This window comes from Xyrauchen texanus, chromosome 2, assembly GCF_025860055.1.
Source record: "Xyrauchen texanus isolate HMW12.3.18 chromosome 2, RBS_HiC_50CHRs, whole genome shotgun sequence".
NCBI classification, from domain to species: domain Eukaryota; kingdom Metazoa; phylum Chordata; class Actinopteri; order Cypriniformes; family Catostomidae; genus Xyrauchen; species Xyrauchen texanus.
This window is the reverse complement of record NC_068277.1, coordinates 37,629,894-37,694,913: the sequence shown is the minus strand read 5'-3', so window position 1 is coordinate 37,694,913 and position 65,020 is coordinate 37,629,894. Positions and strand designations below refer to the sequence as shown.

Below are 65,020 nucleotides of genomic sequence, written 5' to 3'. Positions count from 1 at the left end.
GTATGCCTCATTCACCACAAAATCCAAAGCACAAGAACTTGTAGAGTTGGAAGTGAATATTAAAAGTGCCGAGGCAGAACTGAAGAGCCGAATGTTGTAAAATGGCCTCAGAGAATTGACCCGATTGAAATACAGATATAAAACTTTTTTGTCGTGGAAGATGGTGTTTTGGCTATTCAGGGCAAGACAGTCATACTTTGAGTTGGGGGACAAGGCATGGAAACATCTGGCTAGATATATAAAACAGAAAGAGTCTTTTTCTACAATTCCCTCAGTGAAATCTGCTGGTGGTGAAATATTTACCTCCCCCATTGATATTAATAATGCTTTTAAAGATTTCTATCTTGATCTCTATAGTTACACATCTTTTTCTACTGATGAAGATATAATAAACTTTGTGGAACCCTTAGAACTTCCTAAACTAAAGACTGAGCAAAAAAATTCTCTTGATTCTGAGATAACCTTGGAGGTGCTTGGTGAGGTAATTAAGGCCTTGCCTACAGGCAAGGCACCGGGGCCAGGTGGATTTGTTGCTGATTTTTTTAGATCTTATGCTTCAGAACTGGCTCCACTTTTGTTAGAATATAATATGGAATCATTAAAGAATGGAAAGCTTACACCAACCATGACATAAGCCCAGATCAGTCTGATATAGTCACGTCCCATTTCCCTGATCCATCTAGACGTTAAAATATTGTCCAAAATTTTGGCTAACCGATTCCGTAAAGTTATGACATCTCTTATACGTATAGATCAGGTGGGGTTTATTCGGGGCCGTGGCTATTCTGAGAACATTAGGCATTTTATCAATATCATGTGGCCAGTGGAGAATGATCAGACTCCAGTCGCTGTCATTTCACTCGACGCCGAAAAGGCATTAGATATGGTACAATAGGATTATCTTTTTAAGATTTTGGAAATGTATGAGGTCGGAAATACTTTTATTGGATGGATTAAGTTACTTTATAGACACCCGGTAGCAGCGGTACAAACAAATGGATTAAATTCACATTAATTTACTCTGGATATTTGGATTTACCATCCAGCAGGGTTGCCCTCTTACCCCATTATTGTTCTGTCTTGCCCTGGAACCATTAGTAACCACAATAAGAAAGGAGGATAATTTTCCAAGGGTGGTGGTGGGAGGTGTGGCGCATAAGCTTTTGCTTTACTCAGATGATATTTTATTATTCATCTCTGACCCAACTAGATTTATGCCTTGCCTCAACAAAATGATTAATTCCTTTTCTTAGTTCTTAGGATACAGAGTTAATTGGTCTAAATTCGAAGCTTTGGCTCTGACAGAGCACTCCCTGTTAACAGCTTTTCAGCTGTGTGCCTTCCAGTGTCCCAAACAGGGTATTAAGTATTTGGGTATTTTATTCCCAGCAAATTTGTGTGATTTAGTGAGTTGTGAGTTTGACCCTTTAATAATAAGATTTTCGAGTAATGTGGGCAGGTGGGCTTCAGAACATTTATCTATGATTGGGAAGCTTAATGTTATTAAAATGAATTGTATTCCAAAATTCAACTACCTGCTACAATCTCTCCATGTAGATGTCCCTCTCTATTATTTCAAGCAACTTTATAGCATAGCAAAGTCCTTCATTTAGAATGGTAAACGTCCCAGATTACATTTCAGTAAGTTGCATAGGCTGATTGACAAAGGTGGGCTAGGCTTACATAAGATTTTGTTTTATTCTTATGCATTCGGTCTCAGACATTTGGCTCATTGGTCACTTCCACCTGAGTGAGCCCCTCCCTGGTTTTGTATTGTACAAGACATACTTGCCCCCATTTCGCCATTGCAAAGCCTTTCTATTAAACTAACCAGAGAAGTTAAGTTACACCCTGTTATCTCGCATTTGCACATTGTATGGACAAAAGTGTCCATAGTGTTTCGAGCATATAGCTGAACACAAAGTTATGTATTAAGTCCCCTTTCTGCTGGACAGAGTGTATTGTGAGGGAGGTTAATATGCTCAGTGACCTATATGAAATTTGGAGTGTTGAGATCCTTTTAAAATATGGTTCAACATTTTGGGATTCCCAGATCTCAATTCTTTAGATATTTACTAAACTGTGCCACCTGCTTTGTACTATTTTTGGGAGTAGCATACACCCCCCTAAAGATACTCTGGGAGTGGTGATTACTGCTTTTGGAAAAGGCCATGAGGCATCAGTGTATTACTCCCTGCTAATTCAGAGTCTGGGGGACGGAGCTTTAGCTTCTCTCAAGAGATTATGGGAGAATGATTTAAACTTGGTATTGGAGGAGGGAGTGCGGGCTAGAATTCTAAAAAACATCACATTTTCATCTAGAGATGCAAGAGCACGGCTTATGCAATTTAAGATTTGACATTGATTCTATCGGACCCCGTCTAGATTGTATAGGCTTGGTCTTAAAGACACACCCACCAGATGGCGATGCCAGTCAGAAGATGGGGACACAACTCGTGTTTTTTGTTGGTGTGTTAAGATACAAGAAGAGGGTTCAGAGTTTTATGATTGACGTATTTGGCACTCAAATTACATTTTGCTCCAGACTTTTGGGTGATCGGGTGTTCAATAATATAGGGGATAAATACATAAGAAATTGGGTCCTAGCCAGTGTTATGATCAGTAGACAGATCATTCTGAGGGGATGGAAGTAGGCTCGTGAGATGAGCAGGGTGGCAGTATTTGAGGAGATGTCAGATAGAAGGCTAGGCAACCTGGAGGTGTTTAATAAGAAGTGGGGCCAATTTTTGTGATCTGTTTAAAATGTGCTATTCTAATTACTCGAAATGTGTTTTATTTCTTAAAGACACAGGAAGTTTACTCAACTTTTCTGGTTTTACTTCTATTGTGCAATTAAATATTAAATTAATCTGTTGTGGCAGCGGGGGGCGTGGTCAAGCGTCTGTCCAGAGAGAGAGAAAGCGGTAAGGGCGCTTACACCTGAAATAAATTATGTCTAACACCTGTCTCTAATTCCAGTGAGCTTGAGGAGAGCAGCATATAAATGGCCACGCAACCATCAGAGAGGGAGAGAGAGAACAACACGAGTGACCAGTGACCAGTGACTGGCGTGTCTTATTAATGATTATTGTGAAGCTGAAGAGTTTATATTGAAATTTATATGTACGGTGAAGCTGAAGTCTCAGAGAAGTTTATGTTGACAAAGTTTGTGTGACACTGATCTGATTGAACTGAGAAAAGCTCTGAGAAGAATGCATGCAGAGTATTGTAGGCAGAGAAATAAAGAGCCTTACTTGACTGCATCATTGCTCTCCGTCTCCTCCCTTCCATCTCCGAACTTGGAGTTCTTACACCCGTCTACTCAACTTAATTCCAAAATGTTTTTAATTTAGAGCACACATATAGAATAGGAATATAATGAGCCTTATTTATTCCACATTTTCGCCAACAGGCCCCTTTTAACAAACTATTGTATTTACTTTGGATAACAGGTGATAAAAAAATCTAATTTGTATCTTCCAGACATATTCCATCCTACGGAGCCCCCGAAGCGACCTGTGCAAAAAAAAAAAAATCTTAACGTGGCTTACTGCACTAAGACAGTGATATTAAAAGACCAAACTCAGTATACATCATATTAATAAACCATACTATGTATATAAAAAAGTAAGATGAGTCCAAAATATGAACGCAACACGTTTAATTACACGTTAAGCATTTTCTTCCCATAGAAAACCGTTATAAGAAAACGCTTAACGTGGCTTGCTGTACTAAGACAGTGATATTAAAAGACCAAACTCAGTACACATCATATTAATAAATATGATTATATGTTTATATAATATTTATAAATATTATATATATATATATATATATATATATATATATATATATATATATATATATATATACAGGTGAAACTCGAAAAATTAGAATATCGTGCAAAAGTTCATTAATTTCAGTAATTCAACTTAAAAGGTGAAACTAATATATTATATAGACTCATTACAAGCAAAGTAAGATATTTCAAGCCTTTATTTGATATAATTTTGATGATTATGGCTTACAGCTTATGAAAATCCCAAATTCAGAATCTCAGAAAATTAGAATATTGTGAAAAGGTTCAGTATTGTAGGCTCAAAGTGTCACACTCTAATCAGCTAAACACCTGCAAAGGGTTCCTGAGCCTTTAAATGGTCTCTCAGTCTGGTTCAGTTGAATTCACAATCATGGGGAAGACTGCTGACCTGACAGTTGTGCAGAAAACCATCATTGACACTCTCCACAAGGAGGGAAAGCCTCAAAAGGTAATTGCAAAGAAGTTGGATGTTCTCAAAGTGCTGTATCAAAGCACATTAATAGAAAGTTAAGTGGAAGGGAAAAGTGTGGAAGAAAAAGGTGCACAAGCAGCAGGGATGACCGTAGCCTGGAGAGGATTGTCAGGAAAAGGCCATTCAAATGTGTGGGGAGCTTCACAAGGAGTGGACTGAGGCTGGAGTTACTGCATCAAGAGCCACCACACACAGACGGGTCCTGGACATGGGCTTCAAATGTCAAACGTCTTACCTGGGCTAAAGAAAAAAATAACTGGTCTGTTGCTCAGTGGTCCAAAGTCCTCTTTTCTGATGAGAGCAAATTTTGCATCTCATTTGGAAACCAAGGTCCCAGAGTCTGGAGGAAGAATGGAGAGGCACACAATCCAAGATGCTTGAAGTCCAGTGTGAAGTTTCCACAGTCTGTGTTGGTTTGGGGAGCCATGTCATCGGCTGGTGTTGGTCCACTGTGCTTTATTAAGTCCAGAGTCAACGCAGCCGTCTACCGGGTCATTTTAGAGCACTTCATGCTTCCTTCAGCAGACAAGCTTTATGTAGATGCTGACTTTATTTTCCAGCAGGACTTGGCACCTGCCCACACTGCCAAAAGTACCAAAACCTGGTTCAATGACCATGGTATTACTGTGCTTGATTGGCCAGCAAACTCGCCTGACCTGAACCCCATAGAGAATCTATGGGGCATTGCCAAGAGAAAGATGAGAGACATGAGACCAAACAATGCAGAAGAGCTGAAGGCCGCTATTGAAGCATCTTGGTCTTCCATAACACCTCAGCAGTGCCACAGGCTGATAGCATCCATGCCACGCCGCACTGAGGCAGTAATTAATGCAAAAGGGGCCCAAACCAAGTACTGAGTACATATGCATGATTATACTTTTCAGAGGGCCGACATTTCTGTATTTAAAATCCTTTTTTTTATTGATTTCATGTAATATTCTAATTTTCTGAGATTCTGAATTTGGGGTTTTCATAAGCTGTAAGTCATAATCATCAAAATTATATCAAATAAAGGCTTGAAATATCTTACTTTGCTTGTAATGAGTCTATATAATATATTAGTTTCACCTTTTAAGTTGAATTACTGAAATTAATGAACTTTTCCACGATATTCTAATTTTTCGAGTTTCACCTGTATATATATGTGGAATAATGTAATATATATTTTATAGTATATTAGTACAGTAAGCCACGTTAAGCGTTTTTCACGTTAAGCGTTTTCTTATAACGGTTTTCTATGGGAGGAAAATGCTTAACGTGTAATTAAACGCGTTGCGTTCATATTTTGGACTCATCTTACTTTTTTATACATAGTATGGTTTATTAATATGATGTGTACTGAGTTTGGTCTTTCAATATCACTGTCTTAGTGCAGTAAGCCACGTTAAGCGTTTTTCACTTTAAGCGTTTTTCACGTTAAGCGTTTTAGAATGTCCCATCTAAGGGACTTTCTCGTGCGCACGAGAAACTATCGCGTGCGCACGAGAAACCGTAGTATGGAACGCCTATGGAACGCCAGGCAGTTCAAATATACGCGAATTTTAACACGTAGACAACGCGTAGACAACGCGTCAACAACACGTTGTTTGCACGTTGTTAACGTGTTGTCTACGCGTTGTCTACGTGTTAACTTTTCACGCGTTGTTTACGTGTTGTTTACGTGTTGTTAACGCGTTGACAACGTGTTGTTAACACGTTAACAACGTGTAAACAACGTGTTGATTTCATGTGATTCTGAGCCATTTGGCCACTTGTCCAGTTTGAAGGGGTGAGTGTTGCACTTTTCCATTGGCTGCTGAGTTGTAGGGTTAAACCATTTCTGTAAGCCTGGGGGGTTTGCCTGCCACTATTTAACATACTAAGATCCTCTAATTTCTTGGTCCTTTTCTTCCTTTTGTGTGTAGCCTATACAAATGTAATATTAGGATTGCAGTTTTAACACTTTACAATTTATTTTAAGTTATAAATTATTTACATAAAGACAAATTGCCTCCTTATGCTTCACTACTGATATTCTTGCTTTACACCATTCAACAATTGTGTTGCTGCAAAGTTACAGTGGTACTCACTAAATGATGGTTTAGGATACAAACCATTGTAATAAATGTATTTGGAAAACATGAAATTTTACTCTTTGAACATTTTTATTGAATGTAGGTTATGACCAGCAGGGGGGCATACCAGACTAGCCTATACCCTTAAGATATAGTGAGAGAGTGAGTGAGTGACTGAAAGATATAGTGAATGAGTGAGTGAGTGAGTGAGTGAGTGAGTGAGTGAGTGACTGAAAGAGATATTAAGTGATGAGTGTGTGTGTGTGAGTGAACCAAACAGAGTTAAGTTAACAGAAAATAAATTGATTAGCCTATATTGGAATCCTTGATTTCACACATCCTCACATTCAAACGGGAAGCAGAACCACCCCATCACATCCCTTACCACCACGTCACAATAAAACATGTGATGGGGTGGTAAATTTCATCCCAAAATGGCTGCAGATCTCACATGTGGTCAAGTTCCTCACATAGCATAAATGCATTCAATCTGAAATATAATTTTCTTTGCATTAATAATGTAAAAAATGTCATAAATAACAGTTTTCCCTATCTATTTTTTATGACGGGGTGGTTGGTTTGAGCTTGATGGACACTGCCTAACATGAAAAAGCAACAAATAAACAAAGTAAAAGAATGTCAGTACTTGGCTGCTTTTGTTTGTGGTGGCTACAAGGCTCAAATGATGTAATTTCCACTTTGTGATGTGATTTAAAGCAACGGTACATTATTTATAGATAAAACAATTAGTGTGACGGGTGGTAAGTCAAACTGAGGGACGCACACAAATCATAAAATATTTACCAAAAAATAATATTTATTTTAAATAAATATATTTTATATATACAGGAACACACATAAAATCCTGAAAATAATAAACGTTTGAAAAAAATGTATAACTTATTTGGTGATATTTTAGATGCACGTGTCATGTTGGTCAACACGGACATGTGAAATTGGCTATGTACTAATGAAAAATGATTAAAAATAGTATGTTACTCTTTAAGAATTGTATTTTTATCATATATCATGTTAACAAGAACACTTCATTTAATAACTAAGCTTTGGAAACACACTTTGGGACATTTTTTGTGCCTTATGCATCTCATCAAACGCTATGGACACAAATGGCAGCTGTTTCATGGGATAACTATTTTACACAGTTATGTTTTTAACACTAATAGACACCTCCTGACCTTAGGTTCTCAGTTGAATATGATCATAATCGTTTGTCTTTTTGGATATGTGGATCGAATTATGCAGTGGCAGCCTTATATCAAAAATAAACAGATAAGACTACAATCTGCCTAGCCAGCAGTGCTCATCGAGCTCTGGAATATGGTTTACCCAAGAGCTCAGATGTCATTCTAATGAGGAACTAATTGATAAAGCTGCTGCAATGAAAAATAAAGCTTTCGGGACAGAGCCTACACTTTACAGTGTGTTGATGAGGCTTACCAAGGTGCATTTAAATTCTAGTTTGATCTTTTACAAAAAAGTGTCAAATAGGGTAAAAGTTACTCTGTCAGAACACTATTCTTAAACACTGGACTATTTTTGCCTCTGATACGGCATAAGCATTAGCATACCCAGCATTTTAATGATCCTCCCCTCTTTGTCTATAGAAGAGGTCCTAACTTATGCAACAAGCTGGTGCAGGGCTAACATTAAGGCAGGTCCTAAACAGAATATTTTAGCTCCTCTAAAAGATGGGAATAATCCATCTGGCAATTGTGCCCAGTGCCAAACAACAAGGGAAAATCCTCAATGTGGATTTTGATATGTGTTGTGCTGTAATCCAAGATGTTTCTTTTCTTCATCTCTCATGTACAGTTTAGGGTCTATGGTTTGTGGTGCCCCTCACCTGATATCTCTCCATTAGCCCTTTGTTCTGAGATGCTTTTTACTTATAGATCTGGGGACTTCTGATTTATGATGGCTCAAGCCTGATCCCTCTCAAATCCCCATTTAATTTGTGATTAGATTGTATTGTACTATTATCATGGGCAAGTAAGGCTTCTAATGGCATGCATCACAGTACGCCATTCAGTACTCAAAACCTCAATCCCAGGAAGTGGCGCCTCTGTCTTCAGAGTTTGCACATAGACTTACAGTCTATTGGCGTGCACAGATGTGTTGGTACTGCCAGTGACTGGAATGTGATTGGTTATTTCTGCCTGTCTATCCAGTGTTGAGTTATGTATGCCCTGATGAAGGTCTGTTAGACCGAAAGCTTAACAAACTGATACACTGCATAGATTTAAGTGTGCTGATATCTCTTTTATCAGTTTGGACTCATTGATGCTTCCAGCACCTTAGCAAAAATTAAGCCAGGTGGAGGAGTGGTCATCTTGTTTTATTTCTGTCTCTGATAATAAAACAGAGTGAAAAGACATGGATTGATTTATTAAAGTGCAATTTAAACTTTTATTTTGTATTTATATAGTTATTTATGACTGATATAGTGTATGGATTTGATGGCTGTTGTCAAGGCTTTTAGGCTTGGAGACACTTCAAGATGGATTTACTTTCAACATGCTTAATACACGGCATAGTTTCTGTCTTACAGGTTCTCACTAATATAAGCTTCAAAATACATAAGACTTGATGCACTGGATTTTTCATTCCCCCAGTATCTCCAATATGCCGCATTCGCTCATTCATACTAAACAAAAACTTGCAGCATAATCCCACAACCATACTTTCACATAGTGATGCGGTTTTCCGGAACCAGCTGTGTGACAGAAAAAGACCCAACAGACACAACACCAGCATGCCGGCTGTGGCTTTTCACACACACATTGTTCCATCTCTGTTACTACTCATGTTCCTGGCACAAAGGTGGATCAAATCAGACCCCCCTTTCACGCTCCGTACCTTTCATATAGCAAGACAATACTCCCAGAAAATAATGCAGTGTGAAAACAGCTATGGATAGCCAGACTCATGATTTAATTCCCAAAAATTAGATGAGAAGTCTGATGATATTTAACAAGGGCCATCAGACCATTTGCACAATATTGGGCACAATTAAAACTGTTGAACCACATTAATATATATAATGTATTATGTATAAATAGGCTGTAACTGGCTAAACACTTACTTCTCAGGTTTTAGGCTTTAATAAGAATTTTAAGCATGACCTAGGAGTTTGGCACAGTAGTGTACATCTGCTGTCAGGACAGTCAAATCAGTTACTATCTGACCTAATTACAAACTTTCATTCTAATCTCGACAGTCTTTGGAAGGCTGTATATTTCATCAAAATGGGTAATATCGCATGTGTACATATGTCTGAGTGCTTAATATCTAAACAAAAAGAAGTCCGTTTAGGTTTTAACAAGCCCCATAATTAGTCACAATGTGCCCTCTGCTGGTCAAAGCCCTACATTAAATTAAAATGCTGAAAAAGGTTCATGTTGTTTTCCAAAGACATATACAGTATTTATTACAATGGTCTGTATCTTACACCAACATTAAATGAGTACCACTGCTGTTAGTTTTTCACCGCACAACTGTTAATGTTTTTTAAGATATAAAACTAAAGTTTATGAATGGTGTAAAAAGGATGAATTCCCTCTAATGTGTTTGTTTACCAAAATAGGCAGTAAAGGAGCAAAAGGGGCAATTTATCTTGATGAAAATAATAATAATAATTTATTTTAAGTCCTAAAACTGCAATCCTAATATTACATTTGTATAGGCTACACACAAAAGGAAGAAAAGGACCAAGAAATTAGAGGATCTTAGTATGTTAAATAGTGGCAGGCAAACCCCCCAGGCTTACAGAAATGGTTTAACCCTACAACTCAGCAGCCAGTGGAAAAGTGCAACTCTCACCCCTTCAAACTGGACAAGTGGCCAAATGGCTCAGAATCACATGAAATCAACATGTTGTTTACGCGTTGTTAACACGTTGACAACACGTTAACAACACGTAAACAACGCGTGAAAAGTTAACATGTAGACAACGCGTAGACAACACGTTAACAACGTGCAAACAACGTGTTGTTGACGTGTTGTCTACGCGTTGTCTACGTGTTAAAATTCGCGTATATTTGAACTGCCTGGCGTTCCATACTATGGTGTGTATAGCTCTTTTCCGATTGCGTCATTGCCATCATTCATTTACACAAAGATACTGAGAGCATGGATGCGCATGAATTTATAGAGATATATTTTAAACTTGGCCTTCAATACAAAGACATTACTGTCTATGACATTTGTAATACTGTCATGGCTGAGACACGCTTTGATCTTCCAAAGGACACTAATCAAGCAATAGACTTGTTTGCATTTAACACTAGAACTACCGGAAGTCTATAACTACTAGAATGGCCATAGCGGTCATTCTGACCGTTCATACTAGACTGTACCAAATATCATGTCATATTTACATTCGAAACTTCTATTGAGGTTTTAGAAGCTTCTAATGTCTGTCGTCATATTTTATGGCGTCATCACCCTAAAAATGTATTGAATAAAATAGAATAATATGGATCAAATGGAGCGGCAAGCGAATGCAGATAGTCCTACATAATACGATCTTTTTTTTGTAATATACACTCACCTAAAGGATTATTAGGAACACCATTCTAATACTGTGTTTGACCCCCTTTCGCCTTCAGAACTGTCTTAATTCTACGTGGCATTGATTCAACAAGGTGCTGAAAGCATTCTTTAGAAATGTTGGCCCATATTGATAGGAAAGCATCTTGCAGTTGATGGAGATTTGTGGGATGCACATCCAGGGCACGAAGCTCCCATTCCACCACATCCCAAAGATGCTCTATTGGGTTGAGATCTGGTGACTGTGGGGGGCATTTTAGTACAGTGAACTCATTGTCATGTTCAAGAAACCAATTTGAAATGATTCGAGCTTTGTGACATGGTGCATTATCCTGCTGGAAGTAGCCATCAGAGGATGGGTACATGGTGGCCATAAAGAGATGGACATGGTCAGAAACAATGCTCAGGTAGGCCGTGGCATTTAAACGATGCCCAATTGGCACTAAGGGGCCTAAAGTGTGCCAAGAAAACATCCCCCACACCATTACATCACCACCACCACCAGCCTGCACAGTGGTAACAAGGCATGATGGATCCATGTTCTCATTCTGTTTACGCCAAATTCTGACTCTACCATCTGAATGTCTCAACAGAAATCGAGACTCATCAGACCAGGCAACATTTTTCCAGTCTTCAACTGTCCAATTTTGGAGAGCTCTTGCAAATTGTAGCCTCTTTTTCCTATTTGTAGTGGAGATGAGTGGTACCCGGTGGGGTCTTCTGCTGTTGTATCCCATCCGCCTCAAGGATGTGCGTGTTGTGGCTTCACAAATGCTTTGCTGCATACCTCGGTTGTAACGAGTGGTTATTTCAGGCAAAGTTGCTCTTCTATCAGCTTGAATCAGTCGGCCCATTCTCCTCTGACCTCTAGCATCAACAAGGCATTTTCGCCCACAGGACTGCCGCATACTGGATGTTTTTCCTTTTCACACCATTCTTTGTAAACCCTAGAAATGGTTGTGTGTGAAAATCCCAGTAACTGAGCAGATTGTGAAATACTCAGACCGGCCCGTCTGGCACCAACAACCATGCCACGCTCAAAATTGCTTAAATCACCTTTCTTTCCCATTCTGACATTCAGTTTGGAGTTCAGGAGATTGTCTTGACCAGGACCACACCCCTAAATGCATTGAAGCAACTGCCATGTGATTGGTTGATTAGATAATTGCATTAATGAGAAATTGAACAGGTGTTCCTAATAATCCTTTAGGTGAGTGTATAATAGTGATAGACTATACAAATACATATGCCTATATATATTATATATTAGCTGCTAGACTGCCCCGGAAGGTGCGTGCCTTGCTTTGTGTACAGCAAGTTTTTTCACCAGTGAAAATGGTTTTGAAAGTCTAAACGTCAACAAACATGGATTGAGGCGGAATATTTCGTTAGATAAAAACATGTTGTGAATTTTGGACATTATTAGGCTACATCTATCCTTTTTCAAAACATGTTGACTTTTGGACTTTACAACGCTCTGGATTTATTGGAAATTGGAAACAATCCTATGCAGCCACCACTGGAATCAAAATCCATGAATAAATGAATCTGTTATATTAATAATAAACACCAGGACACGAAATTTTAATTCTAACGAATGTGAAAATTTATTAGTTCATCGACAACCACAGAACTTGCTATTGTAGCTAATTACAGATACAAATTAGATTTTTTATATAATTATTCTCTTTGTAAAATAAAAACAAATCAATACAATAGCTTATAAAAACATCACCAATGTGTATTTCAATGCATAGTAAAAACCTTAGACATGTATGAAACACATATAGGCCAAACCCAAAATAGCCAAAGCGGTTAATAAAGAATATTCGATAAACTGTGGGAAAACTGATTTAGAAAGCAATATTTGTTTTATCGTGAGCAAAAATATCATGCTGTAAAACTATAATGAAAATAGTATGCTGTAAAATCATTATGAACGAATTCTCCTAAAAGGGGGCTCACTTGAACAAAAAAGGGGGCCCCCTTTTAGGAGAATAATTTAATATAAATAATCAAATTTGTATCTGTAATTAGCTACAATAGCAAGATCTGCGGTTGTTGATGAACTAATACATTTTCACATTCGTTAGAATTAAAATTTCGTGTCCTGGTGTTTATTATTAATAACAGATTCATTTATTCGTGGATTTTGATTCCAGTGAAAAAACTTGCTGTACACAAAGCGAGGCACGCACCTTCCGGGGCAGTCTAGCAGCTAATATATAATATATATAGGCATATGTATGTGTATAGTCTAGCACTATTATATATTACAAAAAAGATCAGTATTATGTAGGACTATCTCATGTCGCTTAGCGCTCCATTTGATCCATATTATTGTATTTTATTCAATACATTTTTAGGGTGATGACGCCATAAAATATGACGACAGACATTAGAAGCTTCATTCTAAAACCTCAATAGAAGTTTCGAATGTAAATATGACATCTGGTACAATCTAGTATGAACGGTCAGAATGACCGCTATGGCCATTCTAGTAGTTATAGACTTCCGGTAGTTCTAGTGTTAAATGCAAACAAGTCTATTGCTTGATTAGTGTCCTTTGGAAGATCAAAGCGTGTCTCAGCCATGACAGTATTACAAATGTCATAGACAGTAATGTCTTTGTATTGAAGGCCAAGTTTAAAATATATCTCTATAAATTCATGCGCATCCATGCTCTCAGTATCTTTGTGTAAATGAATGATGGCAATGACGCAATCGGAAAAGAGCTATACACACACCGGAAACTGTAACGCGTGCGCACGCGAAAGTATCTCGTGCGCACGCGATAGTTTCTCGTGCGCACGCGATAATATTGATAAGATTTTTTTTTTTGCACAGGTCACTTCGGGGGCTCCGTACCCTCCAGACACTGGATTGAGTGGTTTGAAATGTACAATATATATCTTCCCTGTGTTGCTGACTGATTTGTATTTTTAATTCATCCTCCAATTTTGTGTGTCAGTGTCCTGTACAATAATAATAAAAATAATAATAATAATAATACAATTGGGGAGGTTATTTTTTTTATACATTTTTAAAAAAAGAGTCCGTTCCTTTATCATAGAACAATTGATGATAGATTTTCAGACCTCTATCTGCCCAAATCTTAAATGTATTATTTATTCTATTTGGCCTGAAATCAAGATTTTTGTAAAGAAAAAAAATATTTTGTAATTTTTCTATTTTTATTTAAAGCACTATTAATACAAACATTTTCTATTAATCTAAATGTATTACTTTGTTTGGATAAGAACAAAGATATAATTGTGGATTTATCCATCTGATAAATGTCCATTTCCTCAATTTCACTGTAGACTCTTTATTAATCCATGTCAATATAGGTTGAACTTGGGTAGCTTTATAGTAATTTGTAAAATTTGGGAATCCTAGTCCTCTGAACTTTTTTGATAACTTAAGAATTTATCAAATGCTTTTTCAGTATCTTAAGTCAACAACAGTACTTGTTCTTGAGTTTTATATGTGTATTCTATAATATTTAAAGTATGTCTCACATTGTCCTTCAATAACCTATTGGTCACATATCCTGACTGGTCCAGATTAATCAGATATTCTATTACCTTATTCCATCTGCTGGCGATAATTGATGTTAACAATTTTTGGTCTGTATTTGATAAAGATATCGGCCTGTATGAAGCACATTCTCCTGGATTTTCTTCTTCTTTATATAGTAATGTGATGATGGAGGAATGTGTAGTTTTTGACCATAAAAAACACCAAAGCAGAACAGCTCATATTCTCTGAGGACGCATCCACAGGGAATATCTCAAACAGATCATTATTTTTCCTCTCATCACTTTCTATGTGTTTGTCTCAGCATTGAAACTCAGCTTGTTTGCCTTTCCTTTTTTATTGTTTTCCTAAAGATCAATCTGCTAATCTCTTTTTCTTTTTCTCATACTCTATCTCTGTTACTTTCCACTTATCCTCTTATCTCTCTCTCCTTGTCCCCAGTTATCTCTCTTTTCGAGCAGTATTGATCAACCAGCCTTGTAGTTATTGAATGATGTTACATTCAAGGACTTCCACACCTTGTATCTGCTAATAATGAGCCAAATGGTGAGAGTAAGGGAACAGTCTGTAATGATGATTTCAAATCAAGATGTTGTTCAAAGCAGAGTTACACCTCTCTAAATTACAAACCAGCTCTTGTGTTGAATGCAGAAAGGATCTCAATCACTCAGCTTTCTCATATCACCATGGCAACATGGATTTGTCTGACACCAGAGAGGCTGAGAGAGAAGAGACAGGGTAGATTGCATGCTCTGCATACTCCACACAATTGCTGCATGCTGTTTTGTCAAATGTAGCAACCTTCAGTCAGCTAACAGGTTTTATGATGACATAAAGGAATATTTGGGTCCAATACAAGTAAAGCTCAATCGATAACATTTTTTTGGCCTAATATTGATTACCACATAAATTAATTTTGACTTGTCCTTCTTTTTCTTTAAAAAAGAAGAAATATGGGTTACACTGACCACGTTTACATGCACATAAGAAAACAGTTTATTCCAGGGTTTTTGCAGAAAGCGGCATTCAGAAACATAATTTAAAAGAGAATGGCAATTTCGTAACACTGTTTAAGGGATTAAGAGAAAGTAGTTTAACACACCTTGGTTTCTCCTCAAAAAGCAGCTTAATGTGGACATGTAAACACATAAGCGGCGTTCTTACAGGTTTTTGAGGAGTCCGGATAACACGCTTCATTGGATGGAGACAACAACAAATCAACAGCACAAAGAATTCAACATTTCTGGGAGTCTTACTCATATACCATGTTTGTTGTTTAGTCAAGCATTAATAATAACCCAAATTTAATAATAATTAATAATAACCCAAATATAAATTTGTATCGCCCTATTAACTTCTCTGTGCCCCCTAGTGTTAGAAATAGTGTAAGGATTCTCTCTTGAGCATCACTCACTAACATAGTATTTACACGTGGCTTTGAAAATGAAAATTGAAAAATAAAAGATTAAATTAAAAATAAAGGATGAAAATAAGGTGTATTTGGAACTGTTCTGAGACAAGTGCAGATAGACAGGGCATTGGAGGTTAAGTCATTCACTAAATAGGGAGTAAAAATGGAGCATCCTAGCTTTCTATGCAGCTCAGTGCATTCTATCCAAACATCCTTTCAAAAGTTCAGTTTCAGGCTGCAGATGATGTTTGGACCACTCAACATGTTTGGCAGACATGGGACAGTTGTAATCAGTACTTAGATTCAGAATTTATAATGTATAATTTTATTTTTAATATGGTTGGTAGTGATTGGATGATGCTGGCTATTAATTTGGTTATGATGTGTTGTCTGTAATGTCTCAAAAACATGAATAACCAACACTCCTGGAAACATAATAAACAATTTGATAATAAAAAAAAACTGATTACTATAGCTTGGTATTATTTGAAATGTCAAAACTTATTCCAGCTGTCCACATAAGTTGCCATACATTTTTAGGAAAACAATTTGCTCTAGATTTTTTCTTTTTTATGTTTAGGCGCTACTAGTTACCAATCAAAAAGGGAAATGGAATATGCACACAGCAGTCAAGCTCAGGTCCCATTAGGTTAAAGTGCTATTTCTACCCGATCTAACACTTAAAATTGGTTTTGATGGTGTAATCTAATGTATTCAAGTTGATTCAGTGATAATAATAATTTTTTGACTTGTTTAAAACTAGTTAATTTTGATGTTACCAAATTTATTAGGTTAAGAGTTTGTTAGTGCAGTATGTGTTGTGTTATGTGCAGTTAAAATGAGGGTAGTGTTTTTAGCGTTGTCTGTGGTGGGATTACAAAATAATGAGGTGTAATTATGTGGTTCTCTTACGAGAGGTTCTCTCGTATTGCGTAAGCTAGCTTACGCTACGGGAAAGATTCATCTTTTCTGAGATATTGAAGCCAAAAAATTATCCTTAAATTTTGTATCCATTGTCAACGCAATGCGGCAGCTGCAGACCTTGAGCGGGCTAGCTAGCGAGCTCATAGGTTGCTCTGTGGCAACTGCTGCAGCCTATAGACGAGCTTGGGCGAACTCGCATCCAATGAGAGGCGTCCAGCGCTCACTGCATCAAAGCCCGCCAAAATGGGCGTGACTAGAGTGCATATAAGCGTAGTTCGTAGGCTGGAACCCTGATTTTCATCTCTTCAGCGAAGCTCTCCGCATCGCTGACCTGGAAGCTGCGTCGCCGTTCGAGGGGCATCTAGCAAGCGTGGACAGCGCTAGAAGAAGCCGGCCGTCTCAGCCACCTTCAGCCATCCTGCGAGCTACGCCATCCGATGACGTATCCTTTTATTCAGCAAGCTAGTTCTCACGAACTATTCACAAAAGAGTACGAGCGTCTTTTTCAAGATGCCTCGCTCCACTTGCACCTCATGTCGCGCCCTTCTCAGCACAGGAGACCGCCACATCATCTGCGCTCTCTGCCTGGGACTGGGGGACGCAGAGCTCGCCCTCACTGAGGGCGGATGCGATTTCTGCGAGGAGCTACTGATGTCGACCCTGCGGGCTCGACTCGAAGCGGTCAAAGCAGAAAACGGCGCGCCGTCTTACCCTCAGCCGCGCAGGAATAAGCGTCGCTCACAAAGGCTGCCGGAAACTGTGGTTGAAGCGACTGCCTCGCCGGAGCCTCTCCCTCGAGCATCGTTTTCACCCTCCCCGCCCCCCGACACGCAGTTGCCGCCGAGCGGCCGCACTGCTGCCATTTCGGATGACGAGGCGGAGGATAAGGGCCACTGTTCCATCATGGCTTCGGACAGCGAGGAGTGGACAGGCTCCCAAGCCTCCTCGGCCCAGGAATCCAGCAGGACCCGCGCCGGAGTCGAAGGGGAGTTAACACGCCTCCTCACACAGGCCGTCGACCGCCTCGGGCTCGAGTGGTCACCGCCCCCTGAGCAGGCACCCAACAGACTCGACGGCTGCTTTCTTCAAAGCCATCGCCGCTCTACACCCGCGGCCCGGGCCGCTCCCTTCCTGCCGGAATTAAATACGGAGCTTGCAAAGTCGTGGAACGCTCCTTTTTCAGCCAGGACCCGTTCCCACGTCTCCACCTCTCTCGCGTCGGTGGACGGCGCCACTGAGAGAGGCTACTCCTCCATCCCCCCGGTCGAGGACTCGGTAGCAGCACACCTTTGTCCGCCCTCCGCGAGATGGCGTTCCAAGCCTGTGCTCCCGTCTAAGGCCTGCAGAGCGACTTCCGCCTATGTTGGCCGCGCCTATTCCGCCGCCGGCCAAGCCGCATCTGCTCTGCACTCAATGGCCGTTTTACAGATCCTACAAGCAGACCTTCTTCGGAGTGGGATGAGAAAGGCAGGCACCCAGAGGCTGTTACTGATCTACGAGCGCGACAGACCTCGCCCTTCGCGCTACCAAAGCTGCAGCCCAAGCTCTAGGGAAGTGCATGGCCTCACTGACTGTGACCGAGAGACACTTATGGCTAACACTAGCCGACATGGGAGAAGCAGAGCGCTCCACGTTCCTCAACGCACCGCTCTCTCCGACCGGTCTCTTCGGCTCCGCGGTGAGTGGCATTGTTGACCGCTTCTCAGAAGTCCAGAAAGCCACCCAAGCCATGAACCTCTTCCTGCCGCGTCGCGCTAGCTCCTCTGCAGGCCGCTCACGTGATCAGCCTCCTGCACGAGCCTCTTCACAGCGCCCAGTTCAACAAACTCAGACTTCTCAGCGTCGACAGGGCGGCCGCCCTCGATCGCGCTCAGACAGCCGCCGCAGACCGCCGCCCCCCCGCGGGCCTCGATTTAAGGTAACGCTGAAACCAGAGCAATCGAAGTCTTCCTAACTTTGTTGAACAAACGACGGCTCAGTCCCGCCGCGGCCGGACCACCGTCAAAGCTTTGCCCCTGTCAGTCCCCTTCTCTCAGGCTACTACAGTGGTGAATTTAGCAGCCAACAAGCCGGTGACACTGCCCGCTTGCCTGCACTCAAACGCCGTTTTCACGGCGAACCAAATAAATCTTGTAAAGAGCAAACATGTCTTATGTGTAGAAAAAGTGCCCACAACCCAGTGTTCGCCCCTACACACAAGCATAACACATCCCGTGCCCCTATCAGAGCACGCTCTCATAAAGCGGTTACTGAACCGCTCGAGCGTCAGAGTCAATGAAGGCGCCCACAAATGCGTCGCGCGCCCATTCTCTGCCCGCTCTGTCACACGACCAGCCCTATGTGTAGAAAATGTGCCCACAATCCAGTGTTCACTTCTGCACACAAGCACTGCATGTCTCGTGTCCCCACCAGAGCACGCTCACATAAAGCGGTTACTGAACCGCTCGAGCGCTAGAGTCAATAAAGGCGCCCACAAATGCGTGCGCGCGCCCATTCTCTGCCCGCTCTGTCACACGGCCAGCAACCATTCCTCTGTGTGTAAGTCCCGTGCCCATGACTATGCTTGCGCATCACGTAACAGATGTGACTCTTTCCCCATTCATTCCAATCGGAAGTCACTCACAAAACAGCCTGTTCATGCTGTCTGCGAGCAATCATGCATGAACACACTAAACGCGCTCACACATTTTGTTCAGCTCTGTGTGCGGCAATCAGAGCGAATTGGCCATTCACCCTCTAGCGTTACGCTTCAAAGCGTGGGAAGCTATTCCAGGGATATCCAAGTGGGTGTTAAGCACAATACAACAGGGCTATTTGCTACAGTTCTATCGCCGCCCCTCGCTTCAGAGCGCGGCTCGAAACCACTGTGAACACGGAAGCAGCGTGCATGCTTCGTTCAGAAATAGCAAGCCTTCTGTGCAAAAGGGCCATAGAAAAAGTGCCACCCTCTCTGAGCGAGTCGGGCTTTACAGCCGTTATTTTCTTGTTCCCAAGAAAGACGGCGGCCTCAGACCCATATTAGATCTCAGGGTTTTGAACAAGGTGCTTGCAAAAAGACCGTTCAAAATGCTTACAATCAGGAAACTCCTCGCGCATGTGCGCCAGGGGACTGGTTTATTTCTCTCGATCTGAAAGATGCATACTTTCAGATTCAGATAAATCCCCGTCACAGGCCATTCTTGAGATTCGCCTCGACGGCCAGGTTTATCAATACACCGTCCTTCCGTTCGGCCTGTCCTTAGCACCTCGTACTTTCACGAAGTGCATGGATGCGGGCGCCGCACCCCTGAGGAGTCAGGGTTTGCGAATTCTGAACTATTTGGACGACTGGCTGATTATGGCTCAGTCACATATGGAGCTTCTGTCTCACAGAGCAGTTCTCCTCAGCCATCTGAACAGTTTGGGTCTTGCAGTCAATTGGACCAAGAGCTCACTACAGCCCAGTCAGACCATTTCCTTCCTGGGAATAGAACTAGACTCCGTGGCAATGACGGCTCGCTTATCTACACAGCGCGCGACGCCGTGTTCAGCGACTAGCCGCATCTTTTCAGATGAACAGCCTCACGCCTCTGAAGAAATTCCAGAGAGTGCTAGGTTACATGGCCTCAGCCGCAGCAGTACTTCAGCTGGGTTTACTGCACATGCGCCCGCTTCAGCATTGGCTAAACACCCGCGCATCTCGCCGGGCTTGGGCCACAGGCCGCCAGCCCATCAAGGTGACTCAGACCTGCATATCAGCTCTGCAGCCCTGGACAGTGGCCGAATGGTATCAGCGGGGAGTGACAATGGGAGCTGTATCTCGCCGAAAAGTCATCTCGACAGACGCGTCCAACACGGGTTGGGGCGCGGTCTGCGATGGCTCTCCGGTTTTCGGCCTATGGTCAGTTCAGGAAAAGCTCCTTCACATAAATTGTCTGGAAATGATAGCGGTCGAGTACGCGCTCGTGCGCTTTCTCCCGGTCATTCAGGGTCACCACGTCCTGGTCCGTTCGGACAACAGATCTGTGGTATCCTACCTAAACCGTCAGGGCGGTGTCAGATCCAGGAACCTCTTCCATCTGACAAAACGCATACTGAGTTGGTCCCAGTGCCACCTGCGCTCGCTGAGGGCGACGCACGTGCCAGGCCACCTGAACGACGGCCCGGACAGACTGTCCAGAGACAATATTCCCCAGGGGAATGGTCCCTGCACGCTCAAACAGTCCAGACGTTATGGCACCTATTCGGCAGAGCAGAGATAGACCTCTTTGCGTCCAAAGAGAACTCTCACTGCCCAATATTTTTCTCGAAGCGAGGACGCGCTGGCCCAGGACTGGCCCAGACGCCCGCTTACGCCTTCCCTCCCGCCTCGCTATTGCCACAGGTAATGCAGAGGATCAGGGAAACGCGTCACTCGGTGCTCCTCATAGCCCCACGTTGGGAGAATCAGACATGGTTCCCGGAGCTTACGCAGCTGTCACTGACAGCGCCGTGGCCCATCCCAGTGAGAGCAGATCTCCTCTCTCAAGCTCACGGCACAATCTGGCATCCCCACCCAGAGCGCTGGGCGCTGCATGCGTGGGTGATCAACGACTACCCGTCGCTCTGCCAGAAGGAGTAATAAACACCATCATACACGCTAGAGCCCCTTCCACGAGAAGACTCTATGCGTCAAAATGGTCTGTGTTCTCAAAATGGTGCACCGACAGAGACCTGGACCCGCTGGACATGTGGGGTGTCGTCGCTGCTCAGTATTTCTACAAGAGCTGCTGGATAAGGACAGATCCCCATCCACGCTCAAAGTGTATGTGGCGGCCGTTGCGGCGTTCGCTGAACCCCTGCACGGCCAGTCATGGGGTAAAACGAGCTGGTCATCCGGCTTCCTCAGGGGAGCTAGAAGGATGAACCCCCGCGCCCCCATCGGTTCCTATCTGGGATCTTTCTATAGTTCTCGAAACTATGAAAGCCCCCCTTTCGAACCACTTCAATCCGTGGATTTGAAATACCTTTCACTCAAAACCGTTTTTCTGACTGCCCTGTCATCAGTCAAACGTGTGGGAGACCTTCACGCGCTGTCTGTCAGCGCTGCGTGTCTTGAGTTTGGACCAAGTGACTCCAAGGTCATTTTAAAGCCTAGACACGGCTATGTTCCCAAGGTGATCGGTACTCCTTTCAGAGCACAGGTCATTTCCCTATCGGCGCTGCCAGCACCGGATAGCGAACGCGACGCCAATCTCCTTTGCCCGGTCAGAGCACTGAGATTGTATACTGCGCGCTCCGCTGCTTTCAGACGCTCCGAGCAGCTTTTCGTTTCGTTCGAGGGCGCACCAAAGGTCTCGCCGCCGAAACAGACACTATCTAGATGGATAGTGGACGCTATTGCTGCTGCATACGCGTCAAAAGACCTGCCATGCCCGTTGGGCATTAGGGCTCACTCCACTAGAGGCACGGCATCCTCGTGGGCATGGTCCAGCGGGATTTCCATTCACGACATATGTGTGGCAGCGGGATGGACTTCCCTCCACCTTTGTCAGATTTTACAATATGGAAGTGCCCGCTCTGCAGGCAAAACTACTAGCGGTTTAATACGCTACAGCTCCCCTGGTGAGCTGCACTGATGAGACACATTCCACACAGACCGGCACCGCCGCTCTGTCGTTCCCTTCCCACTATGTGCTTATGTATTACACAATCAATGACCCGCATTCTTGCCGGCCAAATATTATTTCCCCACTCATAAGGGCTCCCCCGGGTCCCCCCTTAATTCCCTGGGGCTCATACAGTGGATGTTTGGCGCGCACAGCGTTGACAATGGGTTCCCGTAGCGTAAGCTAGCTTACGCAATACGAGAGAACCTCTCGGTTCTCTCTAGATGAGGGAACGAGTATTGCGTAGCCGGCCGTGCTCGCGCCACGAGCGACTTTTCGCTTCAGTCAATGAAAACCAGGGTTCCAGCCTACGAACTACGCTTATATGCACTCTAGTCACGCCCATTTTGGCGGGCTTTGATGCAGTGAGCGCGCGGACGCCTCTCATTGGATGCGAGTTCGCCCAAGCTCCTCTATAGGCTGTAGCAGTTGCCACAGAGCAACCTATGAGCTCGCTAGCTAGCCCACTCAAGGTCTGCAGCTGCCGCACTGCGTTGACAATGGATACAAAAATTAAGGATAATTTTTTGGCTTCAATATCTCAGAAAAGATGAATCTTTCCCGTAGCGTAAGCTAGCTTACGCAATACTCGTTCCCTCATCTAGAGAGAACCGAGGTTACGTTAGGTAACCGATACGTTTTACAGCAGAAAACCATAACGAGAACTCTAATGAGATTTTTCGCTCTCTCTCAACTCATTTAAATGAACTGACGTGCGGTCTGGGTAGGCAAACTAGGCACTGCCTACCCTGCCAAAGTTCTAAAATAAAATGTTTATTAAATAATAAACTTATATTTGTATTTTTACTTTTTATTCTTTTGATTTATATATGCAATATATGTGTTATTCCAATTGTTTAGACGTTATGATGACAAATGTAGCAGTTACGCATAATCAACTAAAAACCAATGGTAGAATAAGCAGTGCTTTTACGGTCCATTCATTGCAAACAAGCGGAAAACCCACACGGCCAGCAACCATTCCTCTGTGTGTAAGTCCCGTGCCCATGACTATGCTTGCGCATCACGTAACAGATGTGACTCTTTCCCCATTCATTCCAATCGGGAAGTCACTCACAAAACAGCCTGTTCATGCTGTCTGCGAGCAATCATGCATGAACACACTAAACGCGCTCACACATTTTGTTCAGCGCTCTGTGTGCGGCAATCAGAGCGAATTGGCCATTCACCCTCTAGCGTTACGCTTCAAAGCGTGGGAAGCTATTCCACGGATATCCAAGTGGGTGTTAAGCACAATACAACAGGGCTATTTGCTACAGTTCTATCGCCGCCCCCCTCGCTTCAGAGCGCGGCTCGAAACCACTGTGAACACGGAAGCAGCGTGCATGCTTCGTTCAGAAATAGTAAGCCTTCTGTGCAAAAGGGCCATAGAAAAAGTGCCACCCTCTCTGAGCGAGTCGGGGCTTTACAGCCGTTATTTTCTTGTTCCCAAGAAAGACGGCGGCCTCAGACCCATATTAGATCTCAGGGTTTTGAACAAGGTGCTTGCAAAAAGACCGTTCAAAATGCTTACAATCAGGAAACTCCTCGCGCATGTGCGCCAGGGGGACTGGTTTATTTCTCTCAATCTGAAAGATGCATACTTTCAGATTCAGATAAATCCCCGTCACAGGCCATTCTTGAGATTCGCCTTCGACGGCCAGGTTTATCAATACACCGTCCTTCCGTTCGGCCTGTCCTTAGCACCCCGTACTTTCACGAAGTGCATGGATGCGGCGCTCGCACCCCTGAGGAGTCAGGGTTTGCGAATTCTGAACTATTTGGACGACTGGCTGATTATGGCTCAGTCACATATGGAGCTTCTGTCTCACAGAGCAGTTCTCCTCAGCCATCTGAACAGTTTGGGTCTTGCAGTCAATTGGACCAAGAGCTCACTACAGCCCAGTCAGACCATTTCCTTCCTGGGAATAGAACTAGACTCCGTGGCAATGACGGCTCGCTTATCTACACAGCGCGCACGCCGTGTTCAGCGACTAGCCGCATCTTTTCAGATGAACAGCCTCACGCCTCTGAAGAAATTCCAGAGAGTGCTAGGTTACATGGCCTCAGCCGCAGCAGTACTTCAGCTGGGTTTACTGCACATGCGCCCGCTTCAGCATTGGCTAAACACCCGCGCATCTCGCCGGGCTTGGGCCACAGGCCGCCAGCCCATCAAGGTGACTCAGACCTGCATATCAGCTCTGCAGCCCTGGACAGTGGCCGAATGGTATCAGCGGGGAGTGACAATGGGAGCTGTATCTCGCCGAAAAGTCATCTCGACAGACGCGTCCAACACGGGTTGGGGCGCGGTCTGCGATGGCTCTCCGGTTTTCGGCCTATGGTCAGTTCAGGAAAAGCTCCTTCACATAAATTGTCTGGAAATGATAGCGGTCGAGTACGCGCTCGTGCGCTTTCTCCCGGTCATTCAGGGTCACCACGTCCTGGTCCGTTCGGACAACAGATCTGTGGTATCCTACCTAAACCGTCAGGGCGGTGTCAGATCCAGGAACCTCTTCCATCTGACAAAACGCATACTGAGTTGGTCCCAGTGCCACCTGCGCTCGCTGAGGGCGACGCACGTGCCAGGCCACCTGAACGACGGCCCGGACAGACTGTCCAGAGACAATATTCCCCCAGGGGAATGGTCCCTGCACGCTCAAACAGTCCAGACGTTATGGCACCTATTCGGCAGAGCAGAGATAGACCTCTTTGCGTCCAAAGAGAACTCTCACTGCCCAATATTTTTCTCGAAAGCGAGGACGCGCTGGCCCAGGACTGGCCCAGACGCCCGCTTTACGCCTTCCCTCCCGTCTCGCTATTGCCACAGGTAATGCAGAGGATCAGGGAAACGTGTCACTCGGTGCTCCTCATAGCCCCACGTTGGGAGAATCAGACATGGTTCCCGGAGCTTACGCAGCTGTCACTGACAGCGCCGTGGCCCATCCCAGTGAGAGCAGATCTCCTCTCTCAAGCTCGCGGCACAATCTGGCATCCCCACCCAGAGCGCTGGGCGCTGCATGCGTGGGTGATCAACGACTACCCGTCGCTCTGCCAGAAGGAGTAATAAACACCATCATACACGCTAGAGCCCCTTCCACGAGAAGACTCTATGCGTCAAAATGGTCTGTGTTCTCAAAATGGTGCACCGACAGAGACCTGGACCCGCGGACATGTGGGGTGTCGTCGCTGCTCGTATTTCTACAAGAGCTGCTGGATAAGGACAGATCCCCATCCACGCTCAAAGTGTATGTGGCGGCCGTTGCGGCGTTCGCTGAACCCCTGCACGGCCAGTCATGGGGTAAAAACGAGCTGGTCATCCGCTTCCTCAGGGGAGCTAGAAGGATGAACCCCCGCGCCCCCATCGGTTCCTATCTGGGATCTTTCTATAGTTCTCGAAACTATGAAAGCCCCCCTTTCGAACCACTTCAATCCGTGGATTTGAAATACCTTTCACTCAAAACCGTTTTTCTGACTGCCCTGTCATCAGTCAAACGTGTGGGAGACCTTCACGCGCTGTCTGTCAGCGCTGCGTGTCTTGAGTTTGGACCAAGTGACTCCAAGGTCATTTTAAAGCCTAGACACGGCTATGTTCCCAAGGTGATCGGTACTCCTTTCAGAGCACAGGTCATTTCCCTATCGGCGCTGCCAGCACCGGATAGCGAACGCGACGCCAATCTCCTTTGCCCGGTCAGAGCACTGAGATTGTATACTGCGCGCTCCGCTGCTTTCAGACGCTCGAGCAGCTGTTTCGTTCGGAGGGCGCACCAAAGGTCTCGCCGCCTCGAAACAGACACTATCTAGATGGATAGTGGACGCTATTGCTGCTGCATACGCGTCAAAAGACCTGCCATGCCCGTTGGGCATTAGGGCTCACTCCACTAGAGGCACGGCATCCTCGTGGGCATGGTCCAGCGGGATTTCCATTCACGACATATGTGTGGCAGCGGGATGGACTTCCCCTCCACCTTTGTCAGATTTTACAATATGGAAGTGCCCGCTCTGCAGGCAAAACTACTAGCGGTTTAATACGCTACAGCTCCCCTGGTGAGCTGCACTGATGAGACACATTCCACACAGACCGGCACCGCCGCTCTGTCGTTCCCTTCCCACTATGTGCTTATGTATTACACAATCAATGACCCGCATTCTTGCCGGCCAAATATTATTTCCCCACTCATAAGGGCTCCCCGGTCCCCCTTAATTCCCTGGGGCTCATACAGTGGATGTTTGGCGCGCACAGCGTTGACAATGGGTTCCCGTAGCGTAAGCTAGCTATGCATATACTGAGAGAACCTCTCGGTTCTCTCTAGATGAGGGAACGAGTATTGCGTAGCCGGCCGTGCTCGCGCCACGAGCGACTTTTCGCTTCAGTCAATGAAAACCAGGGTTCCAGCCTACGAACTACGCTTATATGCACTCTAGTCACGCCCATTTTGGCGGGCTTTGATGCAGTGAGCGCGCGGACGCCTCTCATTGGATGCGAGTTCGCCCAAGCTCCTCTATAGGCTGTAGCAGTTGCCACAGAGCAACCTATGAGCTCGCTAGCTAGCCCACTCAAGGTCTGCAGCTGCCGCACTGCGTTGACAATGGATACAAAAATTAAGGATAATTTTTTGGCTTCAATATCTCAGAAAAGATGAATCTTTCCCGTAGCGTAAGCTAGCTTACGCAATACTCGTTCCCTCATCTAGAGAGAACCGAGGTTACGTTAGGTAACCGATACGTTTTACAGCAGAAAACCATAACGAGAACTCTAATGAGATTTTTCGCTCTCTCTCAACTCATTTAAATGAACTGACGTGCGGTCTGGGTAGGCAAACTAGGCACTGCCTACCCTGCCAAAGTTCTAAAATAAAATGTTTATTAAATAATAAACTTATATTTGTACTTTTACTTTTTATTCTTTTGATTTATATATGCAATATATGTGTTATTCCAATTGTTTAGACGTTATGATGACAAATGTAGCAGTTACGCATAATCAACTAAAAACCAATGGTAGAATAAGCAGTGCTTTTACGGTCCATTCATTGCAAACGACAAGCGGAAAACCCATGTTGCGCATGCGCACTTCGATCCTGTATTCTTTAACATGTACGGCAAAAAGCACAAATCTGCTGTGCCTTTTGACGTAAATATGTTATGCCCGTAATCATCTCCGTTACGTATCACACATGGACCAATTAAAATCGAGATATTCCTGGACATTTGCGTAGCTAACGTCATTACACCACAGCTAGCGTACATGCCTAATCCCCGCCAAAATCAAAATGACAGCACCGGCCGTAATCACGGAATTAAGAAATTTTTCCAAACTCGATTTTAATTCCAAATATGAGTTAATTGCAAGAGGGAGGTCTACGCCAGCCTTAGATGGACTAGCACAGCAAAAGGGCCCAAAAATGATCCGATCATTTCAAACTGATTGGTATGTAAGAAAAGATTGGCTATGTGGCTGTGCTAACAATCAGCGGCTGTACTGCTATCCCTGCCTGCTTTTTTCAACCAGTCAGACTGTTTGGACTTCAGCGGGATATTGCCGATGATATGCCGTGCTTGTGCGTAACGTTCACTGTTTACGCGCTTGTGTGTGTGTGTGTGCGTGTGTGTGTGTGCGCGTGTGTGTGTGCGTGCGTGTGCGTGCGTGCGAGAGAGAGAGAGAGAGACACGATAAACATCCTGATTTGTACATTTCTTGATATGCCGCACTTGTGCGTAACGTTCACTGTTATTACGTATTATTAGCTTAAACAATAAATCAGGTAATCTGGCTTTCATAACTCAGTGCCTAGCCTCTTTAAGACATCACCGCACGTCACTGTATGTCAGAACAGATAACACCATGTTCTAAACCTAACCTTACAGGCTAAAGTCAAGGTAAACAGCTGTTTATAATTGAAACACAAATATATCCCCTGTATTTTATTCTATTGTTACTGAGAAACAGCTGACTGAATTATGCAAATATATGAATCACAGCTGATTCCCATCTAGGAAACACATTCAGGTGTTGAGGTTCTTTCAATCGCATGACCATATGGTATAATGTAAAAGAGGACCTTTTGGGCTGATGTTTTGTGGAAAGGGAACAATATAGCGCAACAAAAGTAAGAAAGAAAAATGTCTGCACTAGGTATATCAGGACAAAGGAGAGGAGTGGGACAAGGACAAGGGAGAGGAGTGGGACAAGGGCAAGGGAGAGGAGTGGGACAAGGGCAAGGGAGAGGAGTGGGACAAGGGCAAGGGAGAGGAGTGGGACAAGGGCAAGGGAGAGGAGTGGGACAAGGGCAAGGGAGAGGAGTGGGACAAGGGCAAGTGAGAGGAGTGGGACAAGGGCAAGGGAGAGGAGTGGAACAAGGACAAGGGAGAGGAGTGGGACAAGGGCAAGGGCATTTCTCGGACTCTAGCTAAACACAGAGTCCAAATGAAACAATTATACAAAGTTCCTTTTGAAAGGAATGGTGAGCGCATCAAAGAACTCTGTCACCAATATGTCTTTTTTTATTGAATTTCTGCAGCAAAAGACCTAAAGCCAACAAAACAAAAATGTAGAGAGGCTTCAAAAGAAACTGCAGTGCAAAACACAATCTATGATCAATACAATATACTGTCTGTTATATAAGACCTGACACATATAAAATAATGCAGTTTCTGTAATTCCATCTGATGTTAGTGTTTTTATGACATTGTGATTGACTAAATCTTCCTGTTGGACGAGAACATATGTTAGTATTTTGAAAAATTATTAGATTTTGAGACATGTTTGCAGTGTTTTGGTAGACATAGTGTATTGTTGCTAGTGTATTATTGTATTTTGAAAATTAGTGTTGGAGTTTAGTTTACAATGTGTGATTTTGAGCATGAAATTAAATGTTTTGCCAATTGTGTGTTGTAGGTGTGTTGGTGTGTTAAGAGTTTAGGAAATTTGTTAAAAGTATTGAAAAAATTGTCATAGGGATTGTAAAAAACTGTAAGAGTGTTCAAAGCTACATATATGGGTCAGATTTGTATGATTATAACATAGATCATGCTTCTCTGCAAAATGAACAGGTGCAGTCAGCACTGAATTGATTATATGATTTTTTTAATAGTCCAATTAATAATGGTATCTATCTAATGTATTTACCCAGAACACAGGTCATGCAGCATGGAAAATATACAGTGCTGTATTTTATTGCTACCCAAGGAAAATACTTATACATATTTAACATATCTACATAAAACATATTTAAAGCTTGAGTTTGCTATCAGAATATTTGAAACATGCCTTATATTTTTTTGATCTGTTAATTAACTAAATTATGAGCAATTAAACATCGCACAGAGTTTAAAACCCTGTATGTAAGTTCATCACCCTGCCTTTATGTTAATGATATCAGAATGAATATAATGCTTGTGTCTGATGAACATTTTATGATCTGACATGACTTAAGATAATATAGTCACCAGGTCACACCAAACAAAGAACACTAAAACACACACACTACAAATAATGTTACAGCAAATATCTGCGACTGAGCTGAATTGTTTTGTTCTGTTTTGACCTGCTATTTTCTTCAGTTACCACTGTGTGGGTTATAGCACATTAAATGTGTCTCAAGGCATATGAGGTACGGTATATCACGGTAATTAACATGCACAAAATTGTTATCGGATTTAATTCGGAAGTGTGGAAATATTTTGGGTCCCATAAAAATGCATTGCTGGTAGAAGATTATTTCCCTTTGTATAAAACATGTGATAGCAAAACACGGGAACACCTCCAACATGTGCAATCCAGTGAGATAAAGGTAAGTTGTAACATATTTCTTAGTGACAACCAAAGGCTAATTTATACTTACTGGGCAAACAGGCTTAGCTTAGTTGGTCAACAAATGATGACGAAGTGCAGTGACGTTTTTGTTCTGCCAAGGTGTTTATTTGGTGAGTTTTCTCCTGTTCTCGTACATCTCTGAAATTCTTAACTTTCTTGAGCTGGTCGAAAAGCATTGATGAATGTTTAAAACTAACCATGGGTGTGGTTTGGATGTGATGTTTCTTTTTTATTTACAGTCACGCGTGCCATCTAAGGAGTTGTTACCTAGTTTACTGTCCTTAAAATGGATCACTTTGATTGTGTGAAAGTATACTTTACTTAATTCTTTTGTTACATAATTTGCAACACAAAATCTACAAAGAGAGCGTAGCCAAGACAAATGAGTAGGGAGAGATTGGATTTTTTTACAAAAAAATAAAACAAAGCGACAGCACTAAAAGCTGCGGTCCACAGAGAGAAAAACCTGCATTATTGGCTATACTTGTGGCTGGAACAGTACGTTAAACACTGTGACAGAAAACACGAGGGGTGAAAACAGGGCAAACAAAGGAAAACTATGGTACACACCCCACGAGTGGATAACAGGAACAAGTACAACAAAGTAAGGGAAATATTGAGTGAACTTGCAGTTATTAAATTTGTAGTTAGTGTCTAGTATTAGAAATTGACTTGCTATCCAGAAAAACAAAACATGCAGACTATTGTTCAAGCCAATTAGTTGTAAAAAATGTTAAATGTTCTGGGTTCTTTTTAAAGTGCTTTGTTATCTGTTCATTTAAAAGACCAGTTTGGCATTGAAAAAAAGTCATTCAACTTGTTATTAAGAGAACAACAACGTTTGTTTATCTTTTAACACATGTGTGTAATGCAATTCAATACTGCGATAACACCGTATAGCATTATAAAAGCTTCAACATTTATCGTGATGTGAATTTTTATGTTGTCACATGAGTAGTTTCAGTAGTTCCAAGAAGCACAATATATTTGATACACACAGGGGCATTTGGATTCAGTGGTCATAGCTGTAGTATTTATCAAGTATTTGTGTTTGGTAAATATAACCGTTAAAGAGGATTGTATGACTTAAATTATTAGGCATATCAAGTACTAACGTTCATTCTAAAATCATTGTAGATTTTATTGCCTGTTGAAATCCAAATCCATAATATATTTCTGAAATAAATTAGGGCTGGATGTATTTGGTTAAAATTTGGCTTGAAAGTGGAGAGACAAAGGAAGCAACTTGTAATTTATTTTTGAAAGTTTATATGGAATAAACATGTTTAATGAGATTCAACATTTAAAAACTGCATAATTGATTTATTTTATCTGGTGTTTGGACCTGCAACCTGATAAGTGGCACAAATCTAGGTTTCGAATCAGAGTATCCTTTGCCTCTTGTTGACAGTTTTCACCTAAAGAAACTTAAAGTACAATAATGTTAGAGACAATCACACACAGGGTTGGGGAGTAACGAAATACATGTAACGGATTATGTATTTAAAATTCAAAATATAAGTAACTGTATTCAACTACAGTTACAATTTAAATAATTGGTATTTAGAATACAGTTACATTCACAAAGTATTTTCATTACTGAAGAGATTACTTTGCGTTTTATTGTCATTTGTTTAATTAGTAATAATTAGTCCTTTCAGATGGAAAACATTTATACATATAAAACATGCGATCCAAAGTGCATTTGAACAGCAGTGAAACACTTTCTTATGATGTGTTACATTCATACAAGCAGACAGAGAGTTTTTAAGTTTGAAGTAAGTTTGGAGCAGAAGAAATAGAAATAAATCTTGTGTAAATTGTCAGCTTTACGCTAAGCTAAAATGCTATTTCTAGCCATTTTACATGCACATGTTACCAGTCATGATCATAATTTTTATCAAGAAAATTCAAGTTAGATCATAGACTCTTTTTTTCTAGTAAGACCTTTAATATTAGGGCAAAAATCATATTCTTGATAATAATTTTTGTATTGATTTCCTGTAAAAATGTCCAAGATCAGTTTGATTGATCTTGTTTTAGAAACAACACTGCATAAGATATTTAGGTTTTTCAGAGAATGTATTTTTAACATGTGTATTTAGTCTTACTGTACTGGCAGAGTTTTTATAGTCAAAACAAGTGAAAAATCTACCAGTGCTGAAGAAGTAATCCATAGTGTTTAGATTACTTCACTGACCTTGAGTAATCTAACATAATACGTTACAAATTACATTTTACAGCATGTATTCTGTAATCTGTACTGGAATACATTTCAAAAGTATCCCTCCCAACCCTGATCACACAGAAGGTAACTTTCTGGGAACAAGTCATCTCTTTGTACTGAACCTGCATCCTATAATTTTTTTTAAGACCCTGTATATTTATTCAATCGTTTGCAGGACTCCATTTTTCCAATTCCTGTAAATGGTGGTGTTCATTGGGAACTATTGCTTTATTTGTCGCTAAGCTGATAATGAGACATGCCAAATACAGCTTAATGAATTATGCATGAATGTTCTACTTTCTTGCCCGCATTAGACTGACTTAGATACATCAGGTTCTGTGTTTGAAACATTCTGAGAAATTGAATTGCACTATACTGCTGGATATTATAATCAGTTATATATCAGTTGAATAAGAAAGATTGTACTGTGAAATGGACCCTTTCTGATACTGTCCAAAATACCTGTGGATCATATAAGGGCGTCAACCAGCAGAGATTGTTTTCACCTAAAATTTGTTGTGATTGCTAATTGAAGAGTTATGAGGGACATAGTTTTTGACAAACCTGTCAGGATACAATGGTTTGACATTTCCCCAATCTGATCCACCCAAGCATTACTCTCAATCAGATATGAGCCAATCACAATATCAACGCTGCCTCTTCCAGCCGTCAATCACTATGATGCCACATATTGACTGGGTACTGGTAGATGAGGATGGCTCCAACTCCGACCAGTTAAAAATAGCATTGAGTATTTTAAACATGCACTATAAACAACACCATAGGAACCAAAAAAGCAGCACTGCTTACATTACAAAACTCTAAATTACTGTGTAATAATATTAGAACTGTAGTGACTGCCTCCATTAGATTTACCGTAACCCCTGTAGAGAAGTAAATTACATATTACAAGGTGATACCAACTGGGTTCACTCATTATATTGTATCTACTTAAACATTTATTTATTTTAGTACTACATATTTTTACACATGGCAAGAGCACTATAAAAAAAACAGCCACATATTTAACCATTTGTGGGAGTGTGTTTGAGAATATTAAACTGTTTTCTTAGATGTATAGAGGATGCCACATGGCAATTTGCTTGCGTGGATTATCTAGCTTCTGTTTCCAGTGTTGCAGGACCATGCCGGAGGTGTGGAGCCCCAGCATACTGCGGCCCAGGGGGAGCAGGGTCCCAGGACTGGCCAGATTCAGTACCTCCAACTCTATACTGGATTTAGCCAGAAGCTCGCTGGGCAGCTCCAACATTATCATCTCGTTCCAGACTGGATTCCTCTTGTGATTCACTTGCCGTGTTTGCTTCTTCTTCAGCTTGGCATTTTGATGTTTCAGGGTCAGTTTTACCGATAGATCTATAAGTGAACATGCAGGGCACAGTTCTCTGTGATTTCGCCTGAAACATTGTCATTATTGTATTCTTAAATGTATTAAATGTATTGTATTCTTAAATGTATGTATTTAATGCAATACATTTAGCTGCTGAATTGCTGGTCCATTTCCATCTCAGAATTTAATTCATGGTACATACTATTGCTACAGACCTGTCACTCTGTCAGTCTGTTTTTTTTTCTGACAGGAACATGGCATCATTTTCCCACGTCTTCCTTGTGTTTCTTTGTCTGTCTTTGTGTGAGTGCACAATTTCGGTTGTATACCCTGCCGTGCGCTCTTCGGTCTATCTTGTTTCATGTCGGGAGCACGGTGTCTGGACCCTGACTTCCTGTCTGGTTCGGTTTCAGTCCGTGTTGGGATCCGGACACTTGTGCTCCATGTCTGTCTGTTATTGATGTGGATGCATTGCACATATGTTATTTTGGCAGCATGCACTCACGTCAATAGCTTGTCTGTCTCTCGCGAACATGGGTGCGCCTCGTGTCACACTCTTGTTGCATTGCGCTCGCAGTTCGTGAGCCGTCTTCATGTTGTGCTGAGGTTCAGTCACTTCGGTCTAAGGTGTCTAGTCTGTGTGTGGCCGAACTCTTGCACAGGTGTCCTGTCTTGTTTTTGTCGCCTGTTGAATGCATCGCGTGGCGTTTGCATGCTCAGATTTCGTTTCATGTGAGAATGTATGGCATCGCTTTGTTTGGCGTTACTACGCATTCTCTCATCTTGTTTGTCAGTTGGCATGGGCATATGTTGCCTTGCCGATGTGCGCTATATATATAAGTTTTACACCGGAATTTCCTTCCTGGCACAACCCTCTGTGGCTGGGGAACTCTCACTCACACACACATATCGGCAATTTAGAGTCTCCAATTCACTTAACCTGCTGTGTGCGTTTGGGTCCTGAGCCTCTCTTATTCCTGACAAGTGTATACTTTCATTTGTGTACATCTGCTTGTTGGATAATACAGATGTTATTATATGTATGTAAATAATAGTTGATTTTGGAATGTTTTAATGTTCGCAATGAGTTGAGTGAAGTTATGGTTTTATGTTGTTGGTAAATTGTATAATACCTATGTTGTCTTTTAGTTTGTCGGACTGAAGTCCTCTTGCCTTCATTACCACCACTCCAAGTCTATTGGCTGCTGGTAGATAACTGAGTGACAACAGTAGCTCCCCAGATGATGATGTCACTTCCTGCAGAGAAAGGAGCAGGAACAACAAGTCTTAAAAGACAGATAAACGTTGCGTCAAAATCTTGGAATAAATCTTGGGTCAAATTTTTGGAATAACAGACTTGAAAGCCTTAAATCATTTTGTGGCCAGTTATTGCTTATTTTCTCGCTCTGTTCACATACACAAATATAGACAGAATTTGTTCTGTATATTCACACATTTCTCATTTTGCTTTGTGTAGGTCATAACCCTCCCCTATTCTCTGTGAAAATTGAAAAAGAGTGTGTGAACATCTTTCCAAAATGAACAAATAAATAATTTAGAGTGGCGCATTTATACAACCCTGTGCAACCTTCATCATAATCACAGGCCTGGGCCATCACATACATGCACACAAAACACACACACACACACACACACACACACACACACACACACACACACAAACACACACACACACAAACAAAAAACCTCATCCAGCCCCTTACTGGCCGCTTGTTTAATTGAGCCCCTTTTATCTATCTTTCTCTCTCTCTAGGTTTGTGTTTGTATGTGTGTTGGATGGAACCAGATCTCCGCTGAGAGGTGTGATGATGCAAATAAAGATCTCCTGCTGCAGAGGTCTATGACATCATCAACAGATCAGACATTAGTGGGCGTGGAGTGCATGCTTACGTTGTGTGTGTATGTGTATGCCAACAAGTATGGCCGGGTACCCAAGAAAGTAATTTGAAGCATGTATCTTAAAGTAAACCCCAAGATTCTCTTCTCTTGCCACATTTTGTGAGCAATAAGTGTTATATTTTGTGGATGTACAATAAATCGTGAATTGTTTCTGAACTGAACTGCCAATATATGCACTGAAAATCCACCATGTGACACATAAACACACATTCAGCATCCCATCTTACACAAAATAGCCTAATTTCCAGTTAATTTTTGTTTTGCATAAATTTCATCAATCTTGTCCAGATCTCAAAACCCTCAAAGATGGTATAAAGTGAATATGTTTAGATGGTACTTTATTATTACCCTGTGGGATATTGAAGAAATAATGTAGCTGTTTAGTGTGTGTGTGTGTGTGTGTGTGTGACTTTTTTTAGTTTACAAACTGGTAATTACAAGGGTATTATGCTATAAATGTGGTTTATGAGGACATTTCTTGTGTCCCCATAATTCAAATCACTTAAAAAATAATGTTTTATTGAAAATGTAAAAATGCAGAAAGTTTTTTTGTGAGGGTTATGTTTAGGGGTAGGTTTAGGGCATATAATCTATACGTACAGTATACAAATAATTATGTCTATGGAGAGTCCTCATAAGGATAGCAGCACCAACATGTGTGTGTGTGTGTGTGTGTGTGTGTGTGTGTGTGTGAGACATTCTGACACTAAACTCCAGCATGATTCGCACTATCTGACTTTTCCATCTCTCAGTAGACCCCGAGACTACTTTCATTTTCAAACACACACACACACACATCATATGGTCTCAGTCAGACTGGGAACACACTTAAAAGAAATATTGATGAATCAGAAACATAAGGAACTGACACTTTCACAGAGCCGCCATGCTCAACCAATAAATATAAATCAGTTCACTGTATGCATTTCCTTTCTTTCCTTGCTCTTTACCTGCACATACAGCTATTATTTATTTAGCAACATTTGACGTTATTTCTATTGAACTTTTCTTGGCTTTATGTCTCATCTGATTGTTTTGAATGCTACATGTACAGAGTATTGTTCCTCACCTGTTTGGGTGGCTGTAAATCAACCCAGCAGTCAGCATCCAACATCATGCTTACATCTGCCAACTTAAAGCGCATAATACCCAGAGTAGAATTCTGGAAGAATCGATCACAGCAGTGAAGAGAGAGCCCCACCTCTCCATCCAGGCCATCGATGCCCTCCACGGGCAAGGAAAACACCAGCTCCTCTCCCCACTCCACTCGTGCTGCCAGCTTGTGCACTGCAGTCTGGGCATGCTTCTGCTCATCAGAAACACTCACACACCCTGAGATAAAGCCCTCACATCCTGCTGATATATCCACTGATATATTCTCCGCTACAGAAAAAGAAAAGAGAGAAGACCTGAATGATGATGATTCATATTATAATGTGGAGCAGGATGACAAATTGGGCGTTACGAAACCACAGAGGCATCAATTGTTACTTGTTCACTTTTTTATTTAGGAATTTCTCATTCCTTTATAAATCTCAGCCAGCATGACTGATTCTCTCACTCTCATTACTCTTTGGATGAGTAGAATATAGGTTTTGAGTTTAAAGCAGATTTACTCTCATTAATTATAATGATGCGTATCAGTCACGGCTGCAACCACTGACATGGTAATTCTCTGATTAAGAGGGTTTAAGCTGAATGAAAGAGCCCTTTATTGAAGAAAATATTGGTTTAATCACTCTCTGTTCTAGTCTCAAGTAAAACCATTGTATAGTGACAAACCTGTTGTTTATGTGCATAACAGCACACCTGACTGAGCCATGAGAAGATAAAGAGAAGCGCTCAGCTTAAATTTGGGTATATTGAAAAATGCTTTTATAGAGTTTAATGGGGTTGAACATAGAAATAATGTGTCACCAAAGTTTGTGTTTATTACATCTTATCCACACTGCAACAACTTTTTTCTCTACCAATAACAGACTTTCGAAAACGCTCGACTACAGTTTACAGCTTTTTTTCTATACAACACAAATACTGAACATAATTAACATGCAATTTTTTTCAGATGAAATACCTTTATCTGTCTACAAATTAAATAAATGTAAAACACCTGCTTACAATCTTTTAATTTTACACAATTAGTGTGTGAAGTCAAGGAGCACATTTGTTACAACTGTCCTCATACCAGGTATGTTGTAACACTACCCCAGGACAGTCATTTGTAATGTGCTAAATAAGTCACTATACCTTACTTCACCCTCCTATTGCATTCGGGTCATTTTTGACCCAGGAGAGGTAGATAATAATTTCTAAATACCACGTTTTTAGTGCTGGAATTAAACTTTGTGACTTTGTCAAGACTATCAAAATACACATAATTTATTTATTTATTTTGTAAATTTGTTATAAAAATTTTGAGATATAACCATTTAAAAAAAAAAATCAACTTTTGCATTCGTGGGTCATTTTGACAGGAAATCAATTGTGGCTTTAAACATGGTATCATGTAGATTTGTTTAAAAAAAAAAAAAAAAAATGTAACATCTATGAATTGTTTTTTTTTTTTAACACTTTACTGACATTTATCCTCTTTCCCACACTCCCTCATACTCTTTTTTTTTTTGTCTCTAACCGTACATTCACGCCAGAGGCGGCGAGAGCGTCAAATCGACCGGAAGTCATTCATTTTCAATGACAGCCAGCGTCTCTCCGCGGCGAGAAGCAGCGCGGCGAGTCTTGGGCGGCGTGGGCGTCAGATGGAAGTTCAAGTGCAGTCAACATTATGGTAATGAGCTGTGACGCGTTTCGGCGGCAACCTATTGGAATATAGAAGTGCTCCGCTCTAGCGAAGTCTAGAGAACACAACCGTGTAAACTTTGGTTCCCACCAAGCATTCGTTCCGAAGATAAAATGGAGGAGAAACGAATTATTGCCGTGACGGGTTTCCCTGTAATATATGACCAAGACCACAGTTATTACTACAAATGTATTTTATTTTTTATAACAAACAACTATAATTTTAATTACTTACTGCCATCGATCGATTAATTATTTTCACATTTTAAAGAGTACATGAGGATATACGCTACTTGTGATAGGTCGGCAAAAAGTAAATGGTCGACATGTCTGGATGTTTAAATTGCGGCCCATTTAAAAATAATTCACAAAACAAAGCATTCTGAACAAACGTTGCCGCCTATTTCAACTACGTCAGAGCGTCCACGAGCGTCCTTGAGCGTCGAAGGCAGGGCAGCCAGAGCGAATTTTGACGCTCTCACCGCTTCTGGTGTGAACGTACAGTAACTGGGACTGCATCTTGTTTGCAAACACACAAATACACATAGTCACACACAGACAGACACACACACACACATTCCTGTACAAAAAAAGACAGATGTAACAAACATTACAAATAAACTAAATCAAAGGTACCACTGCCTAAAGGGGTTTTGGCAAGAGCTAAATTTCATGCACACATTGTGACTTGAAACAGAAATTGTCCAGCTGAGAGCATACTCACGCATCAACATGCGACAGTTCATGCAAGTAAATAGAATCAATGTAGCTTAAAACATAGTAAAGAAGTATTAATTGTAGTATTGTATATGCAGAAATTTTTTAACTACACGATATGAATCAAGAAAAAACCCAAAATTTTTAATCCTGGAAATCCTCAACATAAATTAAAGGACCAAGCATCAACAGTCCTACCGAAGGCCTGTCTTTGGACAATAAAATGGTCAAGACACTCTAAACACCATAATTCAAAGCAAAAAGGGTCATTAGTCAGCAAGGCCCCCTCAGCATGACCTTCTGAACTTCCACATAGAGTTAAAGCAGACTTTTCCTTGAAAGGTTTCCAAAAGACCATCAGATTTGCACGACTCTAATGCTAACACATTTCAACTTAATCCAAGAACATTCTACAAAAATCACAGTACTTTACCGATTTAACCTTCTAAAATGTACAGAATGCATTTAAATCCACAATTTATACAATACCTAGTCTTGCCAGGTAATTCTGACAATTGCTTTGAACTGTGGTAAATTGTATAACTGACAAATAAATGATTATAGCCTGATGTACCTCTTTAAAATGCGTGTAATGTTTTATCCATGTTGTATAATTAAGGAATTAACCAGTATGATTTGTTACCAGGGATTTTCATATTTTGTTACCTACACATATAATAAGAATACAAAACAAATGACCATAAAATCAACTGTCGAAAAAGACAGCCCAGTTGACCATGTGACTCTGAAAAGTAACTTCTGATTGACGCAGGATCACCGTTGGGGATGCGGCCAATTTCAGTTCAAATGTTTCCAAACAGGAAGCTTCGCTCAGCTCTTCGCTCTTCTCTTCTTCTTCTGCTCTTCTGAAGCGCAGACTTCGCTCTGACTCTTCCCTCGTGGTCTTCTCTGGATCTTGTCGGAACCAGATCCATGCCATGTGAGGTCCAAGGAAGCTCGGGACTCGAAGTCCTGGGGAAGCCTCTCACTCTCCAATGGGAGTTGCAGATCCTCCATGAGAAGGCCTCGCTTCAAAGCCAACCTCATAATTCATACAGACATATTCTCCGATCATACAGAGGTCCAAAAAATCGACGGAACGAACTTTCGACCAAGAGCCAAGAACCAAACAACACATAGAACGCAAGGAAACACCACAACATGCAAGTACATCTACAATATTGTGCTCAAAGTGCTGGTGTATTTTAATACTTTGTAATACTTTGGGTAATCAAATAGCAAATCGATGTAGACTCCAATAAGGTTAAATGGTTCTTCAGGCATTGTCAACAGACTCCATTAAGTTCATTTTCACTGTATTGATCATTTATTTCACATTCTGTCACTCTTTTCACCAACCTGTCTCATGTATATATGTGTTAGATTAGATTTATGTTTAGAATAGAAATAAAGTTTGTTTGTGTTCAAAGATGATTTGACTTTGGTATATTTTGATAATAATTGATATTTGATATTAATAATCTCATCCCTGTTTCTACAAGATTTTGATTCAAAGCTGTACCTAAATATGTGATATTATTTTCAATAAGCCATGAGAATAATATCACTTCAATAAGTGAATTAATCATAACTCCCTTATTAAAGCTAATTCTTACAGTAGAAATGGTGAGCGGATACAACGAGACGTTGTATTACGATTTTAATGGTGGAGAATTTTATTCAGACAAATAATCTATTTATTTGTCATTTATCTAATTTATAGTGGTTGTCCAATGCAACTAATTCCATTATATATTTAATTACATAATAATGTAATATAAGGACAGTTTAATTTAGTTAACTGCTCACAAATTTCGAATTTCCCTTACATATAATTGTGTGAGAATGAGGGCACTTTAACGGTTCACTTCTAAATTCAGCATACCAAATACCCCTACATATTGTTGTATATGTAATGACCTGATAAATATCAGTCGCTTATTTTGCTTTGTAAGTTATTGTATTTTGTTGGGTTTGATAAAGTGCTTACTTCATATGCAATAATTTACAATAAGGTATGAGAGTTATTGAGGTGGATAATGTCTAGCTCTTGGCAATGTAATACGAATTATCATTTAATTACCTTGTGCTGTTCAGATGTGTCTGGTAATTTAGTAATTAAGTTGTGTTTTCTTTAAAATGTTTTAAGGATGTTCAGTACATAGGAAATGCTTACTAATCTATGTGTTAATGTTCGAGATTTAGTGACTAATAAAGTATCCTGTTGAATGTATACGTAATCACGCGAGGGAAAAAACCCGGGAGACAGAGTTGAACAGGGCACGAGGGATAGTCTGCTATACAGAGTTTGTGCACTTAATGCTTTACGTTGGACTAAATGCTTTAAGTTGGACCATAATTAGTTTGATCGAACATCACGCTCTCGGCGGAGGGGTTTGTGACTGTGAAACTACTACGGGAGATGTGTGTTTTACGCTGTGGAGCGAGCTTAGATCTGTTAGCCTCTCTGGCTAAGTTAGCTCGTGGTTTTGCAGTGTTGTGACATCGTCGTGGGAAGGACCGCAGACACGTTGTTTGATTGCTGTATGAGAGGAGACTACATCGGGAAGAGTTTCGCTGGCTGATGCAGGTGTTTTCCTATACCGGAGACTGTTTGGTTCTGAGTGCGGGACGGACGAAGTTGTTTAACCCTCGCTGTGCCTCTGCAGACGGAGTTCGCTTGACGAGAGAGAAATTTACAGACGCGGTAGGATCTGTGTGTTCTCTTACGAGAGGTTCTCTCGTATTGCGTAAGCTAGCTTACGCTACGGGAAAGATTAATCTTTTCTGAGATATTGAAGCCAAAAAATTATCCTTAATTTTTGTATCCATTGTCAACGCAGTGCGGCAGCTGCAGACCTTGAGCGGGCTATCTAGCGAGCTCATAGGTTGCTCTGCGGCAACTGCTGCAACCTATAGACGAGCTTGGGCAAACTTGCATCCAATGAGAGGCGTCCGCGCGCTCACTGCATCAAAGCCCGCCAAAATGGGCGTGACTAGAGTGCATATAAGCGTAGTTCGTAGGCTGGAACCCTGATTTTCATCTCTTCAGCGAAGCTCTTCGCATCACTGAACTGGAAGCCGCGTCGCCGTTCGAGGGGCATCAAGCAAGCGTGGACAGCGCTCGAAGAAGCCGGCGTCTTCACCACCTTCAGCCGTCCTGCGAGCTACGCCATCCGGCGACGTATCCTTTTTAAAAGCAAGCTAGTTCTTAAGAACTTCACAAAAGTGTACGAGCGTCTTTTTTAAGATGCCTCGCTCCACTTGCGCCTCATGCCGCGCTCCTCTCAGCACCGGAGACCACCACATCATCTGCGCTCTCTGCCTGGGACTGGGGCATGCAGAGCTCGCCCTCGCCGAAGGCGGATGCGATTTCTGCGAGGAGCTGCCGATGTCGACCCTGCGGGCTCGACTCGAAGCGCTCAGGACCGAAGCCGCCGCGCCGCCTTCCGTTCAGCCGTGCAGAAAAAAGCGCCGCTCTCAAAGGCTGCCGGAAACAATGGTAGAAGCGATTGCCTCGCCGGAGCCCATCCCTCGAGCATCGCCTTCACCCTCCCCGCCCACCAGCGTAGTTGCCGCCGAGCGGCTGCTCTGCTGCCATCTCGGACGAAGAAGCGGAGGATAAGGGCTGTTCCATCATGGCTTCGGACAGCGAGGAGTGGTCAGGCTCACACGCCTCCTCCTCGGCCCAGGAATCCAGCAGGACCCGCGCCGGAGTCGAAGGGGAACTAACACGCCTCCTCACACAGGCCGTCGACCGCCTCGGGCTCGAGTGGTCACCGCCCCTTGAGCAGGCACCCAACAGACTTGACGGCTGCTTTCTACAGAGCCGCCGCTGCGCAGCACCCACTACCCGGGCCGCTCCCTTCCTGCCGGAACTCCACGCCGAGCTTTCCAAATCATGGAACGCGCCTTTCTCGGCCAGGGTCCGATCCCACGTCTCCACCTCTCTTGCTTCGGTGGACGGCGCCACTGAGAAGGGCTACGCTTCCATCCCTCCGGTCGAGGATGCGGTAGCAGCACACCTTTGCCCGCCCTCCGCGAGATGGCGGTCTAAACCAGTGCTCCCGTCTAAGGCCTGCAGAACAACTTCCGCCTGTGTTGGCCGCGCCTATTCCGCCGCCGGCCAAGCTGCATCTGCTCTGCACTCTATGGCCGTCCTACAGATCCTCCAAGCGGACCTTCTGCGGGAGTGGGATGAGGAAAGTAGGCATCCAGAGGCGGTTGCAGACATACGGAGTGCTACGGACCTCGCCCTCCGCGCTACCAAAGCTGCAGCCCAAGCTATAGGGAAGTGCATGGCCGCGCTGACTGTGACCGAGAGACATCTGTGGTTAACGCTAGCCGACATGGGAGAAGCAGAGCGCTCTACGTTCCTCAACGCACCGCTCTCTCCATCCGGTCTCTTCGGCTCCGCGGTGAGTGGTATCATTGACCGGTTTTCAGAGGTCCAAAAAGCCACACAAGCCATGAATCTCTTTCTGCCTTGTCGCGCTAGCTCCTCTGCAGGCCGCTCACGTGATCAGCCTCCTGCACGAGCCTCTTCACAGCGCCCAGCTCAACAATCTCAGACTTCTCAGCGTCGACAGGGCGGCCGCCCTCGATCGCGCTCAGACAGCCGCCGCAGACCGCCGCCCCCCCGCGGGCCTCGATTTAAGGTAACGCTGAAACCAGAGCAATCGAAGTCTTCCTAACTTTGTTGAACAAACGACGGCTCAGTCCCGCCGCGGCCGGACCACCGTCAAAGCTTTGCCCCCTGTCAGTCCCCTTCTCTCAGGCTACTACAGTGGTGAATTTAGCAGCCAACAAGCCGGTGACACTGCCCGCTTGCCTGCACTCAAACGGCGTTTTCACGGCGACCCAAATAAATCTTGTAAAGAGCAAACATGTCTTATGTGTAGAAAATGTGCCCACAACCCAGTGTTCGCCCCTACACACAAGCATAACACATCCCGTGCCCCTATCAGAGCACGCTCTCATAAAGCGGTTACGAACCGCTCGAGCGTCAGAGTCAATGAAGGCGCCCACTAATGCGTGCGCGCGCCCATTCTCTGGCCGCTCTGTCACACGACCAGCCCTATGTGTAGAAAATGTGCCCACAATCCAGTGTTCACTTCTGCACACAAGCACTGCATGTCTCGTGTCCCCACCAGAGCACGCTCACATAAAGCGGTTACTGAACCGCTCGAGCGCTAGAGTCAATAAATGCGCCCACGAATACGTGCGCGCGCCCATTCTCTGCCCGCTCTGTTACACGGCCAGCAAACATTCCTCTGTGTGTAAGTCCCGTGCCCATGACTATGCTTGCGCATCACGTAACAGATGTGACTCTTTCCTAATTCATTCCAATCGGGAAGTCACTCACAAAACAGCCTGTTCATGCTGTCTGCGAGCAATCATGCATGAACACACTAAACGCGCTCACACATTTTGTTCAGCGATCTGTGTGCGGCAATCAGAGCGAATTGGCCATTCACCCTCTAGCGTTACACTTCAAAGCGTGAGAAGCTATTCCAGGGATATCCAAGTGGGTGTTAAGCACAATACAACAGGGCTATTTGCTACAGTTCGATCGCCGCCCTCCTCGCTTCAGAGCGCGGCTCAAAACCACTGTGAACACGGAAGCAGCGTGCATGCTTCGTTCAGAAATAGCAAGCCTTCTGTGCAAAAGGGCCATAGAGAAAGTGCCACCCTCTCTGAGCGAGTCGGGGCTTTACAGCCGTTATTTTCTTGTTCCCAAGAAAGACGGCGGCCTCAGACCCATATTAGATCTCAGGGTTTTGAACAAGGTGCTTGCAAAAAGACCGTTCAAAATGCTTACAATCAGGAAACTCCTCGCGCATGTGCGCCAGAGGGACTGGTTTATTTCTCTCGATCTGAAAGATGCATACTTTCAGATTCAGATAAATCCCCGTCACAGGCCATTCTTGAGATTCGTCTTCGACGGCCAGGTTTATCAATACACCGTCCTCCCGTTCGGCCTGTCCTTAGCACCCCGTACTTTCACGAAGTGCATGGATGCGGCGCTCGCACCCCTGTGGAGTCAGGGTTTGCGAATTTTGAACTATTTGGACGACTGGCTGATTATGGCACAGTCACATATGGAGCTTCTGTCTCACAGAGCAGTTCTCCTCAGCCATCTGAACAGTTTGGGTCTTGCACTCAATTGGACCAAGAGCTCACTACAGCCCAGTCAGACAATTTCCTTCCTTGGAATAGAACTAGACTCCGTGGCAATGACGGCTCGCTTATCTACACAGCGCGCGCGCCGTGTTCAGCGACTAGCCGCATCTTTTCAGATGAACAGCCTCACGCCTCTGAAGAAATTCCAGAGAGTGCTAGGTTACATGGCCTCAGCCGCAGCAGTACTTCAGCTGGGTTTACTGCACATGCGCCCGCTTCAGCATTGACTAAACACCCGCGCGTCTCGCCGGGCTTGGGCCACAGGCCGCCAGCCCATCAAGGTGACTCAGACCTGTATATCAGCTCTGCAGCCCTGGACAGTGGCCGAATGGTATCCGCGGGGAGTGACAATGGGAGCTGTATCTCGCCGAAAAGTCATCTCGACAGACGCGTCCAACATGGGTTGGGGCGCGGTCTGCGAGGGCTCTCAGGTTTTCGGCCTATGGTCAGTTCAGGAAAAGCTCCTTCACATAAATTGTCTGGAAATGATAGCGGTCGAGTACGCGCTCGTGCGCTTTCTCCCGGTCATTCAGGGTCACCACGTCCTGGTCCGTTCGGACAACAGATCTGTGGTATCCTACTTAAACCGTCAGGGCGGTGTCAGATCCAGGAACCTCTTCCATCTGACGAAACGCATACTGAGTTGGTCCCAGTGCCACCTGCGCTCGCTGAGGGCGACGCACGTGCCAGGCCACTTGAACGACGGCCCGGACAGACTGTCCAGAGACAATATTCCCCCAGGGGAATGGTCCCTGCACGCTCAAACAGTCCAGACATTATGGCACCTATTCGGCAGAGCAGAGATAGACCTCTTTGCGTCCAAAGAGAACTCTCACTGCCCAATATTTTTCTCGAAAAGCGAGGACGCACTGGCCCAGGACTGGCCCAGACGCCCGCTTTACGCCTTCCCTCCCATCTCGCTATTGCCACAGGTAATGCAGAGGATCAGGGAAACGCGTCACTCGGTGCTCCTCATAGCCCCGCGTTGGGAGAATCAGACATGGTTCCCGGAGCTTACGCAGCTGTCACTGACAGCGCCGTGGCCCATCCCAGTGAGAGCAGATCTCCTCTCTCAAGCTCGCGGCACAATCTGGCATCCCCACCCAGAGCGCTGGGCGCTGCATGCGTGGGTGATCAACGACTACCCGTCGCTCTGCCAGAAGGAGTAATAAACACCATCATACACACTAGAGCCCCTTCCACGAGAAGACTCTATGCGTCAAAATGGTCTGTGTTCTCAAAATGGTGCACCGACAGAGACCTGGACCCGCGGACATGTGGGGTGTCGTCGCTGCTCGTATTCCTACAAGAGCTGCTGGATAAGGGCAGATCCCCATCCACGCTCAAAGTGTATGTGGCGGCCGTTGCGGCGTTCGCTGAACCCCTGCACGGCCAGTCATGGGGTAAAAACGAGCTGGTCATCCGCTTCCTCAGGGGAGCTAGAAGGATGAACCCCCGCGCCCCCATCGGTTCCTATCTGGGATCTTTCTATAGTTCTCGAAAGTATGAAAGCCCCCCCTTTCGAACCACTTCAATCCGTGGATTTGAAATACCTTTCACTCAAAACCGTTTTTCTGACTGCTCTGTCATCAGTCAAACGTGTGGGAGACCTTCACGCGCTGTCTGTCAGCGCTGCGTGTCTTGAGTTTGGACCAAGTGACTCCAAGGTCATTTTAAAGCCTAGACACGGCTATGTTCCCAAGGTGATCGGTACTCTTTTCAGAGCACAGGTCATTTCCCTATCGGCGCTACCAACACCCGATAGCGAACGCGACGCCAATCTCCTTTGCCCGGTCAGAGCACTGAGATTGTATACTGCGCGCTCCGCCGCTTTCAGACGCTCTGAGCAGCTTTTTGTTTCGTTCGGAGGGCGCACCAAAGGTCTCGCCGCCTCGAAACAGACACTATCTAGATGGATAGTGGACGCTATTGCTGCTGCATACGCGTCAAAAGACCTGCCATGCCCGTTGGGCATTAGGGCTCACTCCACTAGAGGCATGGCATCCTCGTGGGCATGGTCCAGCGGGAATTCCATTCACGACATATGTGTGGCAGCGGGATGGACTTCCCCCTCCACCTTTTTCAGATTTTACAATATGGAAGTGCCCGCTCTGCGGGCAAAACTACTAGCGGTTTAATACGCTACAGCTCCCCTGGTGAGCTGCACTGATGGGTCACATTCCACACAGACCGGCACCGCCGCTCTGTCGTTCCCTTCCCACTATGTGCTTATGTATTACACAATCAATGACCCGCATTCTTGCCGGCCAAATATTATTTCCCCACTCATAAGGGCTCCCCTGGGTCCCCCCTTAATTCCCTGGGGCTCATACAGTGGATGCTTGGCGCGCACGGCGTTGACAATGGGTTCCCGTAGCGTAAGCTAGCTTACGCAATACGAGAGAACCTCTCGTAAGAGAACGTATCGGTTACCTAACGTAACCTCGGTTCTCTCTAGATGAGGGAACGAGTATTGCGTAGCTGGCCGTGCTCGCGCCACGAGCGACTTTTCGCTTCAGTCAATGAAAACCAGGGTTCCAGCCTACGAACTACGCTTATAGGCACTCTAGTCACGCCCATTTTGGCGGGCTTTGATGCAGTGAGCGCGCGGACGTCTCTCATTGGATGCGAGTTCGCCCAAGCTTGTCTATAGGCTGCAGCAGTTGCCGCAGAGCAACCTATGAGCTCGCTAGATAGCCCGCTCAAGGTCTGCAGCTGCCGCACTGCGTTGGATACAAAAATTAAGGATAATTTTTTGGCTTCAATATCTCAGAAAAGATGAATCTTTCCCGTAGCGTAAGCTAGCTTACGCAATACTCGTTCCCTCATCTAGAGAGAACCGAGGTTACGTTAGGTAACCGATACGTTTCACTCTACTCGAGGAGGTATTGTTGTTTTTTCACTCTATGAGCTCCAACAGTAAGCGCGCCAACGATTAATGCAGGCCTGCTAAAAGAACAAAACTAAAAGAGTGCACTCCGGTTATCATAGACTATTGATTTTATTACTCCGGTCTTTTCATATTGTTTTCTGTTTATTTTCATATTTGTTGTTCAACTGTTATGCGATTTTTTTCTCCCATAATACAAGGAAGTAAACTGAGCCATTGCATTCTTGTTGTTTGTTTCATCACATGCCCTGTATCTGTTTTAAACCCAGAGTATTTTTCAGTCACTCATTATTGAGAACAGAGAGTGAGAATCATAGTGTTCCTAGACAAGTTTATTATACAATGGGATGTCTCTTTCACCATTTCACCGAGCATTAGGATAAAAAGGGTTTAATACCTTATATGTCACTGTATAATATATTTGCTCATCACGAGCCTATGGTGAAAAGGGTTACATATACTAGAGTTGTATATTTGTTTTGATGATAATTAGTTGAAAAATAATATGTTGTTTTCATAACTTTTGACCACCAAGTTGTATTGAGCAGTTATGAGTAAAAGGACATTCATTCAAATTACTAGTGATTCTTACATTGGATATTAATATAAATTGTATATTATGTTATATTTAGATAAAATTTCAAACATGTTGATAAAAAAAAAGTTTTGGTTTTGACTTTTTTTTAAAGTGCATGTTATATTTGTCAGTTAACATGCCAAAAATATCAGTTTTTGACATGTATGAACATAGTTAATGACTTTCAATATTGTTTTCAAAGAAAACCATCGGGTTATGAATGATTTATAAACTTGAATTACACCTGGCCAAAATTGACCCGCAAACGTTAAAGGTGTATGCTGATTCTATGTGAATGTGGACCACGGTCACATTTTTATTTGCTGTTACACAGTCTTGTACTGAGAGTCTAGACTGGTGAGACATCTCAGGACACTTATTTCAGTGATATATTTCAGGGTGAAGGAAAATTTTATGCATACCAGCAAGATCCATCCATCCATCGATCCATCCATACATACTGTACATATATACTGGTGGCCAAAAGTTTGGAATGTCTAGATTTTGCTCTTATGGAATGAAATTGGTACTTTTATTCACCAAAGTGGCATTCAACTGATCACAATGTATAGGCAGGACATTAATAACATGAAAAAGTACAAAGTCCTTAAACTACTTTAAAGAGTTCTCATCAAAAGATCCTCCACATGCAGCAATGACAGCTTTGAAGATTCTTGACATTCTAGCTGTTTGTTTTTCCATTTCATCCCACACTTCCTGGAGCACTTTCCATAGATGTATCTGTCTTGTTGGGCACTTCACATGCACCTTACAGGCTAGCTGATGCCACAAATGCTCAATGGGGTGAAGATCTCTCGTTTACAATTATCTATTGTCTGTGTTTCTTTGCCCACTCTAAACCTTTTGTGTTTGTTTTTCTGTTTCAAAAGTGACTTTTTCTTTGCATTTCTTCCGATAAGGCCTGCACCCTTTGTCTTTGAAGACTGTAGTGTAAACCTTTGTATGAAATCTTCAGTTTTTTGGCCATTTCAAGCATTTTATAGACTTCATTCCTCAAAACAACGATTGACTGACGAGTTTCTAGAGAAAGTTGTTTCTTTTTTACCATATTTGACCTAATATTGATCTTAAGACATGACAGTTTATTGCATACTGTGGCAACTCAAAAACAAACATAAAGACGATGTTAAGCTTCATTTAAAGAACCAAATAGCTTTCAACTGTGTTTGATATAATGGCAAGTGATTTTCTAGAACCAAATTAGCAATTTATCATGATTACTCAAGGATAAGGTGTTGGAGTGATGTCTGCTGGAAATGGGGCCTGTCTAGATAGGATAAAAATTACTTTTGCAAATAGTGATGGTGCTGTTTTTTACATCAGCAATGTCCTGACTATACATTGTGATCAATTGAATGCCACTTTGGTGAATTAAAGTACCAATTTCCTTCCTAAACAGCAAAACCTTTATATTATTCCAAACATTTGGCCACCAGTGTATACAGTATATATGTACATACATACCAATGCATAATATATATCTATCTGGCTGTTTTTCTAATTCATTCATTCATTCATTTGTCTTAATTACATATCTAAGCTTTCTGACTGAATAAATGCTAATAAAACTCAAGACGTAGCTTTGGCAACCATATTTCTTATACAGTGGGTACATTTGCAACACACTGTCCCCGGCTGATCACCTTGCATGTTTGAATTTCTCAGTGAGCTTGCATCCTAGCAGGTCCGAAATATGTTGATTTAATGTTATCAAATCAATTATTACAAGGAAATTTTCCTTTCATGGCCACTCAGGAATAATGATTTATTCACAATGAAAGAGGAGCAAGAGTATCAGATCTTCCCAAATCAGATGTTCTTTACTAATTTCTTATCAATGTGGACTATATGTTCTTCAAAAAAACTAATGTAAATGTGCAAACTGATAATGACAGTTCAAACTTGCATTAGAAGAAAATATTAAAAGTGTTATAACTGGACACCCTTACAACTGTATTCGGTCTACCTTTCTTTGGACAATGATGACGTTAGGAAACTGAAAACTGAAAAGTTTTCAACCAAAAACATATTATTAGTGTGGACGCGGCCTTAGTCTGTGTTTGTGTGTGTGTGTTACGTGAGTCACTTAGATAACCTTTCTGCTGCTGATAAAATTGTAAAACTTTGCTGCTCTTTGAAAATGTGTGAGGGTTGTGTTGCCAGTTAGTCTTCTTACACCAACATAACTTCTACATTACAGCATTTCCACAACAATCCAGGATGTTTATTGCATCCTATAAAATACATGTTGGCAAATGATACATTTTCACCCATAGCTGTGTTACTATTCAGATTCACCCAGAGGCGTTTCCAGCATTGAAGGACATCCGGGGCTTAACAATTTTATTTTCACACTAGCAACCACTTCTCTGTAGTCCAAAGCTGGTGAGAGGGTATTCTTTGAGTTTTGCTCTGGCTGGGCCTGTTTCTACAGTTCCTAAATCTTCCACTCTAGTACTATCCTCAACATCCTCTCTCCTCCCTGAATCATCTGTGATGCAAAAGAACAGATACAGCACATAACTTATTGCAAATCAGCTTCAAACAACTAATTCATCAAGTGCTACATATGTCAAATTATAGACCAATACCACTGAAGAAAATGTATTGGGAAGAGCAGATCAGTGGGATTGCCCTAAGATCTGTCATGATTCTTGAATTTTCATGTACATTAACATAAAGTCATCACAAAAGAGTTATATTATAGTGAGTAAAGTGAAGTAAAAAAAATATTGAATATAAATAATTTATATTTTTTGACATAAATAGTCAAAATGATGTATAAGATCCTAAGTTAAAGCAATACACAAATGACTTTAGTCTATGTTCATTTGCACACTATGGCATCGAACTGTATATATAATTCTCATCATCTCTATGGGAATAATTAATCTGTCAAAATCCTTTCATTAGGATCATTGAGATAAACAATGTTTCACTTTTAACTTTCTCTAAAGTAAAGTGACTGATTAATTGTTACCAGTTTCCATGCCTGATTCTGGCACATCTGCTGCTGCTGCTGCTCAGTCTGTTGCTCATCTTTGCTACACTCTACAAAACCATTTAATCAAATCAAAGTGTATATTTACTACAAACTAATATCACAAAACAAGTCACACATACATTTTATGCTAATGCTTATTGGTTATCCTTAGAGAAAACAACCCCTGATAAACAAGAAAAGTACGCTCCGAACGGGGCTTGAACCGACATCTCAGCATGAGAGGCGGAATGCGCAAACAAGGAGGCTAGAGGCTACAACATGAAATGGTATTCGGTAGTGGACCTCTTGAGGTTTAGCCTACTGTGGGTGAATGCCAGCTAGATAATGATCTTAAGACTTTAAGGACAAAAACAAATGTGAATTCTTACCCACTGACTTCTTTCAGAAAAATCCCCAAAGCCTCATTTGCTTAATTTTTGCTGTCTTTCCTGCTAATTGCCGTTAACTCGCCACTAAGGAACGTTAGTTGATGTCAACGACTGTGCAAGCTCCTCCTCTACCTGCTGCATATTTAACAGAGAGGAAGAAACGGAGTCGCCCATAGGCTACCGACAGCAAAGGAACTTATTCTATAGGCTAGATTATGCCTATGTCTATTTTTACAGGCTGTATGCAGTATGTGCCAAGCCAAAGCACAATGAAATAAGGCAACTTATGATTTTGGGGGTTTACATAGGCTTTTGTCCGGTTTCATATTTGTCAGTCAACTATTCAAAATACATTCAGGGCTACACTCAAAACATTCGGGGCTGAAGTCCCGGCAAAATCGGCTGCCGCCGCCTCTGGATTCACCTGTGATCTTTCTAGAAACAGAACAAAACAAGACAGCATGTGTGTTACCCTCTATAATGACGATGTGTAGTTCTCCACTCTCTTTGTGCATGCTGATGGAGAAGTGCAGTTTGGGATATAGGATGGAGCTTCTTTTCGTCATTCCACTGGATTGTTCAGAATTGCAGTGTGTCTCATCTGCAGTATCTGATGTAAAGGAAAAGGATTTTCAATACATGAAGAGTATTTTCTGTAGCCAGCATTCTCATTAAAATCCTTTGTATTATTGAAACCAGAAAAGCATGACAGTTAATCACGAATGGATTATACGTTGATGCTGAATTCCTTAAAGAACAGAAACCTCTCTTTCTCTCTTTCATTGTCTGTGTCTGCTGGTGGGTGAGTAAATGTACATATCAGGCCTTGATCATTAATTGAAATGTTCTTAGGTAAATTATGTTGAAATTTTTAATGGGCATTATGACTAATTGTTCATACTTTTATGTATTTTTTAGGGAATAATTAAATTCAGCTCCATAAATAAATTCCACTCTTAGTTTATTGAAATAGATTCTAGCTCTCAGATTGACTGTATTCATCTGATCTCATCCCACTTGCTGAAGTGGACTGGAATGAACAGGAAAACTATCCACACCTTCCAGCCTCCCCCATTGTGTTGTAATGGTCAAGTAGATATTAGCCGTCATTTCCTTACCTTGCCACGGGAGGGAGAAGACATCCTCACATCCCGTTGCCTGGTTACAGGTGTCGAGCTCAGCAGCAGATGTGTCGTTGGCAGGTCCATGATCTTTGTAGTTTATTACCTCTTGAGAAGTGACTGAAGATTTGGGTCGGTAGATTTTAGGGAACTTCAAAGATGCTTGAGGCTGGATGGGTTCTGTCAATTTCTGGACACTAAACTAAAACATGTGCATAAGGGGAAGAGTCAAAAAATGTAAATGATGAGCTAGGGAAAGAAAGTGCACTGAAAAAGTGATTCCATTGTTTGTCAGGATGATTTAGTCAGATTCAAAAAATGTTTTGCCATTAATAAAATCAGTTTATTTAGATTTCACTATATGAGTGAACACTGAAAAAAATTTTTTACCGAAAACTCTGCTACATGTGGTGACATCTAAATTAACAGGTTTGATTTAAGTAAAAAAATAATCGAATAATTTAACAACACTGAATTAACCTGACATACATCAGATTTAACCAACAAAACTAATTTTAAGGTTTAGATCTGGTAGAAATACCCCTTTAAGATAACAATGGCAGGTCACCACTTTTTACAGTGTATGATTGATTAGAGCAAGGATAGGAAAACAAAAAGGGAGACTGTCTGATGCTTGAGATGTTGGTTCCTCAGAAATGTCTTATAATGGTCATGGAATTTTCAGATAACACTGAACATGCTAAAAACCATTCAAGTAATAATTGATCTTATCCACAGAAATAGACTGACCATGATGAAACTGAATGATCCATTAAAAAAGTGTGAGACAGAAGGGCTGCAAACAGTAATGGAGTCTTAGTATGAATTAATCCTTAAATGCATACCTCGGATATTTAGAGACTCAGGACCTCATTTGTGCCCTCACTTCTATAGTATTCCTCACTCTATCTCTTATGAATAATGTAACAAAAAATAAAAAAAGAAGCCAAAATTGCAAATGTTTTATTTTATTTTTTATAAAGTGCCAAAAGTGTATAGGATCAGATACCGAGGCATTTAAGAAAGATTTTTATTTTTTTTATTTTTGCACTTCCATAAATTATATTGTGATTATTATTTCATTTCAAGTTTACGACTGCTGGATATCTATTCCTTTGTTTATTACCAGAAAAATGTGTACTTTATTCACACAAATAAATACTATGTCACATTGATTTTCTGTGAAAAAGTGGTGAATCATCAGTATCCCATCTGCATGTACATATATATAATATACATTTCTATTTTTATTAGTTGTGCATCTATTTAAGAAAATTAAAGTAACTTATGGGTAGCTTATGTGTAGCTTAATATGTGTTTGACAGCCAGATGCATCTCATGAAATTTCAGTATGAAATTATTGAATCCTGTCCTAAATTGTCCTGATTTGATACATTATCTCTTTGATGTTTGAAAAATAAAACATCAAAATATATAAAAATATATTTTATTTTATTATTTTCTATTTGTCTTGAAAATATTTGGAAAATCTGACACTATCTGGGTATTTTGTAGATCCATTTGTAATAGATATAAATGCCGGGACTCTAAATACCCGAATATGTGAGAGTATTTGGTGAAATTCCCATGCATTTAAGGGTTAATTTATCAAACATCTCAGAATGAATGAATAAATCACAATTCATTAATTAAGCGCCAGTTATTCTCAGAGCCAGAGGAACTGAAAAATAGCTTCTTCTTTTTTTTTTTTTAAATCCATGAGGTAAAACTGGCCAGTCAATATTAGCAGATTTGTTGCATTAGTCATACATAGAATTCTTTTTTTCATATTAGATTCTCTTAATATTAAAACTTTTTCTGCACTCTGCATAATTGTATTCACCCTATAATGTCATATTCTTGAGACAGCTCCATTTTACTCAAAGGGAGACGCTTGCTAAGGACCTGTTTCATTGGGGTTTGATGTGTAGAATCTGACATAAAAAGCATGAATGATAAATATCAATACAAGAGCACTCCATTTCCCCCAGGTGGGAAGTTATCAAGTACACAAAGAAAGAATCAAGATAGAATATTCTTATATTCTTTCCAGTTTCCCCCACCTTCATCTTCATGAATAATTAATATTGATGCAATGAGATGACAGTGCTTGCCTACTCAGATATGAGACTGGCATTGACACTATATTATCTTGATACTCGTTAACATACAGTTTTCTAGAATTCAGCACAAGCATAGTATTCAGCTCTAGCTCCATCTGTCAGCAGTATAAGTCTATTGTGAATGTTTTGTGGACAACAGCAGAAACAGAGGATGGATAAAGGAGAGAGCAAGTCTGGACAGGGCTGACCGATGTTAGATATAGTCTGAAGATCAGACCTAATTGAAAAATTAAGACATATTGTAATGTCTATTGTTGATGTTGCTAAATCACTCTTCCTTCATAACAAATATATCCCTGCCTATATAGATTATTATTCACAACTGCATATAAATATTCACAAATTATAAGAGGGAGTGTGTGTGTGTGTTCAGGTATATATGGTTTACAGGTCATTTTTATAGGTTACACACTGGTATTTATGAGGGTATTATGCTATAAATGTGGTTTATGAAAAGGTTTAAAAAAACATACAAAATTATGGAAAATGTAAAAATGCCACAAGGTTTCGATGATGGTGTGTGTGTGTGCAGATATGTGAGTCGTGAATCAGGATATCATGGCAGATGTACAAATTTCTGGCACAGCACCAGTGTGTAGGCTATTCATGTACACGAGTGTGTGTGTGATTGTGCATGTGTATGTTGAGCTTGTCTATCTGTGAATATGTATGAATGTCAGAACAAATCTTTCTTAATCTAATTATCTCTTTGTGTAGGTGGGGGCGTGGTCAAGTGCCGATTTGTGAATGGAGAGCGAGAACGGGAGATGAGAACGGTAAAGAGTTACACCTCTGGGCAATGTAACTAACAGCTGTTCTGTGTTACAGTGAGAGGCGACAGAGAGATAAAGGGGAGCTGAGTGCCACAGAGGAGGAGAGGAGTGACACACTCTTGCTTGTGCTGTGTGTGCTGTGTGACACTGAAAAGTGACTTGTACAATAAAGACAAGAGAAGGTGGAAATTCGTTGGGCTTCCGCTTCCTCATTTCAGAGAGTCAAAGGACTTGTTACATTCTTATAAAAGCACTCTGGAGAAGATTCTAATAATAACGCACTTGTGTCTCAACATCCCTTGTGTGGTTGTATTTGGCATGAACTGCCTGTTACTGGACACTGAACTGGGAAATGTTTTTTGACACTATGAGGGTTCTATAAAAGAGCAGTACCGATCTGAGAGCTGTGATTTCCTTGTTTCTCTTCTAATATGCAGGTTTGATAACAATATTTCTTTCAGAGGGACAGAAATAATACCTGGAGACGAATGGTCTTCCCAACATGAAACAGGAATGTTAACTTTCTTATTCTGCCATAGAGCAAAATGAAGATTCATAACTGTGATAGAATATGAAAATAGACTATAAAAATAGGCTATTCTTGAAATGTACTTTTTGTTGTTTTGTTATAGCCCTTTCAGGTTGTCCATCGCTTTTACAGGATTCCCTCCACATATCTGAAACTATTAAGAACATCTCACCCTCTCCTTATTGAAATCGTAACAACCTTATAATATAATTATTTATAAACAATTGGTCATAAAATGTCAATGAAAATGGATTAAATGGGACAGTTTCAGAAATAAGAAGTCACTGAACAGCACCCTCTGCTAATGCATTTCAAAATGATCAGAACCCCTTTTTCTTTCTGATCCTAATTACACGAAGCACCAGTAAAAAAACTGCATAAGTGTGAGATGAGGTCCCATATATGCAGCCATCAAAATATTTTTTTATGTATTCACCATATAAGCATATTGTACAGAGACAAGTAGACAATTTCACAATCGTTAGTGCCAAAAATGATCCCTTCCTGGAGGCATGTGGATGCATTCTATGGCATATTCATCCAGCAAAGGCTTTTCAGACACACAGTTTAGATATTCTCAGTCTTTTATACTAGTTTTATTATAGTATCGCTGCCTCAGTGAGCTAACCTGCGTTATGTAAGCACTGCTTCCATCCTTTCACTCAGGTGAGTCAGAGCACATTTCATTATGTGCTTGGTTCATACTGTGTATTTTGTTTCCTTTTACAGTGTGTGTTGTGTACAGCTCTTGCTTGTCCAAGCGGACTTGTCTGTATCTGTCCTTAAATGTCAAATCCGGTTGCTGGTCTTGGCTCTTTCGTTCCAGACTCCATGTCTGTGTGTGTGAGTTTGACTCTTACCTGTGTGAGAGTGTGCAGAATGCTGGGTTTGGATTTCTCTGGGTCTGTCTCTTCTCCTCTCTCAATTTTCCCCTTCTTAAATATCTTGCAAAGCAGGGAGAGACCACACAGTGTCAGCACTCCAGACACGGTACCTAGTGTTGCCCCCAAAAGTGCTGTCACATACACAAGCATCCCCAGCCAGGAACAGACGCCCAAACACACAGACTAAAGTGCAGAGGAGATGACGGGAGAAATCAGGAGGAACAATCCACTCTTCACTGATGTGCTTCCATGTTCAGAGAGGAGGAGGAGAGAGGAGATGAGTGGAGGAGAGATGAAGAGAGCTAGTATCGAGAGGAAGAGTGGCACGTGTGCTTGAGCATGTGTGTGATGTACTGTCTGAAGCCAACTCAGCCTGGCACACAGAGCAAAATGGAGAGAGAGAGAGAGAGAGAGAGAGAGAGAGAGAGAGAGAGAGAGAGAGAGAGAGAGGAGATAATGACAGGGGAGTGTTTAAGTTTGCCAATCTCAACTGAGATTCATCCTCCGCCACCCTGAGGACTTAGTGAGAATTGGGCATTCCAAATTGGGGGAAAAAAAGGTGAGAAAATCTACTCACACACACAAAAAGATGATTCAGAGAAATGGGATCCACCTGAGCTAAATTGCAAGTGTCATAGCAAAGGGTCAGAATACTGTGAATTGGAATGCCAATGTGATGTTTCAGTTTCTTCATTTTAACAAATTTGCAAAGTTATCAAAAATCAGGTTTTTGCTTTGTCATAACGAGGTATGGAGTGTAGATTGATGTGAAAATATTTTAGAAATAATTTTAAGCATTTTAGCATAAGGCTGCAACATAAAACAATTTGAAAAAAAATTGAAGAGGTCTGAATACTTTCTGAATGCACTGTACATACAGTACACTATTAAGATTATTTTAATAATCACTGAAAAGAAGATCACACAAAAGAAGAATAAAGGTAGGGTTGGGTTAAGGTAAATATGATAATTATAACTATTCTAAATAGATAACGTTTATTTTTTTGCTTATTACATAAACATTATAGCTATGGGTTGGTGTCAACAAAGCAGCTGATCATGTTCTTCACTCTCTTCTGTGCAAGTAGCACATATTTGGAAAAAAACATTTTTTATTATTTACTTAAAGTTATTTATTTTTTTACACTTCTAAACATTTTGTGACCGATGCAGGACCCTCCTCATATTAACAAGCATTAACCTACCTACAGCGGAAAAGCACCACAGGCTAGATAGTATCAATGTACATGTACAAACTGTTAAAGGGATAGTTCACCCAAAAATGAAAATTCTTTCTTAATTTACTCACTCTCGTGCCATCCCAGATATGGATGTACGATCTGTAGGTCCTGACAATGCAAGTAAATGGTTACCAAAAATTTGCTCCAAAAAGCGAATAAAGGCAGCATAAACGTAATCTATCAGACTCCAGTGGTTACATCTATATCTTCTGAAGCAATCTATTCGGGTTTGGGTGAGAACAGACCAAAATGTAACAACATTTTCACTCTAAATCTTGACATCATCTAGCACTCTGCACATGCGTCAAGCACTAGGAGACTGTAATGGCAAGATGTACTGTGAAAAACTTGTTTTTAGAGTTTAAAAATGTTGGTCACCATTCACTTGCATTTTATGGATCTACAGAGATGAGAAATTCTTCTAAAAATCTTTGTTTGTGTTCAGCAGAAGAAAGAAAGTCAAACACATCTGTGTTGGCATGAGGGTGATTAAATGATGAGAGAATGTTAATTGTTTTGGTAAACTATTCCTTTAAGAAAACATGAGTGATTTTATAATTTAAAAGGGGAAAGAAATTATCTGCTGTGAATCTACAACAGTATTTGATTTATTTGACCTTGAGAACACCAGAGAATAAATAGAAATCTGAGGCCATCTTGAGGTTAAAAATGGAAAACAATTCAATGCAAAAGATATTGTGAAAATCCATTTATTAAATTCCAAAGTTGTCTTTGTTTAATACAAAAGCTAAAAAAAACCTAGCCATTACTTAATGCTATTTGGCTTGTTGTAAAGCTCTCTTTTGGGGAATAATGAAAAATATTTCCCAAGAAGCAATTCTCTCTTAATGCAATCTCTTCCCTCAATTTCACATTGTTAGCTAAAAACACACAAACAATTATAATCTTTCATGTCTTTATTGAACACATCCTGTTAAACATTCACATTGCAGTTGAAAACGTAAGTGAACGCTTGGATTTAATAACTGGTCAATCCACCTTTGGCAGCAATAACCTCAGCCAAGCATTTCCGGATTAGACCTGCACAACATTGAGAAGGAATTTTGGACCATTCCTTATAGAACTGCTTCAGCACAACATTATTCTTATGGCCAATTCACACTGACCCAACAAAACCCAACAAATGTTATGTCTGGTGTAAATGGCTCTCTGAGATCATTCCACAGCATGTCTATAGGGTTACTGTCTGGGCTCTAACTGGGCCACTCCACTTTTGAAACCATTTTGTACTGATTTACTTCAATGTTTAAGGTCATTGTCCTGCCTGATTACCCAACTTCTACTAAGCTTCAGCTGGTGCATGGGCAGAAGCGCTGGCAGTGAATTTTGATTGCTGGGATGAAGAGGTGTTAAATCATTGCCAGGGAGAGCTGAGCTTTGGTCACTAAATTTGTGCAAATCCCGGCATGTCCAGGTGATTTTTTTAATATCAGTTTGCACGTGGTGACAATAGAAGTGAAATCTATATGCTGTGAAATCTCTATGCTGCAGCCTCAATAAAATAGGCAACACAATTTCAGGGGTGTCTGAAGCACAGGTACAGCAAAATAGTGTACCCTTATTAGGGGTCTAGGGACATGCTCCTCCTGGGGGAAACTTTTTGCAAAAACAGCATTAAAGCATTTAATTCTGGTAACTTTAGGAGAAGCATTTTTACCTTTTCACAAGTTTGTATCTTTTGTAGCAAATAATGTAACCACAAGCAACAAAGTATTGATAAAATACTTATTCACACAGCACATCCAGCACTAGTTAAAGTTTCTCAAAATCAGCTACCATAAATTTTATTTTTATTTTTTTTAAATAGCCTGTTGTGGCAGGACCATAGTATTGTGATGGTATCAGATGGTAATACTGTGGTGCATTGATGTACTCCATGGTATTTACATGCAATGATACTTTCTGATACCTGTTTGGTTGGAAAAATGACTTTTCCTTGAGTTGTTCAAAAGGTGCACATGCAGGTGTTGAACTTAATAAAGACATTATTCATCGCTGTGAAATGAAGGATACACTTGCAGGTTTTGATAAAAAATATCTGCATCACCGTATGACCGGGGAGAGCTGTAAACTGACACCAAAATCTTCCATGACTTCTCTTTAAAAAACAGCAATTTTTATCGTAGTAAACTCCAAACATTGTTCAATCCAAAAGGATTGTTGAGTGTAAATGAAGTATTTCTAGCAAGTCAGTCCACTGTCGACCATCTTTTGAATGCAGAGGTGGGTAGAATTGCCAAAATATGTACTCAAGTAAAAGTACAATTACTTTAAAAAATAATTACTCAAGTAGAAGTAAAAGTAAGGGCATAGCCAAGAAATTATTTTTAGGTGGGCCTCAATCAAAATGAATGGGGCAAGTTTTCACCCCAATTTTCTTTACTTTTTTACCAAATTTGACTTGACAACAGAGAAGTGGTGCATTCAAATTGTTCTTCCACACAGAGACAGGCGTAAACACAGTAAAGGCAGGCAGCAGACAAACATAGTCGGTGATACAGGGCAAGGTCAGTACACAGAAGATCAGACGTGGTAATAGTAAACACTCAGAAATGTAGCCGGGGCAAACAAGACTTCGCGATGAATGAACAAACAGGCATGGTTTAAATAGAGTGGTGATGATATGAGACAGCTGTGGTGTAATCGGACCAGGTATGCAGGCTTATGGGAAATGTAGTCTTTAAAGTCAATACTCGGGTGAGTCAGATCTCCGGTGGCCGATTGAGGAGGCGCCTTCACCGGCGTTCGTGACAATATAATTGAAGTCAAAGAAAAACCTCTAATATTCTGGGTGGGCCAGGGTCTAATTTGGGCAAGCACAGGCCCACCCACGGCCAACCCTTGGCTACGCCATTATTCCACACAAAAGCAGTTTATTATACTTGTCTCTTGTCTCCTCGCCAATGAACCACCATAAGAATGTATATGGGAGCGCTGCGTTATGCTTTTTTTGCTAACTTTGTAGGCTCACCTTGATAGAAGGGCTCTGGTTGTTACAAAGCAGGGTCCGGGGTTGCCAGGTTACAGGGGCAGCTCCACCATTACTGAGAGTGAGTTATTGTGAGACATGCTGTTGGAGTGAGTGCGCTTAATAAAGTTTCAACAGTTAAGTTTACCTCCTCATCTGCTCTGTGTATCATGACAGTAAATATTCCACATCATTGTTTTCTGTTCTATTCATTTCATTTATGTTTTACGGCGTGAGAAATGCTCCAAACGATACAGCTGTCTGAAGGATTCGGAACAATTTTCTAAACCATATGACTTATTCTTTGAAGGAATCGACTCAAATTAGTAATTTAACCTGTGGTGATAAGGGCGTGGCCAAGCGACGTCTGTGGAAAGCAAAGAAGAGAGAGTGAGTATGGTAAATATTGACAACTGTGAGAAATGACCTCTAATAGCTGTTTTGTGTTTGCAGTGAGAGCGGAGAGGAGATCCAGACTGCTGAGGGGGAGAAAGACAGAGATGCATGAAGTGTGTGTGTGTGTGTGTGTGTGTGTGGAAGGAGCAGGAGAAGCATTTCAAAGTGCTCCTTCAGGCCCAAGCGGAGGACCGGCGGGTGTTGCAGAGCTTGCTGCCTCAGGAGGGGACTTCAGCCGTAACCCAAGCAGCAGCAGTACCCCATGTGACACTCACAAAATTGACACCACAGAATGATCCGGAGGCCTTCCTGGAGTTCTTTGAGCACATGTCCAGAGCCCCGAAGTGATGCTTACAGTGGGTGGTCCATCTGCTATTGCTGCTGTCTGGAGAAGCCCAAACCGGTTACCAACCTCCTGGATTATTCCGATTTTAAGAGAGCTATCATCCAACGGGTCAGCAGCAGCCCAAAACAGCACTGCCAGCATTTCCGCACACTGACGTTGAGTGAGGTCAGTCACTCGTTTGCCTTTGCACAACAGCTCTGTGATGCCTGCCAGCAGTGGTTGCTGGCTGAGGAGGGGGGTGATGCAGATGACGTCATCAACATCTTGGTGCAAGAGCAGTTCGTCTCCCAACTGCCAAAGGGAACAGCAGAGTGGGTCCAGTGCCACCGTCTGGCGTTACAGGAGGAGGCGATCCAGTTAGCTGAGGACCATATTGTGGTGCATCCGGGGGACAGCCTGCCCTTCTCTCTCTCTAACTCTATCTCTCTCTCTCCCTCCCCCTCTTTCTCCCTGTCATCCCCCTCCCCTTCCGTCATCCTGTTCCTGCTCCCCGGAAGTGGGGAATTCCTTCCCCAAAACCGGTTCCCCGGTCTCGTGGGACATTCATCTCGCTGGTTTTCCCTCACCCTCTCCGCTGTCCGCCACAGGCTGGTGAATCTGCTGCCGCTGGTGTGGACGTGAAGTCTGTGCCTGTCCACTGGAGCTGCAAGGGTCCGGGGCATTTCCAGGGCCAATGGCCCACGATCAAGGTGGTGACATGCCGCGGATTTCCCTCTGGAGCAGATGTGAGACGAGCACTCCCTAAGGCAAGCCTTTGATCAAATGAAAGTGATTGATGATCAACGTCTCCGGCCAGACATCATACTCGCATATCCGTATTTTTCAATTATCAAGGATCGGTTGTATCGCGTGTCAATGAGTTGTTTAAATTTGGTGCGTTCCCGATGCCTCGGATTGATGAACTGCTCGATTGGTTTGGCGTGGCTCGCTTTTATTGGACATTGGATTTACTGTAACAAAGGGATATTGCCAGGTACCCTTAACTCCCATGTCCTGTGAAAAAAACAGCATTTTCTACACTGTTTGCCTTAAACTAATTTCTCACCCTTCCTTTTGGTTTGTTTGCGACCCCGGCTACGTTTAAGTGGCTCATGGACAGAATCATCAGACCGCACACTGCTTACACCGCTGCCTATCTGGATGACATCATTATTTACAGTAGCGATTAGCAGCGGAACCTGCAGCATCTGAGGGCTGTCCTGAAGTCGATGAGATTGGCAGGACTCACGGCAAACCCTAAGAAGTGTGCAATTGGATGGGTGGAAATTTGGTATCTGTGCTTCCACTTGGGTCATGGACAGGTGCAGCCCCATATTGTTTAGACCACTGCGATTGCAGCCTGCCCGAGAACTAAGAGAGATAGAGATGCACGAAGCTGTGTGGGTGTATTTGAGTGTTGGCTGAAAGGCAAAAATGTTTTGTGAATATAAAGAGACTTGGATTGTTATTCGGCTCCTGCTTCCTCCTTTGAAAAGAGTTAAGAATCTTGTCACATATTTGTAAATCGAGCGTCACTAGTTCTGATTCTAAACAGGTAAATGAAATACGGTCCCGTACATAAAACGATTTATAAAATGTTGTCAGGGAAAATGTTTCTTCATACAATCTTTATACAGAGGATAATCTGCTGGCTGTTACATCATTTGTTGGGGGTGCTTCAGGGGTGCTATGGACATTCTTGCGGAGTCTGAAGCACACACTAGCCCCTCACTAGTGCAACCACCTTGACAGTATCCTGTAGGATATCTTGATGAACTTAAAAAATATGTTTTTTTCCTCGATGATGGCAAACATGCCATACGCACTTCAAGGTTGTCTTTGTCAAACTTGAGGTGCACATCTATGTTTTTGTTGTAAGCAGCAGCTTCCTTCGTGGTGTCCTGCCATGGACACCATGCCTATTTAATGTTTTCCGTATATTAGGCTCATGAAATGTTAACCAGTTTCAATGATTGCTTCAAGTCTTTAGATGTCCCTCTATGGTTCTTTTTTACATCATTGCGCATTCGGTGCCCTTTGAGTCATCTTGGCTTGATGGCCACATCTATGGAAAGTTTAGACAAATTGTCTAACTGTGGACAGATGAATATATAAGCTCTTCGAGATTTTGTAACCCTTTCCAGCTTTGTTCAAACAATAATTCTTGATTGTAGGTCTTCTGAGATCTCTTTTTTGCAAGGCATGGTCGACGTGAGCAGATGCTTCTGTAAATAGCAATCTCAAAATGCTTGAGTGCTTTTTATAAGTCAAAGTAGCCGTAACCCACACCTCCAATCTCGTTTCAATAATTGGATGCCAGGTTTGCCAACTCCTGACTCTAATTTGCTTTTGTTGACA

General features: G+C 42.1%; 1 protein-coding gene across 1 annotated transcript; it reads right to left on the bottom strand.

Annotated features, from left to right (window-relative positions):
• Positions 1-32,237: 32,237 nt before the first annotated feature.
• On the bottom strand, positions 32,238-58,047 carry LOC127661506 (synaptotagmin-13-like). Its single transcript, XM_052152239.1, has 6 exons — positions 57,688-58,047; positions 53,400-53,604; positions 52,754-52,891; positions 36,795-37,108; positions 34,939-35,062; positions 32,238-33,831 (listed from the first exon to the last, which is right to left on the bottom strand). Exons 1-6 carry the CDS (start codon positions 57,859-57,861, stop codon positions 33,527-33,529), a joined length of 1,260 nt encoding a protein of 419 aa, XP_052008199.1. The 5' UTR covers positions 57,862-58,047; the 3' UTR covers positions 32,238-33,526.
• Positions 58,048-65,020: the final 6,973 nt, after the last annotated feature.

What these genes read in the sequence shown, in the direction of transcription:
- LOC127661506 (XM_052152239.1), bottom strand. Translation starts at nt 57,861, where the DNA reads ATGCTTGTGTATGTGACAGCACTTTTGGGGGCAACACTAGGTACCGTG. An exon ending in TTCTGCACACTCTCACACAG is followed by an intron (nt 53,605 to 57,687) that starts GTAAGAGTCAAA and finishes CACATGTTTTAG; the next exon opens with TTTAGTGTCCAGAAATTGAC. An exon ending in CAAACTAAAAGACAACATAG is followed by an intron (nt 33,832 to 34,938) that starts GTATTATACAAT and finishes GTTCACTTATAG; the next exon opens with ATCTATCGGTAAAACTGACC.